General features: G+C 52.1%; 2 protein-coding genes and 2 non-coding genes across 4 annotated transcripts; all 4 read left to right on the top strand.

The window, feature by feature from the left end:
* Positions 1-15753: 15753 nt before the first annotated feature.
* HSPA9 (heat shock protein family A (Hsp70) member 9) lies at positions 15754-37896 on the top strand. The gene is made up of 17 exons (XM_063413277.1): positions 15754-16097; positions 17510-17568; positions 19101-19188; positions 19266-19447; positions 20084-20208; positions 21947-22020; positions 22106-22212; positions 22998-23160; positions 23779-23871; positions 25473-25682; positions 27931-28158; positions 28938-29042; positions 30179-30296; positions 32603-32697; positions 34295-34387; positions 36162-36302; positions 37131-37896. Exons 1-17 carry the CDS (start codon positions 16026-16028, stop codon positions 37188-37190), a joined length of 2013 nt encoding a protein of 670 aa, XP_063269347.1. The 5' UTR covers positions 15754-16025; the 3' UTR covers positions 37191-37896.
* On the top strand, positions 28405-28476 carry LOC134559313 (small nucleolar RNA SNORD63). Its single transcript, XR_010082499.1, has one exon. It is a non-coding gene; the product is annotated as a small nucleolar RNA SNORD63 (small nucleolar RNA).
* Positions 29536-29604, top strand: LOC134559312 (small nucleolar RNA SNORD63). The gene has a single exon (XR_010082498.1). It is a non-coding gene; the product is annotated as a small nucleolar RNA SNORD63 (small nucleolar RNA).
* Positions 37897-38906: 1010 nt separating the features above from the next.
* On the top strand, positions 38907-65154 carry ETF1 (eukaryotic translation termination factor 1). The gene is made up of 10 exons (XM_063413436.1): positions 38907-39218; positions 53302-53477; positions 54231-54370; positions 57568-57706; positions 58597-58787; positions 59277-59406; positions 59756-59911; positions 60442-60506; positions 61633-61780; positions 63079-65154. Exons 1-10 carry the CDS (start codon positions 39133-39135, stop codon positions 63159-63161), a joined length of 1314 nt encoding a protein of 437 aa, XP_063269506.1. The 5' UTR covers positions 38907-39132; the 3' UTR covers positions 63162-65154.
* Positions 65155-68741: the final 3587 nt, after the last annotated feature.

Genomic DNA, 68741 nt, shown 5'->3' with positions numbered 1-68741 from the left:
TGAATGGGAGGTGCAATAGATTTCCCTCGGAAATTCCTGGCTCCGTGCCCTCGGTGCCGGGGCTGCGGCTCTCCCAAGTCAGCGGCAGCATGACGTGAAACCCTCCAGTCTTGCCAAATGCCTTTTTTACAAATTATTATTCTTTTTGGGCTCCTGCGTGTGCGCTGCCGGTGGGGTGGCACCGGCAGAGGGACCCGTCCCGGAGCACAGCCCACGGGCACACGGCAGAGGCGGGCTTTCAGCAGAGATCTAATTAGCAGTTCTAATTAGCCTCGATTTCCTAGTTACCTGCAGGTCTCAGCTCCTGTTCAGGCTGCATTGCAGAGCTAAAGCGTCGGCGGGGACGTACGGGCGGGGGATCCCTCCCGGTGACCGCACTCCGGGCTGACACAGCCCTCCTCACCCTCCTGGGACAGGGACACGGGCGGGCGCGGGGAGGGACAGCGAGGAACAGCAGCGCTAATTAAACTCTTCCCGAACCCCTCTGGCTGGCGGCGAACTTCTCCGAGGGGAATCGGGAGTCATGGTAGAATCGGGAGTAGAAAAAATGAGGGCACGGGGTAGAGGGGCAATAAGGCGTAAAATCACAGCTGGGCAAAAGAAGGAGAGCAAGGACCTGCACGCTGTGAGCTCTGCTCTGCTTTTCCTTCCCTGCGCGGGGCTGGGAAGTGCTGCTCCCAGCCCATCCCTCCAGGCACAGCTCATCCCACACAAGAACCAAAGGCATGTCTTTGCCTCAGATCTGTTGGGAAGTTGGGACAGGCAGGATGGTGTTTGGGATGCCCTGTGGACGAGCCAGTGGGAGGACGAGCGAGCGGGAGGAAGCAAAAGCGAGTTTGAAGCACAGAAACCCACAGCTGTTCTGGGAATAGGGGGTCACAGACACGTCCATGCCCCCTTGGAAAGGTGTGGGGGCCCTGGCAGCAGCACTGGGCGCTGCTGGCAAAACTCTTCCTCCCCCTTGGCGCTCTCTGGAGACACTTGTGCTTCCTATGATTACTTGGACAAATTCTTGTGCGTGAGCCAGCAGCTCTCCTCTTGTCTCTTGTAATTACTGTCCCGGCGTTCTCCTTGAGAGACACCATCTGCTACTCCTCCATCACCAGTCATCTCCCCATCTCCCGGGCCAGCCCCTTCCCCGGAGAGCTCTGCTGATCATGCTGATGGTGCAGCTCCCGAGCTCCCGCACTGCTCGTTAAGCTCCATCACAGCAAAGGCAGCTGCTCCATCACCTGATGCCCCAGCCAGGGGCTCGGGGGCTCTGCTGAGCCCCTGCCTCCCCCAGGACACGCTGGCCAAGAAACGAACAGCCAGGCTGGGGCTGCTGTGGGCAGTGGGAGCTGTGACGCTCTAAGCCGCTGTCCCCTCTCTCCGTGCCTTGCACAGCTGCTGAGGCAGCTCCAGAAGCTTTTGGAAGTGAGGCAGAGGGTGGGATATTCCGGGGAAGGCAGCAAGAATGGGCAGCCTTTGGTGGGCACTCGGGGACCAGCCCAGGGCAGGGCAGCCAGAGTGACACCGAGGTGACCCTGAGGAGGCACTGGGTGTGTTTGGGGCTATCACAGCTGAAACAAGCACTTTCTGGGTCAGAAACAAGATGCATTTCAGAGAGCTCTGGGGCTCCCAGGAGCAGCAGGGCCGGGCTCCGAGGCGCGGCAGTGGCGCGGGGGCAGCGGCAGCGCTCGGCTGCACCGTGTGCCTGGTGCTATCAGTCTCCTGCTTTTCATCAACACCAAATGAGCCTCCGGGGGCCTATTCGCTCACGGCAGCACACCAGAAACTTTCATTGAAGTCAATAGAAGTTACACCCTTAGGCACAAGTCCGTGGTCCTGAGAAGTTGCGAGGGAGCTGTGATTTATGTGGCATGTCACAGGCTCGACCACAGCCAGCACCCGCCTCTTGGTATAATTCACAAGTAAATGTACATTTATATAAAAAATACAGTAAAACCATCACATTTTATTAGGGGAGGGCGCACGATAAATTTTTACATCGAAGCTTCCAGCAGCCAGAGATGAAAAGCATCTTCGGGAAAATTCACTGCCATGGAGACAGGTTTGCATCCTGCCGTATCAGGCGGCTCGTTTGTATTTTTAAGGCATCTCATTAGAGCGTTAAATGGTCTGTAAAAGGTAAAACAGCATTTTTCTCAGTGGCTCTGGTGATGGCCAGGCTTGGAGCCCCCACAGAGAAGGGGGTGGTGGGCACGTGGTCCACTGAGCCCATTGAGGTTGTGCCCCCAGCCCCATCGCCAGCCTGTCCCCAGAGCTGGGCGAGAGCACTCATTTATTCATCCTGGCAGACATCCTCCTAAAAGCCCCAATAAAACTGACTTTCTCTGTGTTAACCAGAATTATTGTCTACAAAAATATGTGTACACCTCCTCCAGAATTTACCCAAAACTGGAGCTGTGTGTTCACATCTCCGTGCCTCAGATGGGCTGGGCTCCTCCAGCTCGCCTCTGGCGCTTCGCTGGCACGGAAGAGCTGCCTGTGCTGGCTCTCTGCGGGCAGTGCCCAGCCCTCGGGGCTGGGAAATCCTGCTCCTGGCTGCAGCTCCTGCACTCCCCCGGCTCTGCTGGCCCCGCTTCCCTCGCCGCCAGCCCGTGGCTCCCCCCTAGCAGCGTCTGCTCGTCCATCTGCGAGGCTCCGGCACGGGCTCTGAGCCGCCCTTCTGCTCCAGCTCCTGCTCTTCCCTCCCAAATCCCACACCATGGCGCTGGGAGGCGATGCAATGCTGCCAATGAATGATTTTTAGAGACGACCAGGTACCCATGATCAGAAATTCTTACATTGTTCCAAGGCCAGAAAAAAAAGCTGCACCTGAAGTTGTGGAAGTGTTCCAGGGCAGCAGCTGGGGTCTCAAGCTGCTGCAGAGCTGGCGAGGAGGGTCCCAGCTTTTACAAGCATGAGGGAAGAAATAAAATGGTCAGGACAGTGAGAGATGAGTGATTTTGCAGACATTTGTCCCTTCCCTTGGCAGTGTTTCAAGGACATGTGGCACCACCTGGATAGGAACGGCTCAGCAAGCACAGCCGCTCTGGGGAGGAACTGGGGGATCTCCTGTAGGAAGATGGGGCTGTGCCTACAGCAGAGACCAGCCTTGGAGCAAGGAAACCCTTTGCAATGAGCCCCAAAAGCTTCTGTGCATCCCAGCCCAGAGCTGCTCCATTCCCAGCAGCTTGGGGCCACTGGCAGGAACCAGAAGGGCTGGGGCAGGAGAGGGATGGGGATGGACAGGCCTGCAGAGCTCAGTGATGGCTCTGTCATCCTCTCCAGCTCCCAGCACCACAAGGGAAATTCCCTGGAATCTTCCAATCCCTTCTTTCCTCAGAAGAGTGGGTTTCACCAGTGAGCAGCTCTGGGTGTATGTAATGGGACTCTCCTGAACACAGCCTAGGCTGGCCTTAAAATAAAGGTGTGCTTTGTTTCACACACATTATCTGTTTTAAAACATTAGTAATTCACAAAAAATCATCCCCGCCCCTGCACAAGGAGATAGAATTTCTGAAGTGCTTAATTTTTTTAATGAAGTGTTTCTAACTTTTTTTTTTTTTTTTTTTTTTTTTTTTTTTTTTTAGGAGAAGAAAAGCTTGGCCAGGGAGCAGCTTACCTGCTCATAAATTAGCAGGCAAATTAAAGAGGTTGTACAGGCTTCTTTTTTCCTTTCTTTTTTTTTTTTTTTCAATTTCACTACATTTAGCTCAGCCCACACTTCTAAAATATTTGGGGGTGGTAGTGCTGCAGAGGTGCTCCGGAAAGGGAAATTTGGGCTGAACAGCACCTGGCTGTGCCCAACTGGGCTCCATCACTTGGGTCCTTGCTTTTCCAGCAGGGAAAGGAGCAGTGCTGAAGTGTTGAGTGGGGAAGGCCAAGAGCTTGTAAAAGGACAGGATCACTGGCTATGTGGCCTGGACCCTGTATTTTTCCAGTGGCTTTTGCTCCAGGCTCCATGACTCCCAGCCAGGCCAGGAGCAGCCTTTGCCCTCCAGAGCGTGGTTGTTGCTGCCTGTTGCAAACACCATTAACCAGAATTTTAGCCTCTCATTAAAAAGGAGGAGGAGGCTGGGAAAGGGAACCTCAATTAAGTGAGGTGAAAGTTAAAACATCAAGAAAAGCTTTTAATTGAAGCGCAGCCCTGCAGGGAAATGCTAAGTCACTTGTTTGGCAGCCTTACAGATGGTGGGAATGTCACACTTTGGAGAAAAGAGACAGAATTTGGGAGCTGGGGTGGTCAGGAGCTTTGAAGAAGTAGGACGTGTACAGAGGGATGAGAGGGAAGGGAGAAGTGCTGCTGCCTGTGGCTGACACAGTCTGGCTCCCAGGGCTGGCACCTCCATTCCTCGGTACAGCAACGTTCCTTGTAGCCTCTTGCCCCAGCCAGCACCCAGGGAAGCCCCACATACCCCTCTGAGTGTGAGCAGCTCCCCAGGCTACAGGAAGGCTTCCCCTTTAACTCAAAATATTAGGGAGAAATGTGGGTTAAACATCCCATATGGCAGCTCCAGCCAGTTTGTTGTGCCTGCCTGGATGCTGCCTTGGCATCAGGAACCCGAGTGAGCAGGACCCTGAAGCTCTTCTCTTCCCTATTTTCATATGACTTTCTTAACTTCTTCTCTTTCCTCTCCTTTTCCCCAATTCTAGCTGCATTTTGTTGTAGCCCTATCCTGTCCCTGGGGGATGTCCTGAGAGAGAGGTGACACATCCAGCAGTGGTGTTTTCCACAGAAATATCTTCCCTGTCTTTAGTTTATGACCAGAAGGAACAATCAAAGGAAGATCTGAGTCCCACCTCCACATCCTTAGAGAAACCACCTTAAAAGCTCCTTCCATTTGCAGATGGGGTGGGAATAACTTTGCTGGATTTTGAAGAGTTCAGATTTTTGCTCACAAAGTTTCACCTCAAATCATTCCTGGTGGGCTCTCAGCTTTCACTCCCAGACATCCCAGATCCCTGACAGCTGCTCCCAGGAGATATCACCCTCTGCAGGAGGAGAGCACCTCAAGGAGTGTGAGCTATGGCTCAAGCCCAGCTTAATCAGTCTTGAGAACATAAATACTCCCAGAGGGAAGAGTTATGGCCATGAAGGTCCTGCAGCTCTGGAGCTTCCCTGAGGTTTTATGTCAGCTCTGAATTAGTGGGAAGCATCAGCTGCCACTCCAGTGAGAATGATGCTTCTCTGAAGGGCACCTCACAACAAGGAGGTGGAAACCTTGGAGCTTGGAATGGAGGGGGATGTTCCCTTTGGTTGTGCTGATGCCCAGGGCTGACTTCTCAATCATATCCTGGAGAACTGGTCTGCAGACAGGAGTGTGAGGAAACCAGGATGTTACACCAATCTGAGAACCATGAGATCAGAGGAGAATTGGGAAGAGTAACACTGAAATCACAGAAATCTCAGGGCAGGCTGGGAGCCAATCCAATGCCACATTAGTGGCAAGTCAAATTTCACATAATCACAGAATCACAGAATTATTAGGTTGGAAGAGATCTCCAGGATCATCAAGTCCAACCCAACCCTAACCTCAACTAGACCATGGCACCAGGTGCCACATCTAGTCTTCTCTTAAACACATCCAGAGATGGCAAACCCACCACCTCCCCAGGTAGACCTTTCCAATACTTTATTACCCTTTCTGTAAAAAACTTTTTCCTAATATCCAGCCTGTATTTCACTTGGCACAGATTAAGACTCTGTCCTCTCATTCTGTCAGTTGCTGCCCGAAGAGAGACCAACTCCCACCTGACTACAACCACCTTTCAAGAGGCTGTAGAGAATGATAAGGTCACCTCTGAGTCTTCTCTTCTCCAGGCTAAACAAGTCCAGCTCCCTCAGCCGTTCCTCACAGGGTTTGTGCTCCAAGCCCCTCACCAGCCTTGTTGCCTCTTCTGGATGTGCTCAAGTGTCTCAATGGCCTTCCTAAACTGAGGGGCCAGAGCTGGACACAGCACTCAATGTCCTTCCTAAACTGAGGGGACACAGCTGGACACAGCACTCAATGTCCTTCCTAAACTGAGGGGGGACAGCTGGACACAGCACTCAATGTCCTTCCTAAACTGAGGGGACACAGCTGGACACAGCACTCAATGTGCAGCCTCACCAATGCCGAGTACAAGGGAAGAATGACCTCCCTCGTCCTGCTGGACATTCAAGTAATCTTTCCCCCTAGAAGTCATTTCTAGGTTTCATGCTCATCAAATCAAAGGAGCAAACTCCAGATCTGACCCAGAACTAACTAGTCTGGCCCAGATCTCCAGCTCTGGCTGGCAAACACAGTGAGATGCTGAGGAACAGTCTCCTCCTCCCCTTGGGGACTGATCAGCAACAATGATTCAGTGAGTAGATTGAAACAAGGAATAAACTCGAGGAACTTCAGCACTTGTTGGCTGAGCACAGCGAAAATGAAGAGAAGGAACTCAGTGCCTGAATTATTTGTGATGAGTTAATTACTCTGGAAATGGATGATGGAAGACAGAACAGCAGTCAAAATTTTCTGCCTTTTCCCACCTACGCAGTTTTCTCAGATCCACTCAAAATTAATGTGGAGTTCAATATCAGACCCTCTCAAGTGCTGGGTGAGTCTGAGCTTGAGCATTTTTGGATTTACAACTCTGTCCAGTGGTATTGTGCCTTGGTTTTTTTGGATGTCTCCAAGATGTAAATAAGGTGGGAAGTGACACCTTCTGCAGGGGAGGTGACAGCCCTCTCTGGATGGCCCTGAACACTGCAAGACAGGCCAGAGCTTTCACCTTGTTAGACCAGCCTAGAAATGATGTGGTCATAGAAAACCAGAAAGCAAAGGGCAAAACCCAGGATGTGGTGGGAGGAAAAGATGAGGCACAAAGGCTGAGAGCTCCTGGTGACATTTGGGGCTGGGATATATGAGGCCAAGAGGAGCACCTCCCACCAGGGCTGAGCTTGGTGACCCTCCCCCAGCCCTGGGCAGGTCTGTCTGTGCTCAGCCCCTCAGAAGGCACTGGGGGAAGGCTCTTCCCAGGTACCTGCAGGATTTACACAGCTCTAATTTTCCACCCCACTAAAAACTGCAGATCTCCTGGGAAAGATGCTTTCTCATGAGACTTCCCACGGAATCCTGCACATCCCAGGGGGCTGCAGAGCACCAAGCAAGCTCCGGGGTGTGTAGGCTCAGCTAAATCTAGAAGCACACGAGGTATTCCCCATGGGAAGTGCATTACCTGTGCCTGTGCACACAGCAGCTACAGTTGGAGCAGTGATGAAAACCCTGCTGGGATCAGCAAACCTTTAATTAATGTCAATTTTGCAGAAAATAGTGGATGTCCAAAATGACCCTGTGACGAATTGAGGCACGCTCTCACACTCTGTTTTCTTTAATCACATGCATCAGGATTTATGGAGACATCCAGGCTGTTTTCTGAGCTTTAGGAGGCTCATTTTATTAAAAATCCATGGATTTTTATGCATTTGGTAATAGATTTCTGATGGAATTTTGAAACTGGAGAGAAGCCACTAGCAAGGACTCTTTGGGGCATTGCTCTCGGCACCTAAGGAAGGAAAAAAAAATGGAGAGGGAAAAACTTAATGAAAATATATATTTGTATAAACAATCAATGAAGATCGTGTTTGTGTGTTAAACAACCACCTTGAAATTGGTCTGTCTCAAAGGACTGAGCAATTGCAGACTACCTTAGCATGAATGATTTATGACATTCATGAACTTGGCAACTACATCAGTTTTTCTAAACCTGGCAGCAAACACCACCTGCATATTAAGTAAAGATTTATGATTTATAAAACTCACCTCATTATGCAGAGGAACACGAATTGTCTTATGTGTGCAGTCTATAACTCCTGGGACAGATGAAAAGGCAGCTATGACACACAATTTATGTGTTCTTGCTGCTGAGGTGGTGAGGGAAAAACAGGGAGAATAACTCGGGCTTTGAGTTGGGTGCCTTCAAAGCTGTCCACATCCCTCTCCCTCTCCCTAGGATGATGCCGTGGCTAAAACTTCCTGTTCTCTTGAAGCAATAAAAAAAAATCCCTTGCAAAGATTAATGGTGGAGGTCATTTGAATCAATACTCGAAATGATGCCCTCCCTCCAAAAAAAACCAGGATTGGAAGCATCTTAGGGGCCTCCATGGAAATCGCACACTTGGTGCTGAGCTCACCGCTCGCATTTTTCCCTACTTTGTCCTTTCCTGATCCTCCTCACCCAAGGACACAGGTTCCTGGCTTGAGGGAGTGAAGATTTTTGGTCTGGAAGAGGCCAGACTGTGGCTCAGGTTAGAGATGGAGCTCATGGCCCACAGCAAGGAGTGAAGCATCCACATGAGCCCTGGGTACAGCTGGATTCCCTCGCTGTGGGTCAGGGGAGCATTTGAAAGGCTGCAAAACACACAGGGCTGATGGACTGAAAAATGAGTGACATGATCCAAGGAGAAAACACCCCGGGGCAGAATTCACTCCAATCTATTGCATGAGTTTGAGTGAATCCTGGTTTGTGTGTCCTTGTTTCTTCATTTGCTCTAACAGTACACCCAGACAGCAGATGCTGGTGCAGTTGGATGGGCAGTGCTGTGAGGGGCTCTCAAGGGAGCCTGCAGCTCTCGGGAGAGTGCTCAGAGCAGGAAAATCCCAGCCCAGGGCTTCCCCTGCATGCCCAGAGGAGGACATGGGTACCTCCTCTTTGGCTGTCTTGAGTGAGGCTCCCACAAGCTGGACAGGGGTGTCTGTGCTGTCCCCAGGCTCATGGAGTGGCTGGGTCCCCACAGAGACATCACTGCTTGCGGCCAAGGTGCCCCACCAACCCCAGGCTGCTCCTGGAGCTGGCTATGTGTCACAGGCAGGACAATGGGTGCAGCAGGGCCACCAGGCTGTCACCCAGCAGGGCTATCAGGCTGTTACCCAGCAGGGCCATCAGGCTGTCACCCAGCAAGGCAACCTCTTGTGGGGGTGTGACCCTGCCAGGCAGCTCCTTCCCCAAAGCCTCACCAGGGCCAGCTCCTGCTGAGGGAAGGGAGAGACCTGAGAGCAACCTTTCAGATACAGTCCCTGAGCTGTCCCTCAGCCCTGCAGCCCCTTGCTAATGACACCCACGGGTTTGACTTCGGCTTCTCCTGCAGGAGAAAAACATGTGTGAGGCCTTTGGGTCTGTAATTGGCTGCAGCTATATTTAAATCAATTAAAAGCTGCCTCCATGCCTGCTCTGGCAGCTTGTGCCCACCCTGAGCTGCCTTTGGCAGTGCAGGGAACTGCCTTGGGGAAGGGAGATTCCAGCCATCCCAGTGCAAAAAAGCACCCCCTGCCCCCAGCTAAGCAGGGACTGCAGGAGCTCCTGGAACTCAAGATGTGGAAGTGTTGGATGTGCTCTCATTGAGCAATGAAGGGGTTGGCTGGTGCCAAATGTGTTTGTGCTGTGTCTTGGTCAAGCCAGAATGCTCAGCAGGAGGTGAGCAGCTGAGGATGGAGGCAGTCAGGATATTTCTCTTGCTGCTGTTTGGGGGGACACAATTCATTGTTTATTTTCTGCAGTAAAAACCTGCACTGAGGCTCTTCAAAATATATGTTGGTGCTGCTGGAGAGGAGGGAGTTGGGAACATGAATGATTTTGTTTTCCTCCCTCATTGTGTTATTGCCAAGGTAGCAGAGAAGGAGAATTTCTTTTGTCTGAGCACAAATCAGGAATTCTTCTCCTCCAAATGTTATCCTTTTGTTCATACCTGTCTCATGAGGCTGATTCCAAAATGAAATTATTGAACTGTACATTTTAAATCAGTCACAGGCTCTACCTGGTCCACGTGTGTTGGCAACAGCCGATCCAACAGGAGCTCCTGGCCTCTCTCTCCTGTCTCTGTGTTCAGACAGCCAGCACAAAGCAGAGTGTGTTTGCACAGAGCAGCTGATGAGGCTCCCAGGCTCCAAGGTTTCCAAAGGGAAGGACAGGTACTGAAGAATAACAAAAGGAAAAACAAGTATGGATCAGTGGAGTGGTCCCTGTTGTTTCCAGAACAAAAAGCTGTGCTCCTCCTCCAAAGACAAAGATGCTAGCTGGGGAGTTTTGTGTCCTCTGAGCTGTGTTGGGAATAGAAAGAGGTGGTTCTTGCTGGTGGCAGAACCTCAGAGAGCAGCTGAAACCAGTACAGGTGAGAGGACAGTGGGAACAGGAACCATGAGAAGCCAGCTCAGAGGGGAGGGTGTGGGGACACAGTAACACACCCTTGTGATGGCCTGGAGGAGGGAGCACGGAGCATTCAGAGTTCCCACAGCTGTGAATTTGGTGATTCTGCAAATACCAGAATGGAGAGGACAGGAGGGCCAGCAGGGAGGAAGAGAATTGTGCAGCAGTGGCACAGAATCCTTCCAAAGCCCCTTGACAAGGAAAAAGCTTAGGAAGCAGGAAATGAGACATATGTGGGGCTCATGTTGGGGTGCTGCAGGGTATGTGGGAGAGTGGAGAAGCCTACTCTGAGACTGCAGGCCAGAGCAGAGCGCTGGGCTGTGCTGGAAAACCCCTCCACGGGCCAGGGAAAGTGGGTCCAGCCCAGGCCAGCAAGGAGCAGAGGGAGACTTGTGCCAATGCACAACCCCTTGGCACAGGGGTCCCCAGGGCCTTCCCCTGCCTGCGAGGCTGAGCCCTGTCAGCCTTCCTGCTGTGGCACAGCTTGGTGCCCTTCAAACCAGCCTGTCCTCTCAACAGGGCTGGGACTACCTTTCAGAGCCTTCCCAAAACCACTGGCTTTGTACCTCAGCTGCTTCAGATCAGGGCAAAAAAAATCTGCAGACTGTAGCACTTCAAAATTTTTATTTGTACTGTGCTAATTGCCCTCATTATTACGGTTCCTGGAGGTACCCTGGGTCCTTGTTAAGGCAGCTGCAGTTGTGGAGAGGTCAGATATGGTTTGTGCTCCCTGTGGTCTCCTGCATCCTTGTTGAGTGACAGGACTCTGCCACTTGCCCTGTAGGAAGGTCTGGTGAGCGGCTGGCAGGCACAGGCAGCCTCTTAGCTGCTTTCTTGCTGCCTTGCTGCCTCAGGGTTGCTTTCTGATTTACATTGTGATGCTTTCCAGGCTGAAGTTTGTTGCCAGCCCCACTGGGATCGTGGGGCTGAAATCAGGGAAGCCTGGAAAGATGCTGGAGGGTGACCAGCTCTGTGCTGACTGCCCACCCCAAGTCCTCATGGTTCTGCTGAGGTTTCCCTAAGATGGTTACTTAGCCAAGGATCTGACTGATCCTTCACTGCACCACCGGAGTAATTAAACACCTGAGTCCAACCCCTGCATTCTTCCTACCCCTGAAATGGGTTCATTCCCACCCTCTGCCCATTCCTACTGCTCCTGTCCTTTGCAGCCCCTCTCCGCCAGCCAACCAGTTCTCACTGAGCCTGGAGGATAACCCCGGATCCAAGGCAGCTCACTCCTCCTGCACACAGAGTGTGTGGGGCGCTGTGATTCAGCCTGACTCAGGGTGTAGCCTGATGTCGTGCTGTGTTTGATCCATCACTGCTTTTCCCATTTCCTTCCACCCAGGCAGCAGGAAAGCAACTGAAGAGTGACTGTTTTGGCAGCTGCCCAGACGAGCTTTTTCACACCGGGTCACATGAAGCCAGGCCAGCATCACTCAGGGTAACTTCAGTGCATCTGCAGCCAGAGGGCAGGAGCTGTGCTCAAATTCATGCCCATGGGGAACAAGGAAGGTAGAGGAATTAAATGTGGAACTACTCAATGGACTTGAAGCACTGCGAGCAGCCCTGCCCTACACTGGCAATGCCAGATGCCGCTGATGTGCTGCTTACATAGAAAAGGGGGGATAACTCCTTTTATTCTTGTCATGTCCAGTGAGATGCCTCAGAGAAAGATGTCTGTCAGGCTGACAAGGGCACCCCATGGTTGGAGGCATTGTAGGGATGGAGTTACGGCCCCGCTCTGCTCCTACAAATGCTCTGCTGCTGATCCCTGTGGGAGCAGGGTCGGGACATGCATGTGGAGCTCTGCCTTTGCACCTGCCCAGGGCTGCCCCGCTGCAAGAGCAGCCTCTCCAGTGCTTCAAAGCAGTCTGGTGTTGGCAGCGGTTAATGGGGAGGAAATGACTGGGCTTGCCACAGGGCAGTGCCCGTGTGGCCGTGCCTGTGTGGCTGTGCCTGTGCCATGCCGCAGGCAGGGGCTGCCTGGTCCTGGCTGTGGATTGCCCAAGAGGAATGCCATTGCCTCGCCCTGCAGTCCCCTCCCTGCCAGATTTCCCCTTTCCCCAGGAAGGCTCAAGGGCAGGCGCAGGCTCTGGAGCTGATCCTGCCCACTGCAGAGTGTCCTCTGGGTCACCTGCAGGCAGCAAGTGGCAGCTCTGGGGCTCTTGTAGGGGTGCTGAAGATGTGACCCCTTCTGCCACCAAGGACTGTGGCCGTGTGCTTTGCCAGCACTGTGGGCTGTGGGGCACAGTTTAGGGAGCAGAGGAGACATGAGGCAGGCCCCTCCTGAGGGAGCGGTGTGTGTGGGAAGAGGGGGCAGGCTGCAGGGGCACAGGACACTGCAAGTGGGGCACTGGAAAGCAACACCTGAGGGCAGGCTGAAGGCCAAAGAGAGCAGAAGAACATGTTGCACTTGAGGAGTGGAGGCTGAAGGTGTGTGCTGGCCATTTGCTGGGGGCTCAGAGAGGGACATGGAGCATGGAAGCGCATTATGAACTGACACCCCAAGTCACCAGACTCCAACATGCTATGCCCAGGCCTGCTGCAGGTCACATCTCACTTAGGGGAAGAGACGGATATTTTGTGTCCTTCCGAGCAGAATTTCCTTTTACTCCTCCTTTTGCCATCCTTAGACTGCTGAAACATTTGCCTGTTGCTCCATGGGCAGCTGTGTGAGCTTCCCCCATCACAGCCAGGGGCTCTGAGGGACACCGGCCCTGCTGCCTTGAGGGCAAGGACAGCAGAGTTGCCAGAGCCGCTTGCCAGGCTGTGCGCGCTTTCATCGCTGCCTTGCCATGGGTTGGGAGTTGCCAGTGCCTGGAATGAAGCTGTCACTCTCGCGGCTGTGACTCAGAGCAGGCTGCAAGCAGCGCTAGCACGGCCGGCTGCTGCCCCTGCCTGGCCACGGGAGAGGCTGGCACGGGCAGCCTCTTGCCAGACTGCAGGTGGCCCATGCAGGACTCGGCTTCACATCAGCACACATGCCCAAGGGACGAGGTCAGGCTGTTGTGAGCCGTGGGGGTCGCTCTGGTGATCCTGCGGCAGCACTAATCCTGCCCAGTTACAGCAGCTGGCACTGACCAGCCGCACATGGATCCTGACCCTGCGCAGTGAACCTGCCCAGGCAGGGCCAGATCCGGAGCAGGGATTGGAGTCCCGGTGTCCCCAGTGTCAGGCCATGGAACTGTTGGAGCAAGTCGAGAGGAAGCCAGCAGGTTTCTAAGGGGAGCAGCTCTCCTGTGCAGACACGTTGAGAGAGTTGCGTCTGCTCAGCCTGGAGAAGAGAAGGTTGTGGGGAGACCTCCCAGTGCCTTGCAGTGTGTGACAGGAGCTCCAAGGAGCTGAAGAGGCATTCTGCATCAGGAATTCCAGTGGCAGGCTAAGGAGTTGGAGCTGGCAGCCAGGTCCGGGAGGGCTGCCTGGACATGGGGGACTGCAGCTGCCTTTGTGTCTGCAGGATCTTCTCAGGCACAGAGCAGAGGCTGTTCACAGCTGGCACTGCCACAATGCCCTGGGAGCCATGGGGTGCACACTGGTGGCACCAGGCCTCTGCCTGATGTGCCCCTTGCTCGTGGGAGCGCTTCACGGCCATGGGCTGGGCTCCCGTTTTCAATCCCAGGCCTTTCCTGGCCATGAGCACCCTCAGGGCCGAGCTGGTTCTGCTGCCCCTGAGGTGGGCGGGGCTGTGAGGTCACAGACGGGGGTGACACGGGCGTGAGGCCGGGCTGTGATGTCACGCGGTGTCATAGCTCCAGCACTGTGACATTGCTGGGCCACCGCTATAAAAGCCGGGCCGGCCCTACAGCCGCCAGTGCAGTTGCGATGACACGTGCCGGAGCCATGAGCGACTGTTGGCTGCACTTGCCCTGCTGCTGGCCACCGCGGCTGTCTGGTGGGCCATTGGCCACCGGACACCGCAGGGGCGGCAGGCCGGGACCCAAAAGCCACGCAAGTGCCCCGGGCTCCAGGCCAGGGGCCCATGGAGCAGCCCAGGAGCCCCTGCGGCTCCAAGGGCCTCCAGGCCTGGCGCGACCCCTCGGAAGAGTCCCGATGCTCCCGCGAGTTCCCCCAGCGGCCCCTGCAGCTGTGGCCCCTGCGTGAGCGTGGCCAAGGAGCTGCAGGGGCTGATGCTGCTGCTCTGGACTCCATGTTGGACATCGGCTCCAATTTACTCTGGGATGTGGCAGGTGCTGTGGGCACAGCTGCAGCAGCTGGGGAAGCGAGGCCACCTGCCCTGCTGTGCCTCGTCCCGCTGCTCCAGGCGCCTCCGTCCCTCCAAGAGGCTGCTCCCTCCCAGAATGGCCGTCCCTGGGACAGCCTCCAGCCCTTCGAGGAGATGGCGTTGGACACCAACCATCCCTCTGAGAAGCTCAGGCCGTCAGAGATGCAGCATTCCAGGAGCTTCCACTGCTTCTGACGGCCTCCAACCGTGCAAGACCTTCCCTGCTGTTGACGGCCTCTCTCACTCTGAGAACCTCTCCAGCACTGAGACGCCTCGTCCCTCCGAGCAGCTTGGCTCAGCATCCATTTCTGCAGAGAGCCCCCAGGCCTTCAAGATCCTGTGCCTGCCAAGACCCGTCCTTCCCTCCCAGTTCCTGCCTCCCTCCCAGAGAGTCACTCCTGGTGGCCTCGATCCCTCCCGGCCTCTAAGGAAGCCCTTCCGCCTTGTGGACCCTGAGGAAGCCCTGGACAGCTCTTCCTGCTCCCTTTGGGATCCACAACATCCCATGGACATCGACAGCACCGGCGCGTCCCCCAGCATTAACACAGCCAGGGACAGCCGGGAAGCTGAAAGGGGAGCCCAGCTGGAGCCAGAGAAGCCTTCCCAGGAGCAGGTGGCAGAGCCACAGGGGTCCTGCAGCCACCAGTGTCCACCGCAGGGCTCCCAGGACGCTGTGCCTGAGCCAGCTGGGGACAGCCCGAGCTCGGTGGCACAGACGGTCCCCACGAGACCATGGAGGTTCCGTGGTCTCCAGGAGGCTCGCCCGAGACGGCTCCCGGACCCCAGGCGGGTGGTCACGGTCGCGGGAGAGCCTTTCTGGGAAAGGTGAAAATAAATTAGGATTCCCCAAAGGGCTGTCTGTGTGTTCCTGCTGGGAGCGGGCTCCTTCCTTCCCAGGAGCTGGCTCAGTGCTGGGTTCGGGTTCAGGCTGAGAGTGCTGTGGAATTCTGAACGACTTGATTTGGTTTCAAGCCCTGTTTCTCCTCTGGGGCCGAGCAAGTATCAGTTGCAACCCTCACAGGTATTCTTTCCAATTGCACACCGTCCCACAGCTCACTCGAGTTCTTCTGGGAGCGGTAGGACAGTGGCTGAGGGAGGTGTCCCAGCTGAGCTCTTCGCTGGAGGTTTCTGTTCCCGCTGTGCCCGGACAGTCCGAGATCACGGTCCCTGCTGTGCGGTGGAGCCAGAGTTGAAGAGCGCATGCGCAGCAATGGGCGGGACGGGCCCGGGCCCTTTGCTCATTCGGCGCTGCTCGAGGTATGCGCATGCGCCCTACACGGCCTGACGCAAGGGCGCTGCAATCGCCGTGCGCTTTATCCTGTCCGACCTTGAGTGCACAGCCGCCGCAGGACCCGGGCTGTCTATACTGCGCCGGTGTGCGCTGTGCCGCGTCGCTGCCTGTGTCCTGGCCCTGCGAGCGTCTTCCGATACAGCGAACTCTCTGTCGGTGTGGGGAAGCCAGCGCGCAGCTGCGCCGCCTTTGCAGGGGTTCGTGCGGCACGCCCAAATCGAGCGGCGCGATCAGGCATTATTGTGACAGCCTGCGGCGGGGGTCCTGCGGCGACTCTCGGCCCCCCCGCAGCCCACGTGGGTGGAGGTTTCCAGAAGAGCCGCGGCTCCGCGCGCCCCGACCGCCGCCGCCATGCTGAGTGCGAGCCGCCTGCCGCTGCTGCTGCCGCGCGCCGCGCCCGCGCCGCCCGCGCGCCCCGCGCAGGTCAGTTCCCTGAGGGGCGGGGGCGGGCAGGGGAACACGGCCTGGCCGCCGGGGGCCTGTGCGCTGTGAGGCCCGGAGCGTTCCGGGGCACGGACACGGGCAGCGCCCTGTGCGCTGTGAGGCCCGGAGCGTTCCGGGGCACGGACACGGGCAGCGCCCTGCGCGCTGTGAGGCCCGGAGCGTTCCGGGGCACGGACACGGGCAGGGCCCTGCGCGCTGTGAGGCCCGGAGCGTTCCGGGGCACGGACACGGGCAGGGCCCTGCGCGCTGTGAGGCCCGGAGCGTTCCGGGGCACGGACACGGGCAGGGCCCTGCGCGCTGTGAGGCCCGGAGCGTTCCGGGGCACGGACACGGGGAGAGCCTTGCGCGCTGTGAGGCCCGGAGCGTCCCGGGGCACGGACACGGGAAGGCCCTGCGGGCTGTGAGGCCCGGAGCGTTCTGGAGCAGGACACTGCGGGGCTTAGGGAGCGGCGAAGGGCGCTGCCCGCCGGCGAGTCCAGGCTCGGGCCGCGGTTTCTCAGTGCTGGGATTTTATGAAATCATAAGCCTGGTCAGACCAGGCTTACGTGGGTGCGGGGCGATGAGGTCTTGGGGGGTGTAGAAGAGCCTGTTTTACGTTTTTGAGTCTCTTTTATGTTAAGGAGGTTTGTAGTAATGTCGCTCGATTGCTCACCATCTGTGTGATGGTGGCCGCGGGGATCAGGCTGGCGAGGGCACGTGGAGGCCATTTAGGGCAGGCGGGGACTGCAAATCCTTCTGCCCTGTGCTGGACCTGCTTTGGCGCAGCCTGAGCCATTCATGCAGTGTGCCTGGGCCTTACGGGTTTAAATATCTGCAAAATAGTCATGGCTTGGTCCTGTTCGCATTAAGCTGTCTTGTTACAGGTTCGTTCTTGATCAGAAAGAGGGATAAAGCGTCCCTGGCTCTCTAGGATGCCGCTTTGCACGTGCTGAGGGGCGGCCAAGCTGGGGCGTAGCTGGAGTTGTGCAACAAAACCTTAACCGCAGTTTCCTCAAGGGATGCTGTGGGGCACTTGTTACTGACCAGGCACAAAGCTCTGAGAAATGGGGTTAATGTTTATCTGCCGCTGCTTGTGGAATGCGTAAAGTTCAGTGTTGACTTACTGAGATGTCTTTTGCCACAGATTATTCTGTATGAGGGAAATATCTTGGTTCTGGTCATAGAAATTAGGGTTATGACAGATTAATTAGTGCAGTAATTGGGGGGCCTCTTCATGTTAGTCTGAATCTTGCTCAAGTTCTTCATTCCTTTGCAGTTAAGTTTTTAAAGAGAGTAGTCTACTCTGTGGCAGGACAGTGTTGCTTCAGACGTTGTCTGCCTCTGAAAGCCTTGTTTTGAAGACTTCTTGATGTTTTAAACTAAATTCTCATTAGTGTGTTTCTGTTTTACAGACATTTTGGAATGGCCTAAGCCAAAATGTTCTCAGAGCAGCATCCAGCAGGAAATATGCGTAAGTGTTCCTTGGAGTGGTCATGTTTGGCTGTTGGTGTTTATATTTACTGTCTTTCTGATACCAGAGCTGATTATTGGATCCAGGGATTGGGTAACAGAGCCAAACCAGCAGAATAAAACTGGAACCTCTGCTTGTAACTTTTCTAAGGCTGTTTCTTTATTTCTTGTTTCTCTCCAGGGGAGCTTTGAGAATTGTTGTTCTCTGCTGCTCCTTTCACCAACAGTGCCCACAAAATGTGGATTTTACTGAGATTTGTTTGGTTATAGTCAACCAATAAAAAAATAATCCAAACACCGATGGAACAAATTGCTTTATATTGACATGATATGAGTGATGCCTGGATTCATTCCCCTGCAGATCAAGCTCATTTCAAACATGCATTTGAATCACTCGTCTTCCTCGCTGTGGGATAATGGGAGAAGGGAGCAGCTGGTTGTGTGACTTACTCAGATATTTGTGCCTGAGGCTGATTGAGGCCCAAGGCTGGGAAATCTGTTTGTGTTGGGAAAGCTGGGTCTGTCTGGTACAAGTGACTGTTCCAAGTTCACTGCTTTGTTTTTGAAACTGGAGTTAGAGCCCCTGGCAGCTTGGGCACAGAGAAGGTGACATTTCTGGAAATAAATATAGTCTTGCTGTGCTGCAGAATACCTTCTCCATCCCAGAACATGGCTTTGTTTGTAGGCAAAGCTGTGCTTGAGGAGTTCTCTGAACTTCAGGAGAGGTAATGCACTCTTTCCAGGGAGGAGGACGGAGTTCAAATTTGTCTTGTGTGAGAACCACTCCCATTTTTCAGGGTGAAATTCATGTGTTGCACCTGAGGATCAGGAGGGTGGTTTGCTTTGGCTCTGGCCCAGAGCACCCTGCATGGGCCAAGTGATTTATCACTGTGGATTCTTCTCCCCATGCTAAGCAATGATAAATAAACAAATACAATTAGTTAGTTTTTTAACTCCAGGTGAATGATTTCAAACTGGTTTGAACCCAGGGTTGCCCAGAGCAGCTGTGGCTGCCCCTGGATCCCAGGAAGTGTCCAGGGCCAGGTTGGACATTGGGACTTGGATCAGCCTGGGACAGTGGAAGGTGTCCCTGCCTATGGCAAGGGGGTGGCACTGGATGAGCTTTAAGGTCCCTTCCAACTCAAACCAGTCTGGGGTTCTGTGGTCAAAAGAAACCCAAAACAATTCCTGTAGAGAGAGTTTTCTGTAGGGATAGTTGGTTACAACTTTCTTTCATACCAGACTCTTAAGGGTTGTTGAGAAAATATATATATGTAGTAAAGATATTCTGGGAAAGAGTAATATTTTATATGCTTATTTTAACAAGCAAGGGTTTACCTGTAAGTGGTCTGGTTCAGAACAGAGGCACAAGCTTAAATTGTAGTGTAGGAATCAAGGAACACCTTAGGATACAGCCTGGATTTGCTTCAAGGTTTTGTGGAAAATCACTTTGTCCTGTCTTTGGGACACTTTTTTGCTATGTAATTATTTTCCTTTAATGGTAATTTTACTTTCCTCTGATGTGCTGTCCAGCTCAGAAGCAATCAAAGGTGCTGTCATTGGGATTGACCTGGGTACCACCAACTCCTGCGTGGCTGTTATGGAAGGGAAGCAAGCGAAGGTGAGTAAAACAGGAGCGTTACACATGGGCTGTCCCCGAGGTGAGCGTGTGGGTGTCACACTTCCTTCTGTCCCCAGGTGCTGGAGAACTCGGAGGGTGCCCGGACCACGCCGTCGGTGGTGGCGTTCACAGCCGAGGGCGAGCGCCTGGTGGGGATGCCGGCCAAGCGGCAGGCGGTCACCAACCCCCACAACACCTTCTACGCCACCAAGCGCCTCATTGGCCGCCGCTTCGACGACTCGGAAGTGAAGAAGGACATGTGAGTGAGGGGACACTGCCACTGCCAGCCCCAGGCCAGCAAACACCACAGGGGTAGCACGACCTGCTCTGGGGGAAGTTGTGCCCTCAGCTCTCGAGGTTGCAGTTCTGCTGTCTGAGGGCTGGGCTGTGTTTAGCTGCATTCATTGCTGATCACATTAAAGAGTCCAGAGAAGAGGAAAAAAGGCTTGCTGGTGCTTGCAGTTCAGACTTCTCTAGTTCTTGAGGACGTTTGCAATCAAAGCTGTGTGATCATACCTCAGGCCTGTGATTAAATGAGGTATCTGATTAAAGCAGCAGAGAACAATGCAGTGTTACCTCTCTGCAGGGCTGGTGCATAGGCATGAGTCCTGTCTGTGCATTTGATTACTTAATTCTGTTTTTGAAACCTTAAATAGGATGTAATACATATTTTTCTGACCTGTCTCAAACACTTATGAAGTTGGTATATGTACATTATTTGTATTGTATAAGTGTTGGCAGCAACAGTCTGTAATTTCTGGGACTCGGGATCTGGGGCTGCTGGTGGTAAGTTCAGTGTTCTTTGTTTAGAACTTACATGTGTTCATCTGCTGATACTGATAGTAAGGGGTTTGTACTGCTGCAGAAACTGAGTCTGAATTCTCATGGTTTTCAGTAAGAACGTCCCGTTTAAGATTGTCCGTGCCTCCAATGGGGATGCCTGGGTGGAGGCTCATGGGAAGCTCTATTCCCCCAGCCAGATTGGTGCCTTTGTCCTCATGAAGATGAAGGAGACTGCAGGTTGGTACAGCTTGCTCTTTGCTGTCTCTGCTTTCTATGTGGAAGTGCTGCAGCCAGAATGGCGCTTTCATGGTACCAAACCCTGGCAGAGTAGGGCTGTGGATGGGGGAAAGGAACACGATGGGCTCCTAGAAGCCTCAAGGAATATCAGTGCCTGCCTCAATCTTGGATCTTTGGCAAAATATCAGTGCTTTACTTATAAGATGCTCGTACCAGAATTAGTTGCTCATTGAGCTGATTCTGATTTTAATTGAATTCACGCTCACTCAGAAGGGGGAGCTCCATTTCCTTGGAAGCTGCAGTCCTTATGCCTCCTTGGCTGCAGCTGAGCACAGGCTGGGGCAGCCAGGCTTGGAGTGGCTTTGTTCCTCATCAGCTGCTGGGTATGTGGCACGTAGGGAGAGAGGGAGTGTTAAAGGGACCCTGCTGTTGGGCCCTAATAGCTAATAAGCCAGTGGTGACTTCAGATTTGCACTAGGGGAAAATACCCATTGGCCTGGAGAAATGTTCTTCTCTTTCTCAGTTCCTGAAGTGGTTTCTGGGGAAACTGTGTAGTGCAGAGGGAACAGTCAGTAGTGCTTTCTGCACCCTCACTTGTGTCCAGTGAGTGTGAGGAGGGCAGGACTGAAGCTTCATCAGAGGTTGTTTTAAGTTCTGTGTTAGGTCCTGGGCACTTGCTAAAGCCCTGCCCAGTAGTAAAATAAAAGTATGTGGTGTGTGAGCATCTAGAGGTGATAGATCTGACTGAGTTTGAGAGTGATGTTCCTCTGCCTTAAGCAAGGATCTCCTTCCTGGAGGAGTGTTGGCTTCTGCCCTGGGTGCTGCATGACTTCAGCTGAGGCTTTGCAGGCAGCAGAGAGCAGTGCAGTGTGTAAGCTCTCTGCAGGGCTGCTGAATAGCCATGAGTCCTGTCTGTGCATCCTCACTGCATCCTGCACATTTGTGTTTTTTAGCAGGTCTCATTGTGAGTTTGATGACTTCCCTTTTTTTGAGACCTTAGAATAGGGTGTAATATATGTTTTCCTGACTTGCTGTCTCAAACAATTACAAAGTTGGTATATGTACATTGTTTGTACTGAGTGTTGGCAACAGCAGATTCTATAAATGGGATGAAAATGAGTAACTTTTAAGTGCATCACATGTAGAAAAATAGAGTACAGCTTCAGTCTCACTCTAAAAAGACAAGCGTTCAGATAAATTCATTACGGTGGCATCCAGTCACTGATGGAATTGCAGAGGTGCATTGCTGTGCTGCCAGAAGTCTACAAACTATTCTGTGTTTGGTGGAAGGACTGGAATTCTGCACAGCTCCCTCTGCATCTTCCCAGAAAACAGCAAGCCTGTCTTCTGTTTGTTCAGAGAAATAATTTCAAACTAGGTTCTAATGGAGAGAGACTGTTTACAAAAGCATGTAGTGATGGGACAGTCCAGGCTAGATTCAAAGTAAGAGAGAGTGGGTTTAGGTTAGACAGCAGGAGGAATTTCTTCTTGTGAGGGTGGGCAGGCCCTAGCACAGGGTGCCCAGAGCAGCTGTGGCTGCCCCTGGATCCCTGGCAGTGCCCAAGACCGGGTTGGACATTGGGACCCTGAAATAGTGGAAAATGTCCCTGCTCTGCCCATGGCAGGAGATGGAATGGGATAGGCTTTAAGGTCCCTTCCCACCCATTCTGTGATTCTGTGAGTGATAACTTGGTGTTCTCACAGGGGTACCTTCTGTTTTGTCTCCTTTTTCTTCCAGAAAATTACCTGGGACACACAGCAAAGAATGCCGTGATCACAGTCCCTGCTTACTTCAACGATTCTCAGAGACAGGTACTCATCAAGCTGGGAGATGCTGGGGCTCATAAGTTACATTCAGCTTCTCTCAGCAGTCAGCACTGTCCCCTTTCCTCCTTAGGCTACCAAAGACGCTGGGCAGATCGCTGGCTTGAACGTCCTGAGGGTGATTAATGAACCCACAGCAGCTGCGCTTGCCTATGGGCTGGACAAGTCTGAAGACAAAGTGTAAGTGCCTGTCCATAACACCAACCCTCTGAAATAAACCTGCTGGGATTTGCCTCCTCTGCTTGCTGGGAGCTCCAAGCACTGCTTGGAGTTCTGCCAAGGTGGACTCATAGCTGTGAGAGAGAGCTCTGTAATGTCACCTCTCTTCTGTGCCAAGCAACCTTGTTAAAGAGAGAGTTCATAACTTGCAGCTACAACTTAATTATCCAACCTGAGTGTCAGTTTAATTACCTTACTCTCTGCTGGAGGGGTGGGTGTGGCTGAGGACAGCTGGGTGACAGGCTGTCACCAGAGATGCTGATGGGCAGCATGGGAGCTGTGCTGAGCTGTGCCAGCTGTCTATGGTTTGCAGTTCCCCTGCCTGCGTTCAGCCCTCTGTTGCTGTCGGGGTGGTTACAGAAGTGCTGGCTTTTGTTGGACATTATTTCTGAGGTAGTGATAATGCTGGGAAAGCCTCACATTTTGAAGAAAAAGTTTCATGATAATTCTGGTGTCCCTGCTCTTGTCATTGGATGTGAGAGTGTCTGGTTTTGAAGAGGCAGGAGCTGCTCCCTGAATATTGGGCATGGTCAGGCTTGTGCAGCACATCTTCCAGGGACCCCCACATGTTCTCTGAGTGCTCATGGGGTATGGACACTTTGAGATTGTTCACTGCTGTCTTTAGAGAGGCTTTGAACTTTCGTGGGCAGCAATGTGAGTTCTGCTCCTCATCTCTTGAGGAGAGGGAGTTCTGAGCCACTCACCTTTGTCTAGAAAGTAACATCATCCTGCCTCTCTTCCTGCAGCATTGCAGTCTACGACCTGGGTGGTGGCACTTTTGATATCTCTGTGTTGGAAATCCAGAAGGGAGTCTTTGAGGTGAAGTCCACCAATGGTGACACTTTCCTGGGTGGAGAAGATTTTGACCAGGCTTTGCTACAGTATATTGTGAAGGAGTTCAAGAGAGAGGTAAGGTGTCCCTTGAGAGCACAGTCCTGTGTTACACTGCTTTTCAACCTCACTTCTGTAGAAGAATGAGAATTCTCTTAAATTCATAGGTCTGGATTTGTCACCTCTGGCACAGCTGGAATTTAGGAGGATTAGACACTCTTTAGCCTGACTTCCACTTCTTACACTTGTTTTCTTGAAGTGTCTTTCCTGGAAGACACAGAATAGCAGAACTTCTGCCTTTTTTCCTCTCTGTCCTGTACACAGTCTGCTTACTTTCAAAAGTAAATATCTGTGGTGTAATGGAATGTGACAGGCCAGATGCAAACAAGGGTTGCAGGGAGAAGACTGCAGTGTAATTCCAACTCCTTTGCTAATTCAGTCCTATCTTCTTATTCTCTGCTGCAGCAGCCTTTCCAAGCTTCAGTCTGTACCTCACTGTATGATCACTTGCAGAGCAGAGAGGGCTGGCAGGTTGGAATGCTGACTACCCCTGCCAGCAGGGAGAGAGCAGCACAGTGCACATGGCAGTCCCTTCTAGAAATAGTTTCTCAGTCAAGAGCTCTGAGAAGGTGAACTGTAGGAAAGAGACTTCTGAGCAGGTGCTGAGGGTCTGTTAACCCTGTTTTTGTCACTCAGACGGGAGTTGACCTGACTAAAGACAACATGGCACTTCAGAGGGTGAGAGAAGCATCAGAGAAAGCCAAGTGTGAGCTTTCATCATCGGTGCAGGTACGTGCCTGGATCCAGAGCATCCACTACAATGCTGGGAGACACTTGAATTCTGCACTGGGTTTATTTACAAAGCTCTCTGACACTGTTTTTTCTTCTCTGTAACCCAGTGGCATCACTGGCACAACAGGTCACTCAGAAGGGTGGGCTGTCAGAGCACAGGGAGTTGCTGGAGGCTGAGTTGTTGGGTACTGGGTTTTGCCCTTTTTCTGGCACCACATCTTCTGATCTTTCAGGAAATGTGATCTTGTTCCCAACCTGTTCTGTTCTTCAGAAGTGTGATGAGCATCAGGGAGTTGAGCCAGTGCTGCTGGATTACTGGAACCACTTACAACTGTGTGCAAGCAGAGCCAAAACCTTGGTGCTGCTCATTCCACTGAAACAGCTAATTTGTGTATTAATTCCTATACAGAATCTTAACTTACTTGCCTATAGGCGAGTTGTCTGGACAATGGGCAGCAGCCACCCTCCCTCCTTTTTTCCATCAGCTTTGTATATTAATGCAGTCAAGCATGTCTTTTATTCATTACTGAATAAGGAACTGGAGAAAAGAGCAAGTTGGGAGTGTAATAGTCCTGGCTAAGTGAAATTAAGGTCAATTATATAGTAATTGAAATGGGGACTCTGCCAAGGTCTAGGTTCTGAGTAAGCATCTTTAATTTTATCTGATGGTGGTCTTTTTGCTGGCCAGTGGGGAGCTCCTAGCAAGGAGCTGAGGGCAGTCACAATGGCTGCATAGTTCTGCCAGAGACATAGCAAGCTCTGTTTTATGAGCTCAAGAGCTGGCAAATGCAGTTTGTTCATACCAGAAAAGACTGAATTCCTTAACTCTTTAGCAGTGAGGTGAAAACAACTTGCTTTTGGTCCCGTTTTCCCCTAATACTTTTGACTGTGCTGTGTATAAAGTGAGTGCACACTTCTAGTCAGCAGCATAACTTTAATTCTTGTGTAAGCCTAATCTCTAGAGCTTAAAGCACTAATGTTTTAATTGCTTTGGATTGTAGTGTCTATTGATGTCAGCATGACTCAGCAGTTGAATCAGATGGTTTCAGTATAAGATTTGCTTTAAAAATCCAGCATGTGACAAGCAGCCATAAGAAGTGGGGATTATGGTCCCTTGCTCTAATTAACTTTGTGTTAAAGGGCAGCAGAGTGGCTGTTAGATATGAGCTGTTGGCATTTAGAGAACAGCCAGGAGGGAAGGAAATACCTTGAAGGAGTTTACCAGGTGTGGAATGTGAGTCAGAATCTTTGGAACTCTGCAGATGGGCTTTCTTCTGGGTTGTGCTGAGGGAACAGCATTAAGGCTGTCACTTCAGTGTTTTTGCTCTTACCTCCTGGCTGTGACAAATTGTTTCGCTCAGCAGTGAAAGACCTTGAATTAAGACAATATTAAAATGGAGGTTTAACAGTAGTAACTATGAGGTGTGGAACAAAGTATTTGTCTTCTTTCTGAAATGTTGAACATAAAAGTGTGCCTGCTGCCGCTTAAACTGGGCTGGAACAGCCACGCAGATGCCTCAGTACAGGCCAAACAGAACCTATAAGCTGATGTAAAGCCTATTCCTGAAGCTTTCCCTGAGCCTGTTTCCATGCCACAGACTGACATCAACCTGCCCTACCTGACCATGGATGCCTCTGGACCAAAGCACTTGAACATGAAGCTGAGTCGGGCGCAGTTCGAGGGCATCGTGGCTGACCTGATCAAGAGGACAGTGGCCCCCTGCCAGAAAGCCATGCAGGATGCTGAAGTCAGCAAGAGTGACATTGGGGAAGTCATCCTCGTCGGTGGCATGACCAGAATGCCAAAGGTATGAGCTCAGGGCCTGTTCAGGCAGGGCTGGCACAGCTGCCTTGTGCTTGCTGTTGAGGGGGTTGGAACAGAGGAGCTGGGAGTGTTCAGAGTAGACTCAGTGTGAGGATCCCATGGAGCACTGCCCAGGACCTCTCGCTGTTTGCTGAGCTCAGCTGGGCTCTGGGGGCTGGAGCTGCGTTGCGCTGTGCAGAGTCAAGGGGGATGTGCTGGGAGGTGAAAGTCCAGCTGCAGCCTGACATCCTGGTGTGCACTAGACACGAGCAGCATTGCTGAGAAGTACAGGGCATTGCCTCTTGTTAGGAACTCAGTGTGGTAAAGGTACATTTCAATGACAGCCACTTGTCAGTAATCTGTGCCTTCCAAGGGATTTCCAGCACTTCCAGCTGTGAGGAACCTGCATGAGCAGAACCTGTCTGGTACCAGCTGATTGTGTGCAGTCAGAGCTACCTGTGGCAGGCCTGTTTACCTGGCTCTTCCAGACACTCTTTATCTAAAGCCTGGCCCTTACATTCTGTGGAGATAAGCACAGCAGGTAGCTCTAAAGCCTGCTCTGCTGACATGCACAGTTGTGCAGATAAGAGCTCTCTGCAGGTGATTTACTGTTCCTCTTCAAGCCATGCCTGCTGCTGCTCCTCCATTTCAGAGTTGAACAGGGATGTTCACTTCTCCCTCCAAGGATACAGCCTGGTCTTTTCTGCAGAGAGCACCAAAATCTCACTCCAGAGGGATCACTCAGGCTTGGACTACTTGTTGCTTTGTGAATTGTGATTTGCAGGTCCCCTCTAGGACAGTAGTTGTCCTGCTTGGTATTGATTTGGGGTTTAGTGGGAGGGTTTTTCCTCTCTATGTTAATGGCATGGTGGCTGGAGGTGATACTGGTGCCAGCAGAAGGTCACCCAGGTAGGGGAGCCAGAGCAGCAGCAAGATAAACAGAAGCTCCTGCTCTGGCCAAAGCTCAGGTGGAGTAACTCTCCTGTATGTTCCTAAAGTCCTTGTTGTTCCAGCTGGATAAAGGAAAATTTGTGTGATTACCTATGTATAAAGTGATGATAAACACAAAACCTTTTCCTGAAACGTTATGTATGCTTTAGGGGTGGAAGACAGAACTTAAATATCGATTTTTATTTTTCCTTCTTCCCCTCATAACTCCCAGCCATATGTGGCTTTGAGCTGACAGAATGCTTTCCTGACTACCTGTAGTGACAGCTCTGCCTCTGAAATTAGTGCCAGTGTGTTGTACACAGCCAAGCCTTCTGTTGGGTACTTTATTCTGCTCTCTTTCCCCTGCTAGGAGGGAATGTGGCTTCTCTGGAGCTCTCCCGTGGTTAGTACTCTGGGAGATGGACTGTGGGTGGTTACAAGTATTGTTTTGTACTCTAAAATACACCTCCAGAGGGAAAGACTTTCATTTAATTACGTGCTCACACAGAGTCCTTCTCTGTAATGAGCACTCTGGGCAGGTGTCTCCTGGCTGCAGTGCACAGCTGGGTGTATGCATTCAGCAATTTTCCAGGCACATCCCCCTCACCTGTGCTGGTGTAGTGGGAGAGGAAGCCCAGCCCCACAGCCTTCCCGAGGAGGGCATTTCTGAGCTGTTCTCTGGGACCCTCAGTGCATTCCTGTCTGGATGCTTCAGCAGGAAATCTGTTGGGATCAAGAGCACAGCCCTTGGGAATTGGCCAAGCAGTGCAGAGCTGACAGCAGAGCTCGGAGTGCTGACAAAGCGCATCTCCTCTGCTGAAACAGCCCACAAAATAAAGAGTTGGAAAATACTGTTCTTTATACAATTCCCTTGTTTTTTCCTTTACTGCACACAAATGACATGAACTGTGCTGCTGGATTTTTTACCTTCCCTGTGCTCCTCCACAGCTGTACTGTCCTTGGCAGCTGCGTCCTATTCTCAGTGCTGGCTTGCACAGTTCCCAGGGAGCAGTCCTTGACTTCCCAGATAAGCCTGGAATGATCCCCTGGGAATGTGGCTGGGCTGTGTGAAGGCACTGATGGGAGAGCTGCCTTGCAGCTGGCACACAGTGCCTCTGGAGAAGGGGCTGTCTGGGCTGGAATGAGGGCATTCAGTGCTGTGCAGGAGGGTGGGCAGTGAGGGAGTAGGCACAGAGCTAAGACTCGGTGTTTCTGTCTCAGGCTTCCATGGCAGCAGCAGCTTAAGGACCCAGAGCTAAGCCAAGGCTGCTGTGGCCATGGTGGTTCCCCTCACAGATGAGCTGTGCTGTGTCTCCACTCAGGTGCAGCAGACTGTGCAGGAGTTGTTTGGCCGTGCTCCAAGCAAAGCAGTCAATCCTGATGAGGCTGTAGCCATTGGAGCAGCTATCCAAGGTGGGGTATTGGCTGGTGATGTGACAGATGTGCTGCTGCTGGATGTAACTCCCCTCTCCCTGGGCATTGAGACCCTGGGAGGTGTCTTCACAAAGCTCATCAACAGGAATACCACCATCCCCACTAAGAAGAGCCAGGTAAGAGTTGACTCTGGATGGGTGGGCCTTTGCTAGTGCTCACAGACAACTCAGGAAAGGCCACCCAGAGCATCCCAGTAGATGGTTTTGCCTCCTCATCTGACAAGAGAAGCGGTGGAGAAATCAGGTTTAATATCAGCTGCTGAATATCTCTGTTGGTGTGCCCAAGAGGGGCGAGCAGTTGAGTTAATGATGGCAAGATATGCCAGGATGTTTGTGGCCTGTGAGGATTGTTGCAGTGTGTGTGCGCCATGATGTCAGTTGTCAACACATCATTCTGAAGAAGGATTGTGTGGAGCCCTTCTGGGACTGAGCACCACACCTGTAGGACAGCCCTTGCTTGGCTGAGTGCCTGGGAAGGGGTTATCTTTTCTTGGCATTATAATGTCCTAGTGACTTGGGTGTGATCCTTTCCTTCCCTTGGCCCTGTCTGGGCCTGCTGCTGTCTGCTCTCTCTGATAACACCTGAGCTGCCTGGGGTGTGGGCTGCAGCCTGCTGCTTCAGGGGAGATGTTCTGGGGTGTGGTGGCTGCCCTGGAACCTTCTGCTGCCATGGATGGCCAGTTTTTGTGTCCCCAGGTGCATACAGTGAGACAACAGTGAGCTTGGCTCTTGCTAGCCTTGATGCCCTGGAGTTTTGTCAGAGGAACATGAGAACAACACGTTTCATGATTTTCCCTTCCAAGTAGCTTCCTTTTATTCGTTGTTCATTCAGCTTGTAACTGCAGATGTTTGTGTTCTAATTAGCTATACAGTAACTTCCTGTTCCTTTTCCATAGGTGTTTTCTACAGCTGCTGATGGGCAAACACAAGTGGAGATCAAAGTATGCCAGGGAGAGAGAGAGATGGCCAGTGACAACAAACTGCTTGGCCAGTTCACATTGGTACGTTGGCTTCTCTATTCCTGACCTCAGAGTTGACCTTCTTGGAGACATTCTTCATTTCAGCTGCCCCCTGAAGGCAATGTTGAGGGAGAATCTTCTCCCAGAAGACATCTGCCCCCTTTGTGGTACAAAAGCAGCCTCCAGAGGCAGAGCCTGGCCCTGGGACAGCCCTTCTGTGGCTGAGGACCAGCTGGCATTGAAGATGGAGCTCAGAGTTTCTGGGCACTCCCATGTGGCACTGGGGCTACTGCAGCTTTTAGGGCCTGGTCACCAGGAAGGGCTCTCTGGGTATAAAAAACTCTGTGCATATCAGTACCTAATCTGAGTGCTGGCCTCTCCTCTGGTGTAGCAAAGATGGGACCTGGAGCAGCTCCAGGATACTCGCAGTCTCCAGGGGAGCCCATTCCAGCCTAGTGAGACCCTGGGAGCAGAGTCAGCATGAGCCAAGGTACCCCAGGGTGTTAGTTTGTGGCTGGTTGGGATTGCAGTGTGTGTGCCATGATGTTAAACTGTCAACACATCATTCTGAAGAATTGTGTGGAGACTTTGTGAACTGAGCCCATGCCCTGCACCCTGGGGAGCAGATGTTCTCCAGAATTGCTGGGAGCAGAGGGGACTGCCCAACCAGCTCCCTGAGCAAAATGGCTTTGGTCAGTGCTGGCAAAGTTTGGCACTGTTAAACTGTTCAAGTTTGCATGAGCTTCCTAGGAGGAGCCCTGCAGAAAGGAAGGGCTTTGCCTTTTTTTGTACTTTCAAAGGAAGCTCTGCTGCCTCTCACTGTCTTAAAATAGTTCCCCAGAGGTGGCCAGTGAAATCTGTGTCCAGAACTGAGAAAATAAAGCATCCTGCCACAGCTATGGAAGAGTGGCTTGTGTAGGAAAAAAGCAGAACCTGTACCACCTTGGAACCGAACCTGGGGGTTCTCTTGTGGTTTCTGTGCACTTGTCCAGGGTAGAAACCTGTATCCTGTTAAATCTGTCAAGATACCAGTGCACAACATGTTGCCAACAGGTACTTAGAGGTCTCAGCTCTGAGGGTTGGTTCATTCAGATCAGATCCCCAGGGTGAATGCCCAGCCCTTGTCCCCTGAGCTCTGTCCCTGTGGGAGCTGATGACCAACCCTTGTCCTTCCTCAGGTCGGGATCCCTCCGGCACCACGGGGAGTGCCCCAGATCGAGGTCACCTTTGACATCGACGCCAACGGCATCGTGCACGTGTCAGCCAAGGACAAGGGCACCGGGCGGGAGCAGCAGAGTGAGTGCCCTCAGCCAGACAGGGAGGGGAGCAGCGGGTGCTGAGGGTGACACTGAGTGACTGCAGGGGAAATGGAGTGTGCTCCAGTGCTGCCTGCATGACATTCCACAGTCTGGTGTGGGGATGGAGTGTGGCTCCATGCTTGGGTCACCCCTGCTCTTCAGTCTTTAGCCAGCACAGCACAGATGCAGCTGAAGTCATTTGAGCCCATGTCTCCCCTGGAAAGGAGGGTGAGGAAGGGATAAGGGAGAGCTGAGCTGTGGGTTTGTTCTAGGGCACTAAAGTTTCTGTAAGCACACAGCCTCTGCCCTCTCCTGTAACCTGCTGACAGAGGCTGCTGCCAGTGGATGCTGTCCTTGTGTGCTAGGCAGAGATGAAGCACCTGCCTATGCCAAATGTCAAGGCAGCCCTCACTGGCAGGGTTTCACCACATTCCAAGTGATTTTGCCCTGTGTGACAGTCCTGCCTTAGTGTTGCCATCTAGAATAATTGCAGCAACACGAGCAGAGTGCAGCATGTTTCCTGAGTTTCCTGCATGGATCAGTTGTGTCCCAGTGCCCAGGTGCTGGGCGCACAGGTTGGCTCACTGGTGTTGGTGGGCTGTGCTCTGTCACAAGATGTTTGAGGCAGTCATGTGTGCCCTGTGTTAACCTGAGGGAACAGAAATTGGGGTTTGGGAATGCAGCACTGTACATGAGTTGTCCCTGAACTGTGCTGCTGGGAGTGCTGTTCCTTTGGGAACACACAGGGATTGCTGTTTGTGAGCCTGGCTGCACGAAGGTGCCAGCTTTTAATGGAGAATCAAATCAGGAAGATCGCTGACTTCAGGGTGTATCATGTGTAGCTGACCAGACCAGCCCTGTGCCAAGACTCTGTTTGTAATTATTCTATTATAAAGGTCGGGAGATCGGGATATTTTGAAGCAGCAGGTTTTCCCTATAACCACCTTGTTAATTTTCTTGTGCTTATGCTGGAAGTGTCTCCAGCTGGCAGGAGGCTCAGGGAGTTCAAGCTGTCAGTGTATTCTGCTCTGTGGTTCAGTGAAACGTTGGGCCCCATGTGCTGGGGTAATTAATGACACAGTTGACAGTTTCTAAAGCTCTGTGGTGGGTTCAGAAGATTATTTGAAGCATTTACACATTCCCCTGATAAAAAATAAAACTCTTCTCCCTTATAACTGGAAGCCTCTATGCTGCCCTTCAGCTGTTCTTGGAGAGAATCCTTGAGCAGTGAAATGCTCCAGTTAGCAGAAGTATTAACTGTGCACAGATAGAAGGTGTGTACTGCTTTTAATCACACTGCTTGGCTTTTTGGCAGCAATTTGGCACCAAAACCACCCTGCTTGTTACTTGGATTTCCTTGGAGATCTTGAATGTGTGGCAGCCTTCCACTGCTGAGTAAAAAGCTCCTGGTGACAGGCAACCAGAATTACTTTTAGCTTCCTACCTGTAGGTAGATGTGGTCCTATTTACAAAGCTGAATTGCTCATCCCGTATCTTATCCAAAGGACACCTCTGTGTGTGTCTTTGTTCAGAGTTCTGTACCATTGACAAATATTGCCCAGAAAAGTGCCTATAAATGGTGATCGTAGCATGCACTTTATGGACATTGAGATATCTTGGATATTGGTCCTCTTGTAATGAAATTAGACTAATTCCTGCAGTAAAGCCTGAATCTAGACTATGCTTTTTGACACTAACAGAGGGAAAAGACAAAGGAGGTCCCCTTGGACATGTAAGAACCTGCCCATAGAATCATGCTCCATTTCCTTATTAAGGGGAATGTGAGGAGCTGGGTGGGGAATGTTGTCTTACCCTGCCACCAAGCCTAGGCTGCTTTTTTCAGGGAAAGGAATCTTAGGTGAAACCATTCCTTCTCTTTGGATATTTTAGTTGGTTGGGTTTTTGCTGGAGGGTTGGTTGGTTTGTTTGTTTAAGGGGTTTTAGTTTTGATTTTTTTTTTTTTTTTTTTTTAGTTCTGTGGTTCTAATCTGGGATGCTCTGTTGGTTTGAGGGCTTTGGTACACCCTCACTTTCCAGGAGGATTAACTGAAGACTGGCCAGAGTGACTTGCAGACCAGCAGGCAGGGAGTGTGTGGCAAAGCTGAGGAGTTGCAGATCCAGGAGATGAGGCTTTTACCTTGCCAACAGCATCAGTGGCTGTTTAAAGAGTCACAGTCTTTGTGCTGCCCACAGGGCCTTCCTGGGTGCAGAGTCTCTGAGCAAGGCTGCTGCTGTTAGGCTGGGGAATAATCCTCTCCTCAGAGGTGAGAGCAGATCCTTTATTCATGTTTTTCTCTGCTGCAGTTGTTATCCAGTCCTCTGGCGGCCTCAGCAAAGATGAAATTGAAAACATGGTGAAGAACGCAGAGAAATACGCAGAGGAGGACAGGCGGAGAAAGGTAATCGAGAGTTACGGGACCTTCCGGGAGCAGAGGACCTGCTGCTTCTACACTCTGTGCTTTGAGCTGTGCCCACCCTTGAGGGGGCTTTGGGCTCTGCTCTGTGAGCTCTTACCCAACTCTCTGCACCTTTCCTTACTCAGTTGACACTCCAGGGTTGCAGGGAGGTGTTTGCAGAGGCATTTGGGTCTTGGGGTTGGGTACCTTGCTCTGTGTGGCTGCACTCTACTGCTCCCTGAGGAATTTCTGGGACATAGAGGCAGCAGTAAGCAAACCCACCTGCCTGCTGCTCATAGCAAACAGCTTTGCAGCTCTGGTGAGGGTTTTTGTCATCACTGCTCTCTGTTGTCCCCCTTGACTGTGCATTTGGCTCCTGGAATGCTGTGTCCATGTGGGCAGTGCTGGCCTCAGTGCAGGTGAGGCCAGGAGGAGGTGATGAACCCTCACTGGCACTTGCCATGGAGGAGTGACTGAACCTGTGATACACACAGGATTAATGGTTGGAACTAATTGGTTTAATAAGGATAGTACTAATGAATTATGCAACTAAATATAGAGCATTGATATTTAAGCTGACACAGCACAGGCTGACTCTGGGATGTGGCACCAGCATATGTTTAGTGATTACTGAAACTGGCACATGGAATTGGTTCACTTCGTGTCCTTCAGTCTGCAGGAGCCTGGCTCAGGTGTCCAGGCAGTGCTGTAAATTTTGCCCCCAGTAAGGAAGGGATCAGAAGAGGACTGAAGGGGAGAAGGCATGGAATAAATCCCCAGGAAGCAGCAGTGCCTAGCCTGAGAACCTTTAAAGCCACAAAACAGTGACTGATGGGCATTTGTAAGTTAGCTGGAGAACCTTCAAATATCTTGCTCTGAAAGTCCCACTTTTTGAATAACCTCATCATTGCCATGGAGCATAGGGGGTGGTCTGGCATCTAAAGAGGCTGCACTGAAAACTGTCCTAGTGTCTTAGTTTGGATCTTAAATTGCTGGATAAGTTCCTCTCTGTTGCAATCCTGAAGTGGGACGCACCCCTGTGCAGTGAGCTCACAGAACAAGGTGATGAGGTTATTTTAACTAACACTTGTATAACTGTAGTTTTCAAAATTGCCTCATTACACTTTCCTGATTCTGGTTTTACTGCCATGAAAGCATCAGGAATGCATAAGTGGGAGTTTTTGTAATAAGGGACCATGAGTAAAACCACCCAGTATTTGAGTTGTGTCTAGTGCCCCTATTGCTAAAGAAACTTCAGGATATTCTCTAAAAGCTCTGCTGCTTTCCCAAGGAGCAGAGTGTGCTGTGCCATCCCTGAGGTGTCTGTCCTTTCCCATGTGCCAGCAATGGTGATGCATTGGTCACTTGTAGTTCAGGTAAGTGACTGTGAAAGCCTGAGGGCTGGCTGGCACTCTTCTCAGGGCCCTGTGGGGCCACAGTGCGCCTAGAAATGGTTTGCTTGCATTTCTTCGTGCCCTGGTGCCATTAAGAAGGACCCTGGGGTGGACCTTGAGTGGAGCTTGGCAATTTGGGGCATGAAGTGTCACCACTTGTGTCACCAGTGGTGTGGGCAGCAGCCCTGACGAGCTCTGTCCCCCAGGAACGTGTGGAGGCTGTGAACATGGCAGAGGGCATCATCCACGACACAGAGTCCAAGATGGAAGAGTTCAAGGATCAGCTCCCAGCGGATGAGGTAGGTGGAGTGCCACAGCACATAAAATTCCTCACAAAACGATTGCTCACATTCCCACTTAACTCCCAGCTGGCTCTGGCCAGTGGCTCCAGCTCTGGCCATGTTTCCATGCTGATTGAAGGTGGCACAGCCCTACATCTCTGGCTGTGGCACTCAATGGGGAGGGGTGAGTGTGGCTGGGGGTGGATGGACAGACATCCTTAGGGGAACAGGCAAATAACCTATGGCAAGGTCAGTGTCACTGAGGCTCTGAGTGCCTGGGAAGTTGCTGATGAGAACTTTCTGACAGAGCTGTGTCTTTGGTATGGCCTTGCAGTGCTGTGATAAGGACTGTTCTGTGGCTGGCTCCTCAGAGGGGGGCTTTGCTCCCAGGCTGGAGATTGTGGACAGTGCCTGCCCTTGCTAGTACAGGCAGAGGCAGAGCTGCTGTGCTCTACTGCACAGCACCCAAGAACCTGGGGGCAATAAAACTCAGCATCCACCTTTCTCCAGTTCTCTCTTAGAAATGAAATGAATATTTAATATCTAAGAGTGCTTTTCACACCTCTCTAAGGCGGTGCATTGTGAATTTCAAATGCCAAGTTTAGAGGAGTGTGCCCAATTACCAATTCAACAACTCTGGGAAGCAGAATTAAAGGGCTCCTGGGGGCTTTGAGGTGTCTGAAGAAACATGATTACAGTTTGCTGGTGGCAGCCTCTGGTCAGTTAAAGGCTGATTCTCTGCCAACATATAGGGGCTGGACAAGGGGCAGTGGTTTTTAAGTGCCAGAGGGCAGGGTTAGGTTGGATATTGGGAAGGAGTCCTTCCCTGGGGTGGGAGAGTGGGCCATGGGAGGCCCTGGCACAGGGTGCCCAGAGAAGCTGTGGCTGCCCCTGCATACCTGACAGTGTCCAAGGCCAGGCTGGACAGGACTTGGAACAACTTGGTTGAGTGGCCATGGCAGGGGTGTGGAATGAGATGATCTTTAAGGTCCCTTCCACCCAAACCATTCTGTGATTCCATGATATTGGCTGGCTCTTTGTTTGGAATGATGTGAGAGTTTCCTCTCACAGGAGCATGGAGCCTAAATCCCTGTTCCTGCAGGAACTGTTCCCTGTGACTCCCCTGGGGAGGTGGGGGCAGCCTGTGCTGGCTGGGTGCCGATGGTGGCCATCACTCCCTGTCCCCATCCCGTGTGGTGCCACAGAGCTGTGCCCGTGTCTGTGAGCGCTGCTGGCACAGTCATGGCTAGGAGCCCTCCCCAGCAGCCTGCCGGGGAAGGAGGCAGGGCCAGCCTGTGCAGGGACTGACAGATGGCTCTGGGCCAGGCTGAGCCCGCTCTGTTGGTTTGTTCTGAGCTCCTGCTCCACAGGCAGCACAGGGACTGACCAGGGCAGGAGCAGCCCTGCTCGCCAGCTCCCCAGCAGGGCCTTAAATATCCATGGAGACCAGCTTGCTGTGCCTGCCCTGGCGCGGCTGTGCCAGGTGAGCTGTGCCAGGCACAGAGCGTGGCCTTGGCCAGCTGTCAGGCCCTGCAGGGCTCTGTCCTTGGCACCTCTGCCCAGACAGCAAACAGGGCCCCATTAATGCCAACTGGGACACTGTTAGTGAAGTGGACAGGTGCCCACTGGGAACTGGGCACAGTCCTAGGCCCTGCAGATTCACTTTGAGGCTTAACTTCATGGCTTCTGGCACAAAAAGGTAGTTCTGCTGTGGCCAGTAGGTGGTGAAATGACAGGATGGAGATTAACAGTGAACCAAGTGCAGCATTTCACCTTTGTGTCTGTTTTGCAGTGCAACAAATTAAAGGAAGAAATTGCTAAAATGAGAGAACTTCTGGCTCGTAAAGATAGTGAAACAGGAGAGAACATTAGGCAGGCAGCAACCAGCCTGCAGCAGGCTTCCCTGAAACTCTTTGAAATGGCATACAAGAAGGTAGGTGCATGGCCAGTTCACTTTCAGAGCCCTCAGGTGGGGGAGGGGGGAGTCAGGGTCTGGGACTTGGGTAAGAGCTGGGCTGGGAGGGAGTCAGGACACTGAACTCGTGGGTGGGAGGTGGTGTTGAGCCTCTGTGCAGCTCCCTCTGAGTGACACTGGCTGAAGGGGCAGCTGTGGAAGTCAGGGAGCGTTGAAGGCCTGAAATCCTGGCCATGCTTCCAGGCTGGGTTCCGTTACTGTACAGCGTTCCATGGAAAAGGGGAAGCTCCTAGTAAGGAGCATCCAGAAGAGCAAGGAGAGGGCTTTCCTCCCAGTGTATGCAGTGTCTACAGGAGTAACTCCTGAACTTACTTCAGGGTGATCATAAAACGTGATTCCTGTTCAGTCTGCCTAAAGCCACAGTGAAGGCCATTGGGATTTCCTTCTCCACCTCCTTCCCAGTGGAAGGCCCTCCCACCCACTGGCACCTGGCCAGGCTGTGCTTGCCTGTGCCGGGAGGTGTCCCAGCATGGCAGTGGCACAGTGCCCAGGTGACCTTGGTGCTGAGCTGTCCTTACTGGGGACAGCTGCTTTCCTGATGTCAAACCAGACCTTCCATGCTGCACTGTCACACATTACATCCCATGGGAAAGGGAATAATGGGAAGATTGTTTCCTCCCTCTCAGAGCTCAAGTGGAGATGAAGAATTCCCTTCTCAGTGGACGTTGCTTGTTGCACTGAAGGAGGGTTCTTCAGGCTGGAGTTGACCTGAGCAGCCAGCCAGGGAAAAATGGCCAGGAGAAGCAGTTTGTTGCTACCACAAGTAATAAACCTGTTTGTTCACAGATGGCCTCTGAGCGAGAGGGTTCTGGAAATTCAGGAGATCAGAAGGAAGAGAAGCAATAAGGAGTCTCTGTCTTGCCTTGAGAGATGAAGAGGTCGATTTTCTTGATGCTTGGGAGAGAAGAGACCTTCCTGAGCAGCAAGGGGCAGAATTCAGACTTACTGTGTTTTTGCAGTATTCTATATATAAAATTCTTCAATGTATAAACTTAGTGATGTGTCTGCTAGATAAATTGTCACTTGATAAAAGTTAATTCATGCCAGACAAAGTTACAGGTTTGGCCCTGCCGTGTTTCCCCGAGCACCCTGGGACTGGCTGATCATTTAATACTTGACACAATGGTGTAGTAAATCTGAGATCCAAGCTTGGAAACCATGTCACGAAATTAGAAGGTGGAGATGGAAGCTGTCCAGGAACGGGGAGGAGAATAAGGCCTGCATGCCCCCTCCTTGTGGGTCTGAGTAGCTGGGAGCAGCTGGAGGCTTGTGAGCAGGGAGGGCAAGGCTGGGGACTTTGCTAGAGACAGTTTAGCCCTGAGCTAGGCTGGTACCCTTGTTCTGAAGGAAAGGGGCTACTTCAAACTCATCTGTAACATTATTTCTTACAAAAGAGGCAGTGTGGAAGTTCAGTACTTTGCTTGTCTGAGCCTTCTGCTCCATCCTGTGTCTGTTCTCTGCTTATGGTAAAACAATTTCCTTGATAATAAAACTGTTACTGGATCCATTCTGGATTTTTTTAAAATAAAAGCAGAAAAGTGTCCAACATGGAGTTGCTGGTCTCCTGGCCTTTGATGGAGAACATGAGCACTTAACTGCCTGTGACAGCTGCAGAGGAAACAGGCAGCTGTAACTTTCTGGAACTTGTCCTTATTCACAGGCAAAAAGGGAGGTGTTTCTGAATCTTCAGCTGGAATGAAAACCAGGTTTGGAGCTGCTTTGTCCTGCCAGCTCAAGTGTTAGGGGGGAGGAGAGGATAGCTCTTGTTTCTGGCATTCAAGACCGTTTCCACCAGGGGCGACAGAGGTGGCCCAGAGTGAGGGCAGGACTAGTCAGTGTGGGTTCATTAAAGGAAAGTCAGCGCTGACCCCCGGGATTGCCTCCCACAGTGGAGCACCCCCGGGATGGATAAGGGGACAGCACTGGACGTTGTCTCTCCTGGCTTCACCGAGTCTCTGACACTTTCTCTGCTGGCACCCTCATGGGCAGAGCCGTGCAGTGTGGGCTGGCTGAGGGGACAGTGGGATGGGTGGGCACGGGCTGAGGGACATAGCCCCGAGGCCTCTCCCGAGGGGTGTCCCCCAGTGTTCAGCGCTGGGCATTGATTAACGCGTCCGTCCATGACGCTTGGATGAGGGGGTCAGTGCGAGCTCTCCGGTGCCACAAAGGCTCCAGGAGTGCCCTATTCCCCCGAGGGCGGTGTGCATAGCCCTGAACAGACCGTGCAGACAGGCTCTGGCGTGTCCCAGCGCTGTGTGCACACCCTGCTGTGCCCCCGGACGGAGCGGGGCTGGTGCCGCAGATCTCCCCGGCCCCCGCTCGCTGCTGGCCCCCGGCCCCGCCACCCCTCAAGGGCCCTTTAAGCGCGCGCGGGCCGTTCCACACAGCTCTCGCGAGACCCGCGCGCGCTCCCGCCCCGCCCCTCCGGGCGGCCCCCGGACTACTTGCCCCACAATGCCCCGCGAGCGCGCGCGGGGAGGGGAAGTGGCCAATGGCTCGGCGCCCCGCTGCCGGCTCCCCCCGGAAGTGACGTCAAGGGCCCCCATGTGAGGCGATTGCAACACATGGTGCGCGGCGCGGGGGAGCGCGAGCACCGCGTGCGACGTCAGCGCCGCGCGCCGGGGGGAGCGGGCACCGAGCGGCGGGGCCCGACCGGCACCGGCACCGCCCGGGACACACCCGGCCCCAGCGCCCCGCTCCGCGCCGCCCGCCCGCCCCGCGCCGCCGCGCCCGCCGCAGCGCCTGCCGCCGCGGGAGGAGGAGGAGGAGGAGGAGGAGGAGGGAGAAGATGGCGGACGATCCCAGCGCTGCCGACCGCAACGTGGAGATCTGGAAGATCAAGAAGCTCATCAAGAGCCTGGAGGCGGCCCGCGGGTGAGCGCCGGGCCCGCGGGGCCGCCGCCCCGGAGCGCCGGGTGTCCCGGCTGGAGCGGGGCCGCGGGCCGGGCGCTGCCCGGGCCCGCCCGGCGCGGGGGGACGGGAGGTACAGCCCCGGGTCGTCCGCCCCTGCCCCGTCCCGGGGCGCTTTTGTGCGGCCGCTCGGGGGCCGGGGGTCGGCGGGGAGGGCGGCCCAGGATCGGGCGGCAGAGCCGTGCGGGGCGCGGAGAGGAAGCGTGACCGCGCTTCCCGCATGGGAAAAGGGCCGCGGCTGCCCCGGGCTCCGCCGGCCCCGGCGCGGTCCCGCAGCTGCTCCCGGGCGGGGTAGCACAGGTGCGTGTCCCCGGTGCCCGCCCCGCTCCCGGCCTGTCCGGCCGCCCCGCGCCAGCTGGCACCGGGGAAAGGTGGATTCCAGCCGGAGGAGACGCTCCTCTGTCCCCCGTGCAGCCTTGGGCTTCTCCCACGGGACCGGCTGGGGCGGGGAAGGCGGCGGGGTAAGGGCAGGGAGGCAGGGGCTGAGGCAGCACTTATTCAGTGTTTTCCTTACCGACAGTTATTTGATCTTTCTCATCCCTTCCCCTCGCAGCGAAGGTGCTCAGCTCCATTTCCCTGAAGTCAAGCTCTTTCAAAGTTTCGACCGTGGGAAGTTTAAAGTCTCTTATCCTGCTTTAATCCTTGCACTTTAAACTTTTTTGCCCCCCGCCCCCCAAATGTCTGTTCCTGTAGCCTGCTCCATGCCAGACATGTCTGTTTGAGAGGGCTGCTTGGCAGTGGCTGGTTCCATCAGTTGGGAACCTTTGTGGGCCTGAGGTATTGTGAGACCTCAAGGTTCTGGGGCTGTAAAATGGCAAAGAAAGTGTGTCTCGGCAGACAGCCTGATAAAATAAAAATGAAGGGTCACTCCTTAGCCACTCTTGCAGCTCCAGTTTCCACAGGCTCACCTGAACAGGTGTTACTGTAGCTGGGGCAGCACTGGCATCGTTCTGTGCCCCCCCAAAAGCCTGAGGCCAGCTGGCAGAGGCCGAGCTGCTGTCTTGCCATGTCCTTAGAGCTGCTGCTTGTTCTATGGAGTGGAGTCGTTCAGCTGAAAACTAACCCGGGCGGGAGGGGAACCCGAGCCACAGGTCTCCCTGAATATATTTTACTCTGATTTATGATGCAGCTCTGCAGGGATGGTGGGTGGGAGAAAGAAGTGGAAAGCCTGGGGTGCCCTTCCCTGTGGCACAGTGGACTTTGGCTGCCTCAGCTGATCACTGGGCTGTGATGTGCCTGTGCGTGGTGTGGGCAGCGTGGGTTGTGCTTACAGGGGTCTCAGGAAGCTGAAAGGGCTTGGGAAGGTCCAGGCATCTGCTGGAGCTTGTGACATAGCTTTGTGCTAGAGCACTGAGGGAGCCTGGGTGGGTTTTGGAAGTGTAGAGTTGGAGTTTTGTCTCTCCCTGGTTTGAACTATACCCAGTTCAGTGTTGGCTCTTGTGTTGTTTGGGATAGATGGGTGTTGCAGAGAAGGTTCCAGCAGGTGTTGGAGCGCTCCTGGGAGGCTGAAGGGCAAGTGTCTCTTGTGGGTATGGGCTTCCTGGGGCCTCAGGCCAGGTGTCTGTCTGTCGTTCCTCTTCCAGTGATCCCTGGAACAGCTGTGCTTTGCGGTAGAGATGCCACAGGCACAGTCAGATCCATGTAGGGGGTTTAGCTATGCCCCCTGGATCTAACACATCTCCTGGGTGTGGTGATACTGCTGTCCCTTAATTTAATCTGTCAGCTGCTAAACCAGCTCCTGAGGAAGGTGGTCCTGGTTCCAGCGAGTCTCTCTGAGCAATGTGATGCTGGTTTGGTGTTTTCCGGGGAGTCCTTGCCAAAATTATCGTGGTTTGGGTCTAGTAAGGAGAGGAGGTGCTGCAGCCTCAGCCCCCAGCAGGCTCAGGCTCCCCAGCACAGGAGATGTGAGGCAGTGGAACAGGCTTTTCCGGCCTTTGGAAGAGTCACTTCCTCTTCCTGTGGAGTAGGAAGACCTGTTCTGGGGTGGGTTAGGGAGCAGAGCCTTCTAGCAGGGTGATGTGGAGGGCCAGGGCCTTGCTGGCGTCCCCACCTTCCCTTACTCGTGTGCTCCATTAGTGACCCAGCAGCAGTGTCCCAGTTTCATGTGCTGCCTGTTCCTGCAGGGGATCAAAGGGACTGGAAATGGAGGAAGCTGGAGTTAGACATTCCCTTGGCGTGTGGTGGTTGGGCCACCTCTGCACTTATCCAACTCTTCTGGTAAAATCTCAGTGGAATCTGCAGGGTGTTAACAAAGTCAAGTGAGCAGGAGAGCGAGGAAGTGCTTTGATGGGACTGACGAGGAAAGGGGCAGTGCTTGGTCAGAGCACCCAGGAGAAAGATTAAAACCTCAGCTTTCCCAGAAGCTGATCCGCTGGAGGCCAGCAGGGGTAGGTCTGCCTCTCAAAACTGGAGGTAACATCCTAGCAGGAATGCTTTGTGTTATTTTCCCAGCCCTGCTAATGAAAGCTGGCTTTCTCACTGATTTCTATAGAAAGAATTTGTCAATTCAAAACAATGAAAAATAGTTTTTAACTTGCTGACATCACGTCAAAGTCCTGTCTCCGCTGACAGAGACTAGAAGATGTTACCTGTATCTTGCTTCCTAAACCGAAAGTTATCTCCTTCCATCTCTCCAAAGTTGAGTTGCAAACTGTGTGATCCTGTTCAGAGTGGCTGAGTTGGTGTTTCTGATTTGGTGAGGTGGAGGGGGGTAGCTGGGCTCTGCATAGTGTGTGAGGGGGAGCAGAGGGGCCAGTCCAGAACTGCAGGCAATTAACCTTTGTGGCCAGAAGAAGATGAGAGTAGAAAGCTGCTGCTGAACCAGTTGAGGCCTTCTCAGAAGTTTAACCTCGTCATTCATCTCTGAGTGCTTGGAGTGCTCAGACTTTCATCAGACATGTCTGCTTCTCCCCTACTGAGGGATTCATTCTGCTTTCAGTTGACAGTTCAGTTTTGTAGAACAGATTTGGGTAAACACTGGGCCCCCCAGAAGCTGCAACTGTGTCTTTCTCTGTGGAGCTGCAGCAGCCCAAGTAGAAGCAGCATTAGCCACTCTGTCTTACTTTATCTTCTCTCAGGGCTTTTCTGCTGTTGCTTCATGCAGCTTTCCAGTGTCAGTGCTAAACTGACAATCCGTCTTTGTTCCTTTGGTCTCTGCAGTTCTGAATAGTTAGCTGGGCTATGGGCAGGGTTTTCTGCTAATCTAAGCTGTAAATGCTTGGCAAAATCAAGTATCAGCAACAGCAAGCAGTCTCTTTTCTGGGAGAGGACCTGAGATGTCACATTGGGATCATGTTTAGAAACTTCTCCACATCTTAGAAATGCCTTCTCCTGCAAATATCTCTGCTTGGAAATGGTACTGACACCTCCCTGCCCAGATGGGCTTCCAGACCCCGGGTGAGAGTGCTGCTGGTGCAGGGTGTGGCGCTCCCTTACAACAGGAAAACTTTCAGGAACTTGCTCTCTAGAGACATCTCCCCTGTCCTGAGCTTGCTCTGTTGGAAGCAGCAGCCCTTGTTGGTTACTTTACTGAAACAGGAAAAGAGGAGGTGAAGATCAAGGTGTCTCTGAAGCACTGACTGCAAACACAACTGAGGCTGGTGTGTGGAAGAACATTTTTCCAAATTATGTGCTCTGGAAGGTGGGTTAAACAGGGCAAATGCAGGAATGAAGTCTGAACAAGTACCATATTCTGCTTGTAACTGGAAGAAGTGTTTCAAAGCTGGAGGAGGGAGAAATGGCAAGAGAAGGAGACATCTTGGTTTCTTCAGAGCCTTGGGAGGAAAGCAAAGTGTTGCAGTTCCTGCCTGGATTTGGATTCTGCCATGTTGAGACTTCCATCTACTACATGGCAGAAACAGAAAATGAGAGAAATAAGGTCACCACGAAGGACAGACGCCTGAAAATACACTGATTCCTTCAAAGAGAGACGTAATTCTGCTTGAATACCTGGGAAATAAAACAAGTTCTGCTTGAGGGTGGACAAGCTCACCTGTTGCTTAGACAGAAAAGATTTGCCCAGCATCATTTGCAGATGGGTTCTCTTGCAGTCTGTCTGGAGTCTTGCTGGTCCTGATAGAAAAGCTAAGCCTTGGAATTAGCCACAAGCTGCTGCTGCTGTTTCCTAGCCTTGTGGAACAGGAACAGGAAGCTGTGCTTCTTCATACCTTGTTCTGGGATGTGCTGGGATGCTGCTGCTCTGAGAGCAGACAGCTTGGCAGGGCTGAGATCTGCTTGGACAACCTGGTGGTTCTGGGGAATAAGGTCATCTTGACCTGTTCCACTGTGACGATAGTGGCCTCTCCAGAAGTGCCTGAGAGCCCACCTGGCTGTGAGTTAACACCGCTGTGGGCAGAGCTGTGGGAGCTCCGCTGCTGGGGGGGCAGTCAGGGGATGAGTGGGGTCAGTGACAGGTATGTCCTGTACAGCTTTGCCTGTTCGCAGCTTCTTTTGAGCAAAGTCCTGGGAAACCATGGTGCCGGGGTTCTCTGGTGCTGCCTCAGAGAGCTGTATTTCCCTCCTGAATTAGGCACAGCTCCTGCAGCACTCCTGTGGGTGGATTGTTCTGCTGGTAGTGCTGAACGTGGAATTGTGCTGGGATAACTGTGGGACAGTGTCATAGCCAGGTTACCTCCAGTGTGGATTCTCCCGCTCCATACAAGACACAGCACAGCAGATTTGGGGTGTGCTCTTGCTCCAGTGTGACACCACCACCATGCCCAGGCTGGTACCAGAGCAGCTCTCTTGGCTCAAGGGGGTGTCATACACCAGGAGGGGCATTTGGTGAGATCTGTCAGCACTGACTGGTGTCTGCCTGCACTGCCAGAGAGGTGTCAGTCCAGAGGCTCCTCCCCTGTTCCCGGCTCAGCAGCAGATCTCTTTCCCTGCCTTCTTTATCAGGATCTGTTTGTCATTGTGGCTGTGCTTCAGATCTGAGCTCTGGGTCAGTTTGACTGTTGATACAGGAGCTGTTTCTGTAGCTTGCACCTTAGGATGGGGGTTAGGATAGAGGCCTTGCCCCAGGCCTGGATGAGCTGGTCCATCTGGGAAGGGCAGAGCCATGCCAAGGCGGCCATTGGCTTTCCAGTCGTTCCAATCTTGTGGTATTTAGGTTGCAGTGCTGTTGTGCTAGTGCCAGTCATGGGATGGCCTTGAGGGTCTCTGTGAGCTGGTGTCTGCAGTGGAGCTCTCTTGCAGAAAAGTCCTGCTCCAGCTGGAATTGAGCTGGGCTGTCGCACTGTGAGAAATGTGAGACATGGATGGGACAAGGGCTGAAGAAGGAGGGTCTGCAGGAACTGAGCTTTACTGACAGTGAGTTTTCTGCTTTGACTTGGTGATCTGCCATTAGTGTGGAGTGTTTAGGGCAGAGTTTGTGGTTTGAGTTCTTACCCAAGGCAGATTGCTTCCTCCAAGTTGTGCTTCCTCATCCTGCCTCTGGCACGGGGAGCTCCTAAAGGAGAGGAGGGCAAAGTTTCTGTGAGAGGCAAAGGCTATAATGTTAATACTGCCTTTCACTTCTGGTGCTTTGAGGAGAGGGAGGAGGTGTTTACAGAGAGGCTGGAAGAGAAACAGTCCAGCACAGAAGGGAGAGCTGAGGACTCTGTGGTAAGAAACCATGTGGGATGAACAACAGCTGCTTCCACACCATTTCCTTGCTCTGCTGGACTTCTTCAGGCTGCCAGTGTCCACAGTGCTGGGGTAGAAGCTGAATGTGGATTTCATGTAAGCAGGGCCGATCAGACCTCTCAGGACTGAGCAGTGTCTCCTGCTTCAGTGGTGCTGAGAGTGAGTGGTCTGAGAAAGCTGTGCAGGTAGAAAGACAGCTGGAGCCAGGGACAATGTCCAGAGGGTTGTTGACATCCTGCTGGTTGCCTCAGTCTATTGGTTGTAAAACATTTCTTAGGCTCTCACCTGCCTGCTGTACATGTTCCTTTTGAATTACAGTAACAATTAGAAAGTGCTGTTTGGAGAGTTCTCACTAGCAAGTGGCTGAGGAGGACCTGAGCTGGAAAAGTGGCTCCAGATCAGAACTCCAGCAAGTGTCTGTGGCTGTTCATCAGCCTGGTACCTCTTTTACAACTGTGTGAATCATTAGTGAGCAGTGTGATTCATGCACAGATCATCATTCACATCGAGCTAATGAATGAGCCCCTGAGGAGTGACGTGGTAGGAGATGGGAACGAGCACCTCAAAAGAGGACAGGCTTTTTTTTTTGGCTCTGTGGCAACTGGATTTCTTTTCTCCCCTGTTAGCCACCTATTCTCATGTAGCTCTGGGGCATTAGCATCTTAATAAGCAAATCTGGATTTGTTTCAGTCCCTCAGTTTACATCTTGTACCCAAATGGCCCATTAGCATAATGCAACAAGTCTTTTAAACTTGAAGCATTAATAATTGGAGAAGGAGGAGGGAGAGCAGGGGAGCTGTGGCAAGACTGAGCCTCCCAGTGAGTCACAAATGTCTGAAGCACAGGAATGTCTGTTCCATTTCCCAGTAATTGGGCATCCAGGCTTTCTGCATGAGGTCAGATGCAGCCAATAAGGCCTATTCCAAACATGCCATGTAGTTATGTTTTGTGGTGTGTTGCTTTTGATCCAAGGATTTTGGAGAGGCATTGATTCACCTTCTCCGTGGGGTGTGCAGGATGCACTTGTGCTGATTCAGTGCTTGGGATGAATTTGGGGTCTGCTCCTGGAGCTACACTTCTGAGTTGGGATGGGGGTGCTGGTGGTGGCCTGAGCAGCAGTGTCAGAGCTGGCCCCAGTTTGGGGACGGAGCTGCTGATGAGTCCCTCTGGGCAGGTGGTGCGTGGTGGCCCAGGGGCCAAGGGCTCACTGTCACCTGCTACCTCTGCAGCCCTCAGACACATGAGAGCTGCCAAACTGTGCTGCGTGCAGTAGAAGTCCGTGACCTGATTCTTGTCTCCCTCCCTTGTGTCCTGGAGTGAGGGAGGCTGAGCCCAGGAGGCAGCTCCTGGCAGACGGCTGGCGGCTGCTCAGGGGGAAGCACTGCCTCACCTGACCCTTGCTCAGGCTCCAGCCAGGCTTGCCTCTGCTCCTCTGCTGAGCAGCCATTTGCTGCCTCCCTGTGGGATGCTTTCCCTGGTGGCTGGAGCCAGGGGTGCCCTGAGGAAATGAGGCTTCCTTATGTTTTCTGGGGTGGGTTCTGGCTGGATGCTTCTCTCCCTGGCTGGCACTCAGAGCTTGGTTGGCATCTGGAGGCCTTTTCTCTCAGTGAAGGACAGTGGGTGAGGGTAGGAGGGCAGGATACCTTTCCAGGATGATCTGAGTGTCTGCTTCAAGCTGGTTCTGGTTACACGAAGTGCTTTTTCTATCCAATCTGCCAGCATTAGAGGAGAATGATGTACAAGATTCCTGTCATGGGCTTTGGAGCAGGACTACAGCAGAAGAGCCTGGCATTGTATGAGCCATGGTTGAATAGCTGCACGGTCTCATGCTGTGCAGTTAAGTGGTTTTCCTTTGTCCGGAGGAGAGGTGGCATTCGGAGACTGATGGAGGAATTCGATAGAGGAATTCGGTGTCTGGAGTGTTTCTTCAATTCAGGGGATGGGGCCTTGATTTCTCCAATTAATGCTTATGAAAAGGATTCCTGAAGAATGAATTACTTGTACCCACCCTGCCCCCATCTTATCCTTTTTCTCCGCTTCTGAGGTGTCATTGAATCCAGAGAGGTGAACTCTGTCTTCCATACATTCAAACCCTTCTTTGGATGACATGGAAGCCTTTGAGGAATGACTTGATGTCACCGTTCAGGAGATGATCCAGAGTCCAGCTGCATGCTGGGTTGAAATGCAGGATTCCTGTGGGGGATTGTAAGGTTACTGCTGAAATTGTGGTGTACAAAGTTCTGCCTGGCTTTTGGCTCAGCTTCACATTAAACCTCGAAGGAGCTGTGGTGGGTCCCACTCAGCTCCCCAGTGCTGTGTGCTCTGGCTGGGTGTCTGTGCAGTGCTCATGTCCTGCTGCAGCTGTGCTTGGAGCCCTTGGGCTGAGCAGGGAGGGAGAGTTCATCCGCTTCTGCTGGGGGCATCACAAAACCCTGTTACCTCCAAGCAGCAGTTAGGTTGAGGCGTGTTGGCTGGGTTTATTGCAGAGTATTCAACTGATATTCTCACAGGCTGTGCAGTCTTTGGCTTCCAGGTGATGTAGCCTCTGAAGCACTGAGGGATCCTGGACTCTTGAGATTCCCTGCTCTTTCCTAGCAGGTTTTCCAGGAAAAGTTGTGCAGCTCTTGCATCTGCTGTTGTCTTTCAAGATTTGGCATCTCAAGTGGACTTGAGCCACTTCCTGTTTGATGTAGGCTTTGTCTTATTAAAAGACATTAAGTCTTTAAAGGGCACGGCTGTGACTTGTTTGTTTCACAGCCATAATTCATAAGTTGCAAGAGCTTGTGTAGAACTTCCCTCTGGCAAGGTCAGTGCTCTTGTACACAGGGCGGGGATGAGTGGGGAGATTCTGATGGCCTGAGTGTTGTGAGGGAGCCCAAACCAGCAATTTTGTACTTGCCTGTAGCAAAGGACACTTCCTTTTTGTAGCATTCCCTTCAACATCTCTGCTCAGATACAGCATCAAAACCCTCAAGTATTCTTTTCTCTTATCACTGATTTTGTAGGCTGTGCCCTGAACTTAGTCCGTCATTGAAGTACCACGTGCCTGCAGCACTGTGGATGTTGGTCCAGAAGGAGCTCTTTGGCACCTCTGGGATGTGCCTGATGGAGTTCTGCCTTGGGTTGCAGAGATATTGCAGGCACGTCCCTTGCAACTGGCTGTGCATGGAACTGCTTTAGCAGTCACATAGCTTGGGTGGCCTTGGCTGTCCAGGCATCTCGGTCTCCTTGGGATATGTTGTGCCTGGCTAGTAATGCACAGTCCTGGATGGAGAGCAGCAGAGGTTACCTGGGGAGGGTAACATGGCTTGCAGCAGTGTGTGGCAACAGTTGTTTCATAGAAAGCTTCATGGCTGTGGGATGTGGTTGGGATCAGATTATCTGTGTGGGAACTGTTGGCTCTGTGCTCCTGCCAGTCTCTCTGGCAGTCACACACAGGCCTGGTGCTGCCCTTGATTCCTGGGGAAAGCAGGATGCTCATGAAGGAAGCCCTGTAAAAATAAGCCCATTTTGAGTTCTAGGGAATGACTGCCCTCCCTTGCCTCTGTATCCCACATTCCAGTGTGCTGTTAGTGTGAAATGTTTCACTGTGGAGCAGCTACAGTTCAGCTGCTGTTTGTCAGGTCTCCTCTGATAGCACAGGGCAGGCCAGTCGCTGCTATTTATACAGCAGGCTGTGAAATTAATGCTCTCCCATGCCAGCTCATAGCCCAAATTGCAGGAGACTGGTTGACTGACTGCTCCTCCTCAGAGTGCTGGTGGTTGTCTACCAGGTGGAGGGGTGGCTGCTGCTGGTGTGGGGTGTGGCAATGCAGGCAGTTCTCTTTTCAGTGGCACAGCTGTGTAAGGTGATAGGAGCCTTTTGAAAAACCACTACATCACTGTCTAAAACCAGTTAAAAGCTGAAAGTCCAAAGATCTGCTCAGCGGTTCCTTCTGATGGCAGGAAAGTAGGAACGTGGTGACAAAGCTCTGCAGGTGGAGATGGCCACCCAGAGCAGGAGGCTCCTCTGGCAGGTCATGGAAAGCAGCCACGGGGTGCAGCCTGTCCCAGATGGGTGCAGTGCCTGCTTTGTGCTCTTGGCTCCTGCTCTGGTGCCTCCCTCGTGCTGGAGCACAGAGCACATCCAGAGGGCCTCGCTCCTGGTACCGAGCGTGGCGTGGGCTGGCTACAGGGACCCAGCGGGTGCCAGCGCCCTCTGGGCCGTCCCTGCTCCTGGAAAGGACCCAGCACGTCTCCTGGCCTGCACACACAGCACAGGGAAGGCTCTTGGGTGATCCCTCCTTTCCTTGCAGGGAAAGGAGCTGTTCGGGTGCCACAGCAGCTGCTTGCAGGAGGAGTGGCACGGCTCTCCCCTGCAGTTTCCTGGGACTGGGTTAGTGGTGATTCAGCACTGCCCACACTGCCACTCACTCTCATCACTTGTCAGCAGTTGCTCTGAGGTCTCTCTGTGTCTAGGGAAGCAGTTTGGTGGCAGTTGTCTGAAATTCCAACTGTAGTAACATTGGAGTTTTAATAATAGAAAGGCTGTCCTATCCGCAAACCTTGATTTTCTGAAGAACTTGCTGTCTCCAGAGAGCAAAATGTGCTTATTTTTGTTTCCTGTCTTCCCTCAAACAGCCCTCTAGCACACTGTGGTAAAAAGCTAGAGCTCACCTGCTGTGGTGTGGGAAAGTTGGAGCTTTGATCCTCATTCTCTCTCCTAGCAATACATAAAGCTGCTTATGGCAGGTGCTAATAAATCTGAGCTAATTGCTTGTTCCTGGCATGGCTGGCACCATGAGCAGTACCCACAGTGCAGGCCTTCTGCCTCTCCAGAGCTGGTACTGAACTGCCCCCTTGGTTCTTTGTAGTGTGTGGGCTGGTGCCCCTCGTGTTCCTGATTGTTTCCTCTGCCCCAGTCTCCTGAGCAGTGCACTTGTGGTGCTGTCCTGTGGGCCAGGATGCAGCCTCCCTCCAGAGCAAACGTCCTGGAGCATCGGCCTTGGATGGCACTGGCAGCCCTTTGGCCAGAACAGGGACAGGAGCTGGCTGCAGCCCTGCAAGCCCCTGGCTCAGCTTGGTCTGAAAGCATCAGCTCTCAGCTGCTCTGGTGGAACTTGGGTGTGCTGAACCAGGGGAAACCTCAGCAATGCTGTGAAGGCAGGATATAGTCTGGGATGGGGTCCCTGCTTCCTCCAGGAGTGCTGTGGGTGATGCAGGGCAGAGCCAGATCCTACCACGTTTGACCTCGAGCTGCCAGTGTGAGCAGTGCCCCTGATCTCAACAGATCTCTTGGTTGTGCCCCACAGCAGGTCTGTGGTGCAGCCATGCCCCCTTTTAGGAGGCCTTAGGATGATTATGGGGAAATTCCTTACCTCGTCCCCAGGTAAGTGTACTCTGGAGCCCTCAGCTCCAGAGAGGACAGGATGGGATTTGCAGAAATACCTTTTATCTTGTTGAGGCTGCAAAGACCCAGAGGAGACTTAGAAACTACCTTACTCTGCAGAATAACCTCTTTTTTCTGGGTATTTTTGAACAGTGGCTTTCTTAGAAACTCTTTGCTGCATTTTGTCTCATTGGAGTGAGTTTAACAGATGCACCACAGGGGTTTTTAGACCCTGCCATGCTGCATTAGGGTCACATACAGGTACAAGCTTGCTTTGAGAGAGGAAAGCTGCTCTTCCGTGGTTGGATAATGAGGTGTTGGCAGTGTGTGAGGGAGTTCTGCAGCCACCCTGAGTGCTGGTGCCCATCTGCTTCAGCTCGTGTCTTGCTGGTCTCAGTCTTTGGTTGTTTGGTTGTTTAGTGACCTCTTGGGGTGCTGGGTGCATGGGGACATGCTGACAAGCTGGCTGGCTCCTCATGCTCGAGGCTTGCAGCAGCCTGGAAGGTTGCTCCTATGGCCAGCCGCATGCCAGCTGTTTTGTTGGATTCTGCAGGAATCAGTTAGAGCCTGAAATAGCTCCGGCTGTGTAAATAGTGGTGAAGCATGCCAAACCCAAGAAGTGCACTTGATGTTGGTAGTGGAAGGTGCTTTTGGATACAAATCCAGACTGGAATTCATTGAAGAATTGGCCCAGGCACAGTACTGTGCTGTGTTGAACTAGTTGGAGATTTAAATGAGGGGGAGTGCATCCTCTGAGACCCTTTTGTTTGCAGTAATAAATCACCAGGGCTTCTGAAGGCCATGGTGTTACCTTGGGTGGGGTGTTCCTAAGGAGCAGTGCTGTGACCCTGCCCTGATGGATGAGGTGCTGTGTGTGGGATAAATAACTCCCAGGTCAGTAGCCCCAGTAGGATCCGGTGGGTGCTCAGTGCTGGCACCAGAGTTTGTGGGGCAGTGGAGCACAGCACAAGGCCAGGGGCTGGCATCTGAGGGATGACTTGCATTCAAAAACTGAAGGGAGCTTTTCAAATGACTTTTTACTGAGGAATTGTGGGAGTGCACACCCAGCCTTCCTCCTTGCTGTGCACAAAGCTAGGGAAGTGTCTGGAGAGTCAGTCCTGTGAGGAGCAGCTGGGGAGGCTCAGCTTGGAGAAAAGGAGGCTCGGGAGGACCTTCTTGCTCTCTGCAAATTCCCGTAAGGAGTTTGTAGGTGGGGGGATTGGGCTCTTCTTCCAGGCAGCTTGTGACTGGACTCACTCCCTGATCCCTGCTCCTTCCCCTCTGTCCTCAATTCAGGAACAGTTGTGTGAGATCTCTTCCCAGCAGGAGAACCATGGAATGCCCAAGGGGCATAACAGTCCCACTACCACCTGCCACACTGGGATGCCCTTAGGGGATGCAGGAAGTTAGGTGTGATGGGCAGAGCTTTCTAATCTATGGGAAGTCCTAAGACTTTCTTCTTTCAGTGGAGGAGACAACTCAGGAGTGCTACTTTCAGAAAAGTGGGGAAGAGTTGCTTTCATTCTGATCAGCCTCTTGCTGAAAGGAGCCTGCTGGGAGTGATAGCCATTATCTGTCCCCTAAGGCTGGTGCCATTCACTGGGGTGGGTAACTGCTTTAATTGAGTGGGATATGGAGCGTTCTTAGCTGGGGTGACCTGGAAGCCTGAGAGCTGCCAGCATGGCTCAGAGCTCCTCCTGGGAATAGCACAGACCAGTGTGGCTTTGTGACTTAGATTGGTGTGTATGAGGAGCTGGGATATTAAAACCAATTAGTTGTCTTTAAGGTCAGGGACTTACTTGACCTACCAGCCTCCATTTCAACTTGGCCTGGATTGAGGATCTTTGGGAGAGGGCTGTACAACTTGTGTAAAGAGGCTAATGAAGTGATGCTTTTTAAAGCACTTCCCTGCTGCCTCTGTAGCCAAACACTTCAGCAGGACACTGGTGCGTGACAGCCTGAAACAGCAGCGAGCAGGGGCTGGGGTAGCTCCTCCTCCCATAAGAAATGTAAAAGAGCAAAACCCTGGGGTTTGATGTCTGAAAAGCACTTTGTTGGCTCTCTGACTCAGAATCCTGAGAAAAGGCTTTTCCACAGAGCTTAGCTGGTTTGCCCTTGAGAGAGCTGGAGGATACTATGAGGAATTTGATTTTTATGCCATTACTCTGATGGGAAGCATGAGGTCTGGGTTAAATCTGAGACAATGCAGAGGCAGCACTTCAGACATCTGGGATACTTCAATGGCAAATGAGAGATACCTGCTGGAAAGCAGATGGGAACTTTCCCAATTTTCCTTTTGGCTTTGGGTGGATTTGAACCACAATGCAGCTTTGAGGATTAAGATTTCTGCAGGACCCACCCCAAAGCCCTAGGAAAAACGAATAACAAACTTATTTTCCTTTAATTTAAGCCTGTTCTGTGATTTGTGGGGTCTTATCTCCTGACTCTGTGCCTGGAGTCGGTGCTGGTGAATCAGCAGTGTGTGCTTAGCACAGTTTAGTTAAAGCAGCTGCCGGAGCTGATGAGCTGCTCTGGGGAGAAAAGTGATAGTGGGAAGGCAGAAAAGACTTACTGTGACAAAAGGATCCTTCCATTTCAGTTTTTTGTATTAATCTGAGGAAAACAACGTGTTAAGACAGCACTTGAGTTGCTTAGTGCTCCAGCTGTCTCAGAACAAATGGAATGGGCTCTAAGATGTCCTTGAAGTATGTGGCTGCATTGTTTTAAATAATCTCTGCTGGGAGCTGCTTCCATTCCTTCTGCTCACAGCCATTGGTCTGTGCAGCCCTTCGTCTGTTCATGTGTTCTTTCTTCTCAGAGTAGTACCCCAGAGTAAACAAGCAGCTTCTGGAGGACTTGCTTAGTAGAGGCTGAGCTGAGGAAAAGCCTATTTTGTTTTGTTTTCTTTTCTCTCCCATTGTTGTCCAGCAGAAGGGGAATTGCCCCAGTAACAGTGAAGAAGCATGCGTGGGGGAGAGAGCTGTGTATGTGGAGTATGGTGTGAGGGTGCTTGTTGCTTTGCTGCCTGCTCACATCCCTTTTTTCCCTCCCCAGCAATGGTACCAGCATGATCTCGTTGATCATTCCCCCCAAAGACCAGATCTCGCGAGTGGCAAAAATGTTAGCGGACGAGTTTGGCACTGCCTCCAACATAAAGTCAAGAGTGAATCGCCTTTCAGTACTGGGAGCCATTACATCTGTACAGCAAAGACTGAAACTCTATAACAAAGGTAACTTCTAGCTTGTATGGATGCTGGCACACTTCCCTTTCTTGGAAGCAGCCTTAAGTTCCTGCAATATGCAGTTTTCTGCTAATCAAATCTGTTGGCCTGTGCTGCTGTTTTGCACTGATATTCCAGGTATGTTGCCCTTGGATGGCTACTTCAGGGGTGGACTTTGGGACTGGAATAGTAAGGTCGTCCTTGTCTTTAAAGAGTGGGGTCATGATTCTGTTCTTAGTGCTGACTCTGCTAAACTTGGCCAGACTTAAGAGCTGGATATTCTGCAATAGTTTATTTGTTAAAATAGTGATTTTCTGTCAAGCAGAAACTTCTGTGTGCCTCATGCGTGGCACAGAGCCGCTGCCATCAGTTTGGGGGCAGCAGAGCCAGGCCATCTCAGATGAGCCTGGAAGAGTTCATTGTTACTGCCTTTGCATTGGCCTGTGGCCTTCCCTGGGATGGTCACCCTGCAGATCTCTGTGTGGGGACCAGCAAAGCTTCAGGGGCTGCTCAGTGTTTCTCTGAGTGCTGTGAGCTTGCAAACTCGTGGGTTTAACAGGCAGGTGCATGTCTGCTACCGGTGCACTAAATGAGTTTGTTGCCCACTGTAGAGACCTGGGAGGGAATGAGGTGGGGAAAATGAAAAGTTTGGGAACTTGAATTTCAACTCTGCTACAAGTCTGAAGGGTTGACAGTCAGTTTTTGATGGGTACAGCTTGCCACATTCCTTAGTGATCTAAACCTGTGTTGTGTCATTTGTAGTACCTCCAAATGGTCTGGTTGTTTACTGTGGGACAATTGTGACAGAAGAAGGAAAAGAGAAGAAAGTCAACATTGACTTTGAACCTTTCAAACCAATCAATACGTCGTTGTATTTGTGTGACAACAAATTCCACACAGAGGTAAGGACCCTCCCATTGCAGGACCCATGGTCTGGGCACAGTCTTGCTGTGCTTGAGCCTGGAGAGCAGCAGGAACATCCCCTGGGGAGGCCACTGGAATGCTGGGGACTGGCCAGAGGTGGGGAATGCCTGCTGGAGGGAGCTGAGGGACTGCCCAGCTTCTCCCACCCTGTACCTGGAGGAAGGGTGGTTTTTTCTTACCCACAAAAGCTTATAGATCTTATTCCAAGTCAGGTATTAAAATACAGCCAAGATAATATCAGTGTTGTCAGTCTCGCTATCAGATGTGCTAACTCAGAGCCTTGATGGAGAACTGGCGTGTGCCTAATCTGTCTGGGGGGATGTCGATTATTTTTATCCAACATCTAATAAAGTTAAATAAATGGTTTGAGCCATATTGAAAGAAATGTGGATTACAGCAGTCAGTGTAACCTCTGAGGCTGTTGAGACCTCTGGCAGGTGCAGAGGTCTCAATGCTTGCAGTGCCCCTCACGTCCTTGATGTTCTTCATGATAAATGTGTGGCCTGAGACTTGATTGTCTGTTGTCAAACCCATGTGACATGGGCTAGGGAGGCCCTCCAGTGATGTAGTTCTGCTTGTCAGCTTGGGTCTGTGGAGATCTGATCCATGAGTGGCTTCCAGAGGGCAAGAGTACAGCAGGGAAAGGTGTGCTTGTTGCACAGGTGAGGTCCATCCCTACTATTCTGTCTCCACGCAGAGAGGGGAGGATGAAATCACAACGTGCTTTTGACCTCCCAGGAATAAAATCCTGTGCACAGGCACAGGTCTGGAGTTCTGCTGGGTCCATGTATCTATAGATGAGTGAAAGCAAGAGGCAAATAAGAGAATTCAGTAGAGAGCCAGGATGCCAAGCCCAGGGAGGTTGGGCAGTAGGAGGGTGCTGAGTTTCCTCCTGCCCTGTGAGGAGATGGATTCATTTGGTCTCTGCAGCTGCTGCCTTGGGGCACTGATTCAATACAAAAGTGCCCAGCAGGCTGTTCCCAGGACCAGCTGCAGATCCACTGGTGCTGGTGTGTGGCACTGCTCACCAGTGTGGCAGTGATCTGAGGGGAATTTGTGGGAATTGCTGCTCCTGATGATGGGATCACTGCTGGCCCTTCCCTGTGTGGGTCTGTGCTCTCCCCTGGCTGTGGGGTGTGGGGTTATTTCCCTGGGAATTGCCTGCACTGCAGAGTCAGCTGGGGCTGGAGCAGCCTGCTGGGGCACTGGGACCTCTGGCTTTGGCCCCTCTCTGGCTGTAGAGCCTTGAAGCCCGTGGTTCCCCTGGCTGAGCTGACAGCCAGGGCAGCTGCTTGAGCACTCACAGCTTTCCTGGAAAAAGTTGGGGTGTGAAGGAGCAGCAGGAGGAGCTGATCTTCACCTTTGGGCTACAGCTGCAGAGAGGAAGCTCAGTCCAGGCTGAAGGAACAGAACAAAGGCAATAGTCCCTTCTTAGTGCTTGGCAGGTCAAACAGTGTTCATTGCTGACAGAGCTGATCAGGGAATCACTGATCATTGGTACTGTATGAAAATAAGAGGAAATCAAGAACATCAGAGCTGTAGTGGTGTGCTGCCTGGCAAGAGCATCTGATAAGATTTCTTCTAGATATTTTATTGCCTGTGTGAAACTCGAGTAACACCCCCAGGGGGCTGTGAGCCCTCATGTGTGTCTGAGGGGTAGGATTTACAATGACTTACTTTGATACCTTGGCTGGAGCATTCATCCCAGTCACACGTTTTGCTTGGCTCTGTCCCAGTTAAATAGATTGCAGAGTAATATGCCACTTCCTCCTCTCATTCATCCCACTGCTGAGGAATTAATACAGAATATTTACTTTGTCCAGGAGACGCCTTTAAACCTTAGCCTCTGTTTCCTCTAAGCTTGAGAGCTGCAGCCTGAGTTGTGTGGATTTTGGAAGAGGATGACTGATGGGTTTTATTCTTTGAGTTCAGCCCAATAATCAGACTGACAGCCCTGCAGGCAGCTCAAGGTCCCGTGCAGTAACCCAGCACCATCACTTTCAGTGTTAAACTGGTGACTTCAAGCAATCTGGAGTTTTGACAAGTTCCCCATCCTACTGATGTGGTTTTGCCAGCCAGAAAGAGGATTCTGGCTATTGCTTTTTTGGGCATGTGTAAGTGAGTAGAGTGTGTGTGTGTGCTGGATGTATCTGCCCACTCAGACAGCCCCTGAGGGAACAGCAGCTGAGAGATTGCCTTGAGAAAGGTTGGATGCTTGGGCAAAATCAACTCAAAAACCTTAATACTGCGCTGTGCTTTGGTTGGGCAACTGAAATGACCTTATGGGAAATATTCAGCTGCCTTTTATAAAGGGAGGAAAATTGAAGGATAACTTCATTTTGCAGCAAATGTTCTGGCTGTCTTCTCCACAGCCAGTTATGCACAGGACAATTATTGCTGCTGTTCCTTGTGCTCTGTAAGGCTGAATTTGCCACAGCCACTGAAGATTTATTTCATCATTCTGCCTGTGGGACTTGAAATCAGCAGGTGCAGCAGACCAGTGCTGGTGGTGGGGAGGCTGTGTCAGTGCTTTGGAGTACAAAACTGATCTGACAATGAACTGAGCAAGTTCTGCTTTCCTGGCTGGAATGCCAGGAGAATTACTGCTCAAGTTGTGCCAGCCAGAGAGGTGAGGCAGTCTCAGAAATGTGGGATCCATTTCACTTCACACTCTCCAGAGCCCATCTCCAGGGTTTTGCTGTCACACCTGCCTGTGACCTCAGGTGGGGAACTGGTGAAGCTGGGAAATTGTGATCAAAATTAAACTTGAGTTTCCTTTGTGCTCTTGGCAGTGTTGTATGGGATGGGATTATGTATGGAAGGAGTTGTTCCCTGAGAGGCTGGGCAGGCCTGGCACAGGGTGCCCAGAGCAGCTGTGGCTGCCCCTGGATCCCTGGCAGTGCCCGAGGACAGGGCTTGGAGCAGCCTGGGATAGTGGAAGGTGTCCCTGCCCATGGCAGGTGGTGGAATGGGATGGGCTTTAAGTTATCTTCCAACCCAAACAATCTTGGGATTCTTTAGTGATCTGGAACAATTACAGCTCCTGAATGTGCTGCTTTTCCTGCACTTTATTAATGAGAGAACAGTCATGACCAGCCATGAGGCTGCTGGGGCTGTGCTGTCCTGGTGCCCGTGTGAGCCAGGCCCTCCCTCACAGCCTCACTCTCTGTTCCAGGCCCTCACGGCGCTGCTCTCCGACGACAGCAAGTTTGGCTTTATTGTAATAGATGGGAGTGGGGCACTCTTTGGAACTCTCCAAGGAAACACACGAGAAGTGCTGCATAAATTCACTGTGGATCTTCCAAAGAAGCACGGTAACACACTTGTCTGTCTCTGCTGAGTGCAGCAGCCTGTCCTAGGCTGGGATGTGAGCGTGGAAATGGGGAACTTGGCCTGTGGGGGTTTAGCTCTGCTCAGGTCTGTGCTCCCTTGGAATCTGACAGCAAAGCCTCCAGTCTGAGCCTTCTGTCAGAATTAATGAATCACAATAATATGCAGTTGATCTTAGAAGTGACACTTTTTATTTCTTACTGCATTTGACCCTTTACTTGGTTTTGGGACAGTTATAACTAAATATTAGTAGCAAAAGTAGTAATCTCACTCAGTGGAGGCATTAAGGTTTAATGTGCTGGTGTTGTGTGCACACCACAGTGAGGAGCAGTGAGCTGCTCTCTGCAGGAAGCACAGGGCCTTGTGGAGCAAGGAAAATTTGAGTTTCACTCTGTGGTGCTGTGTTGTAACTAGCCTCTGATGAGTTCAGCAAATAGTCTGCTTGTTACTCCTGGCCTTCCATCCTTAGAGTGGGATGGGACAAAATGAAATAAAAACACTGCCCCCAGTGAGGCTCTGCAGCAGAGACTGCTGGGCTGTGCTGCATCAGCAGTGTTTGAGGCAGTGTACAAAGGAGATGGCCTCTCCTGAAGGTACAGGGAGAGAAAACGTGCTCAGATGTTCAATTTCTGCAGAGTTGTGAGTCTTTATGGAAAGAAAGGAAACATTTTTCCTCTGTGGAGAGAAATCTCTTGGTGGGAATGAACCGTCTTTATTCTCTGAGTGTTCCATGGGAGCCCCTGCCTCAGCTCGTGGCAAACTGAGTTCAAGAGGCTGCAGCTGCTCTTGGCTTTGGTTATTCCGGGCCTGCTGTGTCCTGAGGGTACTGCTGGGAGGCAGGGGTCCCTCACGACTGCCCCATCCCTCCCTGCAGGCAGAGGAGGTCAGTCTGCCCTGCGCTTCGCCCGCCTGCGCATGGAGAAGAGGCACAACTACGTGCGCAAGGTGGCCGAGACGGCCGTGCAGCTCTTCATCTCCGGGGACAAGGTCAACGTGGCCGGGCTCGTCCTGGCTGGCTCAGCTGACTTCAAAACTGAACTGAGCCAATCTGACATGTTTGATCAGGTGAGTGGCCTTTTCTGAGCAAACCACATGTCTGAGTGTCAGTGGTGACCTGTGATTGTAGTAGTGGCTCTGATACAAGATGCTCCTCCAGAGGAATGTGACTCTGGTGTCTGAAGAGATTGATCAAAACTAAAAATGTGATGTATACAAAGAAGTCTCCCATTCCTAATACACCTCCTGCAAGGAGCTGAGAACTCCTGTTCTTAAAACAGGGCTAATAAGAAATCTGCCCTCCCTGGTTTTGAACTGGCATTCACATCCTTTGTGTTCCCAAATCTAGAGCAGAGGCTTTATTGGAATTAAACTCCAGTAAACCTAATGTGTCCATGTTGGCTGAGAATTGTGGTTCAGTACTGTGCATTCAGAGGCCCCTCTGGCTCAGGTGCAGTGCAGTAATGAGCACAGCAACTCCCATGGCAAGGTGAGGACTCTGACATCCGTGCTCTACAGTGCATTTATGTTTTCATGTCTCCTCCTTCTCTCTTTCAGCGGTTGCAATCCAAAGTGCTCAAACTAGTTGATATTTCATATGGAGGAGAAAATGGCTTCAATCAAGCAATTGAGTTGTCAACTGAGGTCCTCTCCAATGTGAAATTCATCCAAGAGAAAAAGCTAATAGGTAGGTGATGCACTGCAGCCTCCTCCCGAGGCAGGTGTGTGGCCCTGAGTGTGCTGCTCTTGCTCTCGCCCTCCTGGCAGTGCCCTTGTGCTGCCCCAGCCCTGCCGTGCTGGCTGAGAGTGGGACTTCTTTTGTCACCTGGACAACTCAAGTGCTGGTGGGGGGCGGGATTTGGTTCGTTTCTTTTTCCTCACCAGACTTCTTGGACCTCCTCTGTCCTTCCATCAGAGATCCCCTTCCAGGCCTTCTGGTGGCAGCTGCTTCTCACAGTTTCTTGCATGCAGATGGGGCTTGTTTGAAGTGTGTGTGCTGTGCTGAATGCTCATGGCAGGCTCCGTGTGCCCTGCAGGGCGATACTTCGATGAGATCAGCCAGGACACGGGCAAGTACTGCTTTGGTGTGGAAGATACACTAAAAGCTTTGGAAATGGGAGCAGTAGAGATCCTGATAGTCTATGAAAACCTGGATATCATGAGATACGTCCTGCACTGCCAAGGCACAGAGGGTACGTGGTGCTCTGGGACATTGGGAGCTCTTGGGGTTTAACAGCTGAGGAGCCTCTCTGGGGTGGGTTTGCTGGAGGAGCTCCCTGAGGACATCTGATCACAGGGATGTTGTGCAGGTCTGTGTTACTTTGCACATCACTGGCCTGCAGCTTCCCAGCCCCTCTAGGGCAAAAGCTGGAACAAGCAGGGTTCCAGTGCCCAGAGGGAATTGCAGTGCCAGGGGGGCACTTGGTGACAGGGCCAGCCTGGAACCTCCTTCCAGCTTTGTGAGTGTGACACCAGAGCGGAGTCTGACGCGACCTTGTGGCCAGAAACACAATTCCTGGGCCTGCAGCAGGACCTGTCCCTCTCTGTGTTGGCTCTGCTGCTGTGCCCTGTGTTCACAGAGCTTCAGAGAGGAAGGAAGGCAGTAGCTGTGCTCAGACCCCCTATTTTGTAGTTGCTGGCATTGCTCAGTCTCTTACTGTCTTTAAACTGCATCTTATAGCCTTACCCAAACTAATATTATCATTTTTTTCTCCCTTCTCAGAGGAGAAGATCCTGTATTTGACACCTGAGCAAGAGAAGGATAAATCCCACTTTACAGACAAGGAGGTATTTCAACTTTGGGGCTTCTGAGTTTGTTCTCAGTGTGTTGGTTCAGAGCTCTGGACACCTGAGCTAGGATTGTCCAAGCACCTGAGCACAGTGACGTTGTGGCACTCAGTGACATTTTGGGCCAGGAACCTTGTGTAACCCCTGGGTTCTACACCTACTTTTCTCCAGTCTTCCCTGCTGCCAGTGCCAAGGTTGTGTAAATGGGCAGTGTGGGATCTTTCACCACCACCACATCATCACCTACAAGGATTTAGTAGCCACCATGCAGGCAGGGCCCCAGACCATTGCTTCCCACTTGTGGGGCACTGGTTTGGTCATGCAGAACCAATGTGAGGTCAGGAGTCGTGACCTGGATCAGCTGCCAAGGGAATGTCTGCTTTGGGATGTATTTGACATGTGGAACTGTCATTTGCTGCCCGAGTTTCTTGCTTGTGCAGGTCAAACAGCCCTCATCGACCAGGGGTTTGGGTTACCTTGCAGAATAAACTGGGAAAAAAGTGTCCCTTGCCAAAAGGGTGGGAATTTGTCCCACTTGGCTTGTGCAGGGGAGGCATTTCCAGTTTTTTTCCGTCCTGGAGGTAGGACTGCCAATCCCTGCTTTGCAGGGAGGGTTTGCAGTGTTACCTGCAGTGAGGTGTTTTTATTTCACAATAATCACTGCACTTCCTGCTTAGAAAATGGTATCTTGGGTCTGTTTGCATGGATCAGTATTCCTGCCTGAAATAGGGCCTGGTGGATGAGGAGGGCTGGAATCTGTGTAGGGGGCAGAGCAAGCCTGAATGAGCAGTGAAACTGAGGTGTATCATGGGGTGACACTGGAGCAGAAGAGTCAAGGCATTTTTCCTCCTGCTTCTGGACTAAATTTCATTATTAGAGGCCCAAAACACTGTCAGTGATGAATTTTGTAGCACCAGGAGCTGGTGGTTGTGCCCGCCCTTGCCTGGTGCCGTTGTGTCAGGAATGCCTCCCCGCAGGAATATCCCTGTGGAGCATGAGGGCTGCTGTCCCTGCTAGGGCCGACAAAGCCATGGAGCCAGCTTTGAGGGGGGTTTTCTCAGTACTGAACACACAGTGACTGTAACAGGTTCTTAATATTTATTTCTCCCTTCCAATGTCTCCACAGACTGGGCAGGAACACGAACTCATAGAAAGTATGCCCCTCCTGGAGTGGTTTGCAAACAACTACAAGAAATTTGGAGCAACATTGGAAATTGTTACAGACAAATCACAAGAAGGATCCCAATTTGTGAAAGGATTTGGAGGAATTGGAGGTAAACTGCAAGAGGAAAATGTGTTTCTCTTGTTTAGTGATTGGTTTGATATAATCTGGTGCCAACATGAGTGGGATTCATCTTATTCCTGTTAGTCATGAGACCAGTTCAAGGAACAGTTGTATTCACCAGGGTGGATTCACTCCCTGTCCAGCAGGATGATGGTCCATGTTGGCCCTGTCACTTCTCAGCTGTGCTCCTCAATCCCTGTGTCCTCTGGATGGTTCAGGGATGGGCTGTCCCCCTGTGCAGCTGCTGGAGCTCAGGAAGGCCCCGAGCTGCCTGGCTCTGTCTGCACAGGGGTTTGGTGGCAGCCTCTGCCCTGCCCAGGACCCTCTCCCAACCAGCAGCCCTGTTCCTGAAGCACTTGGAGCTGTTGCCCATCTCTTAGAGCCTCCCTGTACTTTGCTCCCCAGTCTTCTGCTTCGTTTCAAAAGAAAACCATTTTTAGTCCATCCTCTGGAGCAGTGAGGCCTCTGAAGGCCAGTCCTGCTCTGGAGCTCACTGAGCATCAGCCACGCCTGGCAAAGGTGCAGGTGGCTCCTGTGCCAGTCTGACAAATCCTGGAGCCACAGCAGCGCCATGCTCAGTGTCCTGCCTGGGCAGGGATTCCAGGGCAAAGCTGTGCCAGCTGTGCTCAGCTTTGATGGATGTGAACTAGAGGGGAGTGCATTGTAAAGAGGAATTTTTAGGACCCAGAGAACACCAGTTGGGAGGAACTGGCTTCATAAGGATCAACAGGTTTCCAGGTTTTCAGGGTTTGTAATTCCAGGAGTCTCATTTCCTGCCAGATCCAGCCTCTGCATGGTGGGATCCTCTTTGCTCCCATGCCCTGTAGGCTTGAACGAAATGTCCTTGAAAATCTCCTTCACTTCAGTAAAGGATTCCAGGGATACAGGATTCCCAGAACCCTGGGTTGGTGTTTGGGGTGGGAAGAGGAAAACAGCCCCTAAATCTTGCTTTTACTACATTGTAAAAGGAGCTGCAGTGCCAGCTGCCCTCTGGATTGTACTGCCAGCCCTCGGTCTGAGCAGTGACAGTGGGAGCAGTGATGTGCCACTGGTGTTTTGTGGAGATGCAGCCCTAGAACAGGCTCAGCCTTTCCTAGGAGGAAGCTGGCCAGGCTGGGCAGGTGGGGGCTGCTTCCTTTGGGCAGTAAGTTCCTGTGGCATTTCTCACAGCAGTTGCCTGTCTGCTGCCAGGCCTTGGCTGGCCATCACTGGGAAGCTCTGGAAGCAGGGCTGGGGAAGCTGTGCCTGTGGGAATGCTGGGGAAGCTAAAGGCTGTTTCTTTGGCAGGTATCTTGCGGTACCGGGTGGACTTCCAGGGCATGGAATACCAAGGAGGAGACGATGAATTTTTTGACCTTGATGACTACTAGGTAGTCGAGCTGGGTCCGGCAACACGTGCCTCGCCCCTCCAGCATCCAACCCAAGGAGCAAACTCATGGTGGAAGACACAACAGATCCCTGCCTTAGAATTGGAACATTTCCAGAACTTGATCCACGAGCATTTGGATTTAAGAAAGCAAAACCCTACACTTTGATTTGTCATAGTGTCAGTACAGCAGCAAACTACTAAGTTCCTATATGCCACTTTGGACTAATTTAAAAAGAATCCCAGTTTTTACTTTTACTCAATGGTGAAATTGGTTGCTCTTGTATTTTATGGAAATGATTTTTTTAACCTTCATGATACATTAACTGCTGTAAACCTCTTCCTTCCAAAATTAATAGAAGTAAGATCCTACTGCTTTGTTTCTTTATACTTTGATTGGAGAAATGAATTGCTGCATTTGGCAGCGCTTTGACCCATTTACATGGCATTCTCAGCTTAGCCTGCAGAAGAAGTGGAACGAGGTTGGAGCCATAATTCTCTTCAAAAGCTTGAGGAGGCACTGACCTGAACGCTGGTTCATTACATGTGGCTTGCAAATTCTGATGGTTTGGGGAGGCTCACCAGCCAAATGTGCTTTAATCTATTTGCAGAAACACTGCTCTTACAAACTAGGAAATGCACTTCATGGATTGCAATGAAAATGCTGCTGGAGTCTTGGGCTTAATTTGGATTTGAGCAGTGCAGCCTTCAGGAATTTATTTTTTTTTCAGTCTTGACAAAAATAAACATGAGATTTCAGTGAAGTAAGGTACACTTGGCTTTTTGTTCCTCAGTAAGTTTTTCTTTTTGCTTTAGGACTGCATAAGGTTTCCTTGATTATGTGAATTTGAGCCCACAGGTCTTTAATGGAAGTGGGTGTGTGACAGGAATACTGAGTCAGTGGAGTGAAGGCTGAATTAGTGCTGGGAGTGTGGAATATTTGATTCTGATCCGTGGAGCACTGGCACAGCCCTGGGAACACCCAGCTCCCAGCAGTCTGCCCTGTGGGGATGTGCCCTTCAGGGGGTAGAGGATCACCTCTGGATGATCCCAGACTGCCCAGGCTTTGTGTCCTGCCTGTTCCACGGAGCATCCATAGATCAGGGAGCTCATCCTTGGGGTGTGTCCAGCCTGCTGGTGGCACTCTGAGGGTCAGGGGCCGTGCAGGCCAGGGGAGCAGTGGCTCAAGGGCAGGTCTTGGCCCAGGGGAGCAGTTGCACAGCAGAGCTCAGGTCCTGGCCCAGGGGAGCAGTGGCACAGCAGAGCTCAGGTCCTGCTCCCTCCCTGGGGGCTCTCCCAGCATTGCTCCCGGTGCTTCCCTCAGGAGCAGCTCCTGTTCCAGCTGCAAACCTTTGCCTCTTGTCCTGGTTCACTTGAACAGAGGGAGCTTCTCTTCAAATTTCTGCCATGCTGTTTTTTGAGGTCCAAAATTCCTGTCCTTGTGAGCAATACCATTTGTCCCCCTGGTCCCTAATGTGGCCGGCGGCTTCGCTGCCGTCCTCACATCCAAGCTGGAATCTCTCCCGGGAGGTGGGGCTGGGTCTGCTCAGGGCTGAGCACAGCCCTGGCCCTCACAGCAGTATGTTCTGGATTTTGCCATTGTAAATGGGTCTAATGTGACATGAGAAGACCACAAAAATTGGATGTAAATTTACATTTTTGAATATACTGCTTGTCGTTTCACATGATACATTAGGGTATGCAGCTCCTTTTTGTAGTTTTTATTTTTACTATTTAAGTTTGGAAATGATGCCAAATTTTTGTATTTCTTTAATCAATGTGTTCTCTTCAGTGATATATATTGCATTATATATTGATGTGTATATCAATATATACTGATATGTATTACACTTACACATGCAAACACACTGAGTGGGGGTGGGAGATCCTAGCCTTCGCATACTATATAGCCTCTGCAGAGAGATCCCAAGCAGTGATATCTTGGTGTTGTGATGTACAGAAATGGAGAAGAGTATTAAACCATATTTAAGAATATAGCACAGTCTCCTGGTTTATTTTCTCTAGTCCAGGAAACTCCTGCTTTTTGTGCTCAGCTCTGTGCCAGCTTCAGGGCTGGAGGATGGAGGCAGCCCTTGCACAGCTCAGTTTGTGTTTCTGGATGTTCTTCCCTGTGCTGGCCCTACTGAGCCCCCTGAGGGCTGTGTCCTGTTCTGGGCCCTCACTGCAGCAAGGACACTGAGGGGCTGTAGCTGTCCAGGGCAGGGAATGGAGCTGGGCAGGGTCTGGAGCCCCAGGAGAGGCTGAGGGAGCTGGAAAGGGGCTCAGCCTGGAGAAAAGGAGGCTCAGGGGGGACCTTGTGGCTCTGCACAGCTCCTGACAGGAGGGGACAGCCGGGGGGGTCGGGCTCTGCTCCCAGGAACAGGGACAGGAGGAGAGGGAACGGCCTCAGGCTGGGCCAGGGGAGGCTCAGGGTGGACAGCAGCAGGAATTTCTCCATGGGAAGGGAGCTCAGGGACTGGAACTGCCCAGGGAGGTTTGGAGTGCCCATCCCTGGAGGTGGCGCTCAGTCTCTGGGCTGGGTGATAAGATGAGGATGGGGCACAGTTGGGACAAGATTGTCTGGGAGAGCTTTTCCAACCTCAGGCATTCCATGGATCTGTGTTTCTCCAGCACACTCAGTTGCTCTTTGAAGCTGGAGCTTAAACTGTGGCTTCAGAAGGAGGGAGAAATCCAAGAAAGAGTCCAAAGGCAGGTGTGCTTGTGAGTGTTACCTGGGCTGCTCTGAACAACCGAGGCAGAGGAAGGACAGCTGCAGCGGCAGCACCCTGCCCTTATCATCCCAATCCTAGAACCTCAAGGTGGTTTTTCAAGAAGCCTTTTCTCTCTCTGCCTCTTGGGGCCAGGTCAGCCCACACTGAAGTGTCCTGGCTCCGTGGGCCTGCCCTGACCTCTCTGGCCTCTCCCGTGGCCAACCCACGTGTGTCCATGGCTGTCCAGGGAGCACCTGCCTCCTCCCCCAGCTCGGCAGGCAATTTGTGAGGGACATCATTAGTATCAGGGCTTTTAAAGGATGTTTTAAATCCCCCCTCAGCAGGTGTTGCTTGGCTGAGATTCTCTGGCCAAGGCTGAGCCCCCACCTTCCACAGGAGCAGCAGGATTTGGGTGTGAGGCTCTTGGCCTGTTGCTGTCACACTTGGGCTTGTGCAGAGTTATTCCTGGGAGCTGAGACTTCCAAGTTTGTGCTCTGCCTCACACAGTCTCTGATCTGCAGCTGTGGCAGGCGGGACAGCCTGGCTTGTTCTCCTTTCTCTAGATTCCCAGATTTTGGACATGGGAGGTTTCTGCTGGAGCAGGTGTAAAAGTGATGCACAAATGTCACGCTGTCTGTGACCCAGGTACACAGAAGTGATACTGTTCAGCTTGTGGTGTGGGTAAAGGCATCAAGCTGAGCTCGGCACTAAATTCAAAATATAAAAATAATCCCTTCAGTTGGTGCAGTCAAGGGAAGCTGCTGCCTGCAGACAACTGCAGTCTCCATATTTGGTGCAGCCAGCCACATGGGTGTGTATTGTTTAATAAAATCCCAAATATTTCTCACTTGACCCTTTACTGGCAGCACCAAGCCTGGTTTCTGCTTTCCAGTCGTGCATCCAAGAGGAAGCAGGAGCAGCGAGGCCTGGCTGCTGTGGAGGGACACCCAGGGCTCTCCTCCACTCTCACAGCCATGCTTGGAGGCTGCTCTTTCTTCATGGGACTTGGCTGGTTCCTGGCTCTTCCCCTGCCCTCTTCCCCTGAGGCTCTTCCCCTCAGTGAGAGCACAGCTGTGTCTGGGTGGCTGCAGGTGCTGGGTCCCCTCAGTGCCTGGCACCTGGAACTCTCCCAGGAGCTCCTCACCCATGGAAGGATGAGGTCTCTGGAGAGAGATGTGGTGAAACTTTTCTTCCTTTCAGCTGCCAGGATCAGGTCACTGGGTCCCTTTCACCCTTCAGAAAGTACCTCTGCTGCAGCCTGGCTTTTGTTCCAGGTGCACTCAGGTGGCTCTGTATCCATAAGTGCCTTTTTCCACACTGAATATTGCAGTGCATCAGGTTCTCCCTGCCCTGTAGAGGTGGGCATCACCTGACAGGGCTCCCATCCAGGAGCCTCGACTGTGTCCAGCACATGGGATTGCTGCTGGAATTGGGAAGGGAGTTCCATGGGGCCACGTTTGGGCACTTCCAGCAGGTTTGGGCTTGGAAGCTGGGCAGGACTGGTGGCTTTCTGCTGGGGAGTAACTATTTTCCCAGAAGGGATCCAGACTTGATTATTTGGGACTGAGAAAAAAGAGTCACTTCCAGGATGTCACATGGAGCTGCTTCTGTGCATGTTGGAGAGGTTCAGAGGGCCCATCCCTGTGTGCACCTGTGTTTGGACACAGGGCTGGAGGCTCTTTGTTGTGGATCATCAGCTCTTTCTGGCTTCCTGAAGGGTTTTTTTTCCTTGTGCCAAAGGCTTCAGCTCTTCTGAAAGCTCCAGTTGTGTGTGCCTCCCCCCCTCGGGAATACCTGAAATTTGGGGTGTCTGTGTGGTGAGGCCACCCTGCTCCCTCTGCATTCCCCGCTCGGTTTGCAGCTGGCACCATGTGCCCAGATACTCTGATAATGCTCTTCTGAAACGCTCCTTTTTGTCTGGCTGTAATTAAAGCCAGAATTTGCCCTTTCTGAGTTGTTATTTCAGGAGCTGGAGCTCGGCCTGTGCTGTTGTCACTCGTGGGCTACAAATGCCATTGTCCCAGGCCCGGCCGGCGGCGCTGGAGGCAGCTCTGGAATTTCACTCCACTATTTTTAGTTGGTGGTGAAAAATTGCACTTCCAACACTTCTGAATCGCTATCAGTGCTTAAATAAATCAAAGGGCAGGTTCTGGCTGCTGTAAGGAGCAGAATGAGGAGATGACCTGGAGCTGCTGCAGGGCTGAGTTGGGAATGGGTGAGGTGGGGGAGCCCCAGCCCTGCCCGGGCTGGAAAGGGGCTGTGGGCGAGCAGACATTGCTGCTCTGCCACTGCCCTGTGACAGCCCTGCCACTGCCCTGCCACAGCCACAGCTCTGTCCCCTCTGTGCAGATGTCCCATGGTCACTGCTGTGGTGGGGTGGCTCAGGGCTCCTTGTCATCTCACTGTGCCCCTTTTGGGGTCAGTTCTCTGCCCTTCCCTCTGTGTCCCCAGGTGTCCCCGTTGGCTCTGCCATAGCTGCAGCCCCGTGGCAGTGCCGGGTGTGCATCTCTGCTCTCCCCAGAGCCACCACAGGGCCCATGCTGGATGCGGCAGCTCTTGGACAGCTGGGATGGAGGCAGGAGCTACTGAAGGACCTCTGTAAGTCCAGGTGAGTGAATGTACCTTGTGTGGGACTGTCCCCTTCCACCCCAGCCACCTCCAGAGCTGAGACAAAAGCTGTTGCTCACCCACAGTTTCTCCTTTTCAGTGCCAGGGCAGGAGTTTCCTGAGAAGCTGCTTCACCTGTTTGCTTCACCAGGTTCCCACGTTGGCACAAACCCCTCCTTCCTGGCTAGGGGATCCTCACAGCTGAGTTTCCCTGCCTGGCTGTTCACTGCCATGTGCCTGGAGAGGCCCAGGTGGCAGCTTTGCTG

This window comes from Prinia subflava, chromosome 16, assembly GCF_021018805.1.
Source record: "Prinia subflava isolate CZ2003 ecotype Zambia chromosome 16, Cam_Psub_1.2, whole genome shotgun sequence".
Classification (NCBI taxonomy): domain Eukaryota; kingdom Metazoa; phylum Chordata; class Aves; order Passeriformes; family Cisticolidae; genus Prinia; species Prinia subflava.
The sequence above is the reverse complement of the archived record's forward strand: the minus strand, read 5'-3'. Positions and strand labels throughout refer to the sequence as shown.

Coding starts and splice junctions, on each gene's coding strand:
- HSPA9 (XM_063413277.1), top strand. CDS start 16,026: ATGCTGAGTGCGAGCCGCCTGCCGCTGCTGCTGCCGCGCGCCGCGCCC. Junction 25,683..27,930: donor GCATGACCAGAATGCCAAAG/GTATGAGCTCAG, acceptor GTCTCCACTCAG/GTGCAGCAGACTGTGCAGGA. Junction 29,043..30,178: donor TGCTTGGCCAGTTCACATTG/GTACGTTGGCTT, acceptor GTCCTTCCTCAG/GTCGGGATCCCTCCGGCACC.
- ETF1 (XM_063413436.1), top strand. CDS start 39,133: ATGGCGGACGATCCCAGCGCTGCCGACCGCAACGTGGAGATCTGGAAG. Junction 54,371..57,567: donor ACAACAAATTCCACACAGAG/GTAAGGACCCTC, acceptor TCTCTGTTCCAG/GCCCTCACGGCGCTGCTCTC. Junction 58,788..59,276: donor AATCTGACATGTTTGATCAG/GTGAGTGGCCTT, acceptor TCTCTCTTTCAG/CGGTTGCAATCCAAAGTGCT.